Source organism: Peromyscus eremicus, chromosome 22 (genome assembly GCF_949786415.1).
Source record: "Peromyscus eremicus chromosome 22, PerEre_H2_v1, whole genome shotgun sequence".
NCBI classification, from domain to species: domain Eukaryota; kingdom Metazoa; phylum Chordata; class Mammalia; order Rodentia; family Cricetidae; genus Peromyscus; species Peromyscus eremicus.
The window spans coordinates 24,851,938-24,917,108 of NC_081437.1; the positions used below are offsets into that span (position 1 = coordinate 24,851,938).

General features: G+C 51.5%; 2 protein-coding genes across 2 annotated transcripts in view; one reads left to right on the plus strand and one right to left on the minus strand.

The window, feature by feature from the left end:
• Positions 1-5,313: 5,313 nt before the first annotated feature.
• Positions 5,314-60,561, plus strand: Adcy3 (adenylate cyclase 3). Its single transcript, XM_059248303.1, has 21 exons — positions 5,314-5,419; positions 19,739-19,888; positions 40,918-41,048; positions 41,543-41,654; positions 41,815-41,942; positions 43,813-43,971; positions 45,335-45,509; positions 47,270-47,398; positions 49,009-49,151; positions 49,304-49,465; positions 51,803-51,890; positions 52,580-52,696; positions 54,362-54,618; positions 54,875-54,940; positions 56,060-56,141; positions 56,784-56,942; positions 57,898-58,044; positions 58,503-58,622; positions 59,265-59,388; positions 59,786-59,910; positions 60,375-60,561. Exons 2-21 carry the CDS (start codon positions 19,787-19,789, stop codon positions 60,555-60,557), a joined length of 2,709 nt encoding a protein of 902 aa, XP_059104286.1. The 5' UTR covers positions 5,314-5,419; positions 19,739-19,786; the 3' UTR covers positions 60,558-60,561.
• A 1,614-nt stretch (positions 60,562-62,175) lies between these two features.
• Positions 62,176-65,171, minus strand: part of Cenpo (centromere protein O) — a 12,558-nt gene continuing 9,562 nt past the window's right edge. Inside the window, exons 5-8 of the mRNA XM_059248471.1 lie at positions 64,326-64,585; positions 63,095-63,266; positions 62,749-62,754; positions 62,176-62,454 (exon numbers count right to left, since the gene is read on the minus strand). Coding sequence (XP_059104454.1) covers positions 62,324-62,454; positions 62,749-62,754; positions 63,095-63,266; positions 64,326-64,585 — 569 coding nt within the window. The 3' untranslated portion in view covers positions 62,176-62,323. The remainder of the gene's footprint in view (positions 62,455-62,748; positions 62,755-63,094; positions 63,267-64,325; positions 64,586-65,171) is intronic.

Consider the following 65,171-nt stretch of genomic DNA (forward strand, 5'->3'; position numbering starts at 1 on the left):
TTTGTTGTTGTCTGAAGACTAGCTTGGTACAGTAAAGTCCCTCTCTAAATAATTGGTTAAATATCAAATTATTAGATTGGCTTACAATGAAACGATCAATATCCAATCACTTTCAATCTGTCAAAGCTGCAGACTTATTTCGTGTGATTCAGTCTGGTATAGAGAAAATATGGAAAGCCTAGAAAATACTATACAAGATGGAAAATTATTACCCATAATATTGTCCTTCAAGGGTAGCTACTGTGAGCATTGGACTCCCTGTTAGTAATAGGAATACTTAATTTCTTCTACATTGTGCACGTGCTTGTAGTAAGAAACTAACTCAACCTAGGCAAGGGTATAAAGAATAAAAACAAAATTTCTCTTTCCCTCCCAACTCTCTGGAGAAAGGACCCTGGCCTGCTACGACCTGAGCCTCCCCAGGGAAGTGACGTAATTTATAGTACTAAGTGCACAAGAGCAAAGTTTACTCTTCAACCAAGAGCAGCTCCCAGTAAGGACTTGCAGGCTAACGCCCCTCCCTTCCTGTCTCCGCCATGGCTCCCCCATGAGAGAGCCACGGGACTCTCATGAACAGGCCCTGACACATGCACAGCATACTGAATCCTGAACTGTTCCAGGCCCCTGCCCCACCATACAGGCTGGTACCCTGCAATAGTCTTCAGCTCCCTGACTGATAGAAGGGATTAGATTGGGGATATTGGGGCTTCTGACACTGCCTATCTGACCTCGGGGAAGTCCCTTCTCTGGTTCTGCTCTCTAGAGAGCTCAGCGGGGGTTGCAGAGACCCCCGTTCTCACACTTCTCAGACCAGTTCTCCAGGATGTGGCAGCAACAGACACACAATCCCCTTTGGCAGCTGGAGAACCCCAGTCCTTCCTCTCTGCAAGTCCTCTCCAACAAAATGCAGTGTAGTTCACTCCAATAGAAATACATTTGTGGCCGGGGGGCGGGGGTGCACGCCTTTAATCCCAGCACTCAGGAGGCAGAGGCAGGCCGATCTCTGTGAGTTCGAGGCCAGCCTGGGCTGCAGTGTAAGTTCCAGGACAGGCACCAAAACTACACAGAGAAACCTGTCTCGAAAAACAAAACAAACAAACAAAAAAAATTGTAGAGTCACAAGTTATAAATAAACATAAAATGATCACGATGATAATGCTGGCATTTGAGTGAGGGTGTCTGGCTTACAAGAAGCCTTTATTCCTTGGCATTGCACGGTCTTTACCACAACCCTCGGAGATCTGACACTGTCGTCATCCTCACATTAAGGCTGACACTGTCACTGTTCAACCTCAGAGCTTAGAGACGAATCTGAGGACGGAGAGACTTACGCAGCTGGGCCGAGAGCACAGCGCTGGTAATGGCAGGTCTAGCTTTAGAGGCTGATGGTCCAGCCGGCTACTCAGACGCCCCATGTTCCTCTCCCCTTCATTGTGAAGACGGGTATGTGTGTGTGTGTGTGCAAGCTCAGCCAGGTTTAATGGTTTATCCAGGACTCTGGTGCCCACAAAGGGGCAGTGTGTGAATTCAGCTCCCTTTCCCTGACGAAAAACAGCTAGGAAACAGTTAAAAAAAAAAAAAAAATCTGGTCAGGCGGTGGTGGCACACGCCTTTATTCCCAGCATTCAGGAAGCAGAGGCAGGTGGATCTCTGAGTTCGAAGCCAGCCTGATCTAGAGAGCTAGTTCCAGGACAGCCAGGACTGATACAGAGAAACCTTGTCTTGAAAAAACAAAAGCAAAAAACAAAAACAAAACAAAAAAAAAAAAATGAAATGTTGCTGAAGGAAAGGGGATGTAATGGTGAGATGACATAGAAGAATAATTCATGTTGGCAACACACCAATTTTCCAAGTTGCAGATTGAATTCAGTCCAAATCCATTAAACATTTTCGTAGAAATCAGTAAGATGATTATAACGTATATGGATACATGGATTAGAAAAGCCAAAACATTTTCTAAAGGACATACGATTCTTCCCTTCAAGATTAATGTAAAGTTATATTAATGAAGACAGTGCTTCCTGAATATAGACACTTACACCAAGGACTTTGGAGAAGGTCCAGAAATGACTCCACACTTACATGCTCCGCTCGTTTGCAATGAAAGTGCATGGTAAGTCAATGGGGGAAGAGAAGTTTCTTCAAAAACCATGTTAGAATAATCCGTATCCACATAAAAAATAAAACATCTTCCCATTCCCAAATAGAGACAGTAACCTGAAGTGATTCCTAGTGTCGGAGTTAAGATGTCGGCATCTAGACATCTGTGGCTCTGGCTTCCTCCCTCCCCATTCTTCAGGTGAGGAGGTTGAAAGGAGCTGGAGGGGACTTTAGGGAGAGGGGGGAATTTGGCTCAGGAACCGCCTCTCATTCATTCCTCGGCATCCCACTGCCGCCTCTTGTAGGCAAGAGAGAGACTTGGGGAGGAATGGCCTGATGGTAAATCCGTGTCTGTACCCATCAGGCAGCCGCTGTGTGCTGTGACATGGGCACGTGGCTCCAGTAGCCGATGGCCCTGTGATGAGGCTTCCTGGTGTAAGATGGGCTTGGGGACAGGACAGGAGCAGAGGCAGGCTCCCAGGTCTGGGGTTGGGAAGTGTAGCTGTTGGGGAAGTGTTGACACCCAGCCAGTGCATAGTGGGTACCTGTGGAATTGTAACTGTTCCTGCAAAGCTGTCGATAAGGGGAGGCGGATGGGGCCAGAGAACAGTTGAGACTCTTTGGGAGAAGAGCCCAAGGAATTAGTCAAGTCAGCCTTACTAGTCAAGGCTAAGGCCACAGAACCCCATTTAAATGAATCAAGACAAGCCATGGAGGTGTATACCTATAATCCCAGCTCTTGAGAGGTGAAGGGGGACAATCAGAAGTTTAAGACCAGCCTGGGCTACATGAGACTCTCTCTCAAAAACCAAAACAACCACAAAAACCCAAAGAACAACAACAGCAACAAAAACAAAACACACACACACACACATAAATAAGGTCGATGAGATAGCTCAGTGGTAATCCCTTGGACCCACATAGTGGAAGAGGAGACTCCTGTAGATTAATTTCTGCACACATGCTTGTGTGTGTGTGTGTGTGTGTGTATATGTGGGCGCGTGCACGCGCCCACACACACAAACACTAAATAGATGTATGTAAAATTACAAATACACAAATAAGTAAATGAATAAGTTAGTAGGTAGCAGAATAAGTTAGTAGTCCCTGCAGGACTGACTGTAGCACAGCTGTCCAAGGATTGCTTAGCTCCTGTGTGCTGATGAGCTAGACCATAGCACCTTTGGTTTGGAAACCATTGCCAGGAACCGCTTTAGGTGAGGGGATGACGCTGATGGACTCAATGAGATAGAAACACCGGGAAATGCTAGGTGGGCCCAGTAATTATCTTGGGAATTGGTATATAATACACTGGTGGCCAGTGGCCACTGGACTTTGTGTCCAGCACAGTCCTATGCTGTGTGCTATAAGCACAGCCTGGTGATGAGCTCTGACTGCCTTGCTCCGAAGTGGGTTCCGTGGTTATTCATGTTTTGCACAGGAGGGAGCAAGCTTAAAGGGTAGTGACTGATGGCCACAGCCAGTGGGTAGTGGGGCTGGGATTCTTCCCCCAGCCTGAGTTTGGAGCCAAGCTTCTCATTGTAGGGTTATATGGTCCCAGCTGGGGTCCAGAAGGGAAGGATGCTGGGCCGTGTGGTACCTCCAGGAGTTATGGCTGTGGGATGCTGTTGCTGTGGCTAAATCCTTCTCCTGCCTACGGGCAGGAGCCAACACTTCTGGAGCATGATGATTGCACTTTCTATGTGGTGACATCAATAAGTACACACATTAAACATGTCTCAAAAGAACGTATTTTAAAAATATTGGGAACCCTGGGAGATTCAGAATCCTGGTTTTAGAAATCTTCAGAAGGTCGCTGTGTGAATTCCCAAGCTGAGAAAAGCCTACAATGCGGTCGGTCGCTGGTGTGGGCGGGGCAGGAACAATGGAGGCTCATGGGTAGGTGGAAAAAAATCAGAGAGGAGAAGAGTGGTTAAAGACTAAGCCACACAGCGCTTGGTGAGGGACCGTCATCGTCGTGGTACTGATGGTGACAGAGCCCGGATGCTCTAGGCCATGTGTAGTAACCCCAGGGAACCAGGAGGCATCAATGGCCGCTGCTTTGCCAGCTGGCCACACTCTTATTTCTCCCTAGAGGACATCAGAACGATGATGATGATGATGATGATGATGATGATGATGATGATTCTTTGGGGATATACCTAAGTCAGCTCCTCTTTAGAAATAATATAATTCTTTCTTTTCTTTCTTTCTTTCTTTCTTTCTTTCTTTCTTTCTTTCTTTCTTTCTTTCTTTCTTTCTTTCTTTCTTTCTTTCTTTCATCTTAGACTATGTGTCTGCACGTATGTACCTGAGTGTGGGTATGTTGTATGTACATGTGAGTGCAGGTGCCCTTGGAAGCCAGGGGCACTGGGTATCCCCCTGGAGCTGGAGTTGTATGTGGTTGTGAGCCGCCCAACATGGATGCTGGGAACCAAACTTGGGTCTTCTACAAGAGCAGTACATATTCTGTTAACTTTTGTTTAAACACGTGTGGGCCTGTGTGCTGTAGCGTATGCGCAGAGGACTGGCGGGGGTCACTTCTTTCCTCCCATCGTGTATGTTCTAGGGGTCAGGTGTCAGGCTTGGTAGCAAGTGTGCTTACCCACTGGGCCACCTCACCAGCAGCCTCTTTATAAGAAAAATTAATAGCTTTTATTCCTACAATAATAATCTTTATTAAAAACCACCCAAATATCAAAACTTGTACATGTATGTTGGCCTGTCTTCACACAAGGATCTGTAGAACTTCCTTAGTTTTCCCTCCATTCTAGGGTCTCTACGTGTCAGTGAAGTGTGTCTCACACTGGGTGAGACGTGTGTCTTCTGAGCAGAAAAGGAGGACGTGGCTGATTCTAGGTATAGCTGAAGAAAGTTTTTTGGTGATAGGAGGGAGAAAACAGCCAGAGGCATCTGGAAGGGTCCCACCTGAACCAGGCCATGAGAAGAAGAGAGAAATAGGAGAAGAGGGTGGGGGGCTCAGGGTGGAGCCGAGGATCAAGAGGCCCAGAGAGGAACCAGGGGCCAAGAGAACTTGTAGGAAAAATGGCTGAGGTTATATAGGAGAAAAGAGAGGCTGGGGGAAGGGAAGCGGAGCTGGGGGTGGGGTGGGGGGCTGGAGAGGTTTAGGGGAGGAGGAGGGGCATGTCAGCCAGCATGACTCAGCAACAGGTACTTGTGAGTAAGGACTGAAGTAGCCTAGAAGTTAGCAAGGACCTTGATATGCAGATAGGCACCACAGGCATAGGCTAATGGAAGACATGTGGAGGAGCCGTATGTCCCTTTTGCCAGAGATAAGGAGGATGACTCCTTTTAGCAAGTAGGAACTATCTTAAGTCCCCGAGGGGATGGTGGCTTCTATTTAAATGGCAGACTTTGGGAAAAGGGATTTCTTGAGACCTAATATTTGCAGGATATTTTATAATCACGGGGCTGTTATACCCTTCCCTCTTTAACTCCTGCTGCCATTAATCATCCGTCCACCCATTGGCTGTGTCAGATGTTTGCCCAGCGCTGGGAAGACAGGACTGGGCAGAGGTCCCCTGCCTTAGTGAGCTAACTGTGAAGGACAGACACTTCAACTAGATATCTACTCAAGCCGGGCGGTGGTGGTGCACGCAGAGCTGGGTGGATCTCTGTGAGTTCGAGGCTAGCCTGGTCTACAAAGTGAGTTCCAGGAAAGGCACAAAGCTACACAGAGAAACCCTGTCTCAAAAAACAAAACAGTAACGCAAACATGATTTTTTTTTTTTTTTTTTTTTTTTTTTTTGGTTTTTTGAGACAGGGTTTCTCTGTGTAGATTTGTGCCTTTCCTGGGACTCACTTGGTAGCCCAGGCTGGCCTTGAACTCACAGAGATCCGCCTGGCTCTGCCTTCCGAGTGCTGGGATAAACACGAATTTTATGGAACAGAACGCAGCCTCCACGTGTATTACGAAGTGAGGTGAGAGGCGGCCTCCCCAGATAGCTTGGTGAAAAAGTTTGAGAGATCATGGAGTGTGGATGTTAACATGTTAAGGGTTCTGGCAGGGAGTAGGGCACGTGAAGCTTAGCTCAGGCAGGCAGTATACCTGGGGGAATTAAGATATTCAGGCAGAAATCATAGAGCCCAAAGTCTGTAGGACCTTGCATGTCAGAACAAAGACTTAGGACTTTGGGTTAGTGGGCGACTATTGGGATGCTCTGAGCTGTGGGTGGTGTCTTAGTCAGGGTTCCATTACTATGGAGAGACACCATGACCCCAGCAACTCTTATAAAGAAAAGCATCTCACTGGGGCTTGCTTACAGTTTCAGAGGTTTAGTTCGTTGTCAACATGGTGGGGTACATAGTGGTGGCATGCAGGCGGACATGATGACGGAGAAGTAGCTGAGAGTTCTACATCAAGATCCGCAGGCAGCAGGAAGAGAGAGCCTCACTAGGGTGTGGCTGGGGCTTTTGAAACCTTAAAGCCCACTCCCCAGTGACACACTTCTTCCACAGCCACACCCACTTCCCAAAGGCCACACCTCCTAATCCTTCTCAAGTAGTGTCACTTCCTGATGACTAACCACTCAAATATCTGAGCCTAGGGGGGAGACATTCTTATTCAAACTACCACAGGTGATACTTGGGAAAAGGTAATTTTGGAGGATTAATATGTGTGAAATCAGATGTCGACCAGCAGGACTGGAGAGGAGCCAGAGAGAGACTGGTGTTTTCCAAGCCTTGTCGCAGGGAAAGGTTTGTCGTACGTGTGGACAGGAGGGAAAACAGAGACCTGGAGACCCTGACCGGGCAAGAGCAGGTGGTATGAATGGCATACTCACTGCAAGGGCATTAGGCAGCCTCAGTGAGGCAGGGGAGCAAGCCGTACCAGCTCAGGTGCTCAGGCAGAGTTTACAGAGGCTTGGTGGTGTTGGGTGCTGTGTCTAGTGAGGTGGGGTGGTCACTTAGAGTGATGTTTTCATTCTTCAGTTGACAGAAACGGGATCTCAGATTGGCACTGGGCGAGGACACTGTGACTTCGAACACTTGGGTATTTACATTGGTTTTAAGTAGTGTTTTCTACCCCGCAAGGCACCTTGAGTCTCCGGGTGGCGTTTTAACAATATAGTGGCTGGACTTTCGATTTCACTGTTTGGAGGTGTTGCCCCACGTGGTGCTAAGACGTAGCCAAGCTGGGATCTGCTGCAAGTGGCCCTAACTCAAGACAGTGGAGGCGGAAGAAGGGAAGGCAGGACAGATGATGTGTGTCTTTGTTGTGTGACTGAGACAGATAATGCCTTTAGAAGATTGGTCCATGATTGATCGAGGAGAAGATGGATTTAAACCTGGGAACTGAATTACATACAGGAGACAATGAACTGATGGATATCCCAACAGACAGCTTTGGATGTGCAAAGAAGTTGGGCAGAGGGGAAACGGTGGTAGGAGGTACCACCATGTCATTGTTAGAAAAGGACAGCTAATGAGTGGACATGGGGCAGCCTAGAGCATCCGTTCCAAGGCTTTAGTGTAGTGTACCAGCAAGGTTGTACAAAGCCTTTGTTTCATTCTAATATGTATTACTCCACCGTGTGTAGGGGTTGCAGGGAGGGTAGTCACCAGAGAGAGGCGATAATGCAGGCCAGAAGAGGGCACCAGATCTCATTACAGGTGGTTGTGAGCCACCATGTGGTTGCTGGGAATTGAACCCAGGATCTCTGAAAGAGGAGCCAGTGCTCTTAACCTCTGAGCCATCTCTCCAGCCCCCTTTCTTGAGTTTTTGAGATGGGATCTCACCATGTAGCCTGGCCTTGAACTTGCAATCCTGCCACCCCAGCCTCCCTAGTAACTGGGGTTACAGGTGTGTGCTACCACACTTGGCCCTGGAACTCTCTGTGTGTGTGTGTGTGTGTGTGTGTGTGTGTGTGTGTGTGTGTGTGTTTCTGAGACAGAGTTTCTCTGTGTAACAACCCTGGCTGTCCTGGATCTCACTCTGTAGACCAGGCTGGCCTTGTACTCACAGAGATCCTCTTGCCTCTGCCTCCCTCGTGCTGGGATTAAAGGTGTGCGCCACCATGCCTCGCTTGGCTTGGAGCCAAGTTCTTACCCAGGTTCCCTCATGATGGTGATGTCTTTGCCCCAGAAACTGACCTAGAAAAACAGCAGTTGGTAGGGTGCTTGCCTCATGTGCCCAAGGCTCTGGGGTTGCTCTCCAGCATCACACAGAAGCGGGTGTCGTGGTGCACACTTGTAATCTGGATGCTCAGGAGGTGGAGACAGGAGGATGAGGAAGGGTATCCTAATCGGCTGCGTAGTGAGTTTGAAGCCAGGCTGGGAGTCTGTGTCAAAAGACCAAAGGAAAGAAAAAGGTAAAGAAAAATGTGGACTTAGGACTCAACCAAAGGGCTGAGTCAGAAGCAGGCACTGGAAAACATAATCCCAGATGTCCTCAGGAACACCGTGAGAGGTTGTGGGGGAAGGGCTGGCTACTGAGCCCCAATGGAGGAAGTAGGAATGAATCAGGTCCCAAGGAAGAAAGGATGCTCAGGAGGGTGGATGATGCTGCTCTTTGTGGCTGAGTGGGCAGAATGTGTCACCGCCAGGACATGAGTCCCTCTGAACTCTGAGGTAGGGCCCCTTAGAGCCCCAGAGCTTTCTCTGTTGGGATTCGGTTACAGGGAGAAGGCTTCCAGGCCAGTGGATTCTTGGACCATCTCCCTTCAGATTTTGACAGGCTGACTCCATCTGAGGATGGTATTTTTGGAGTTTAGACATTTCCTTTTGTCTCTAGACTACATTCCTCTCTCCTGGTGGGCCAGCAAACCCCTGTCCACCTGTACCCTCCCCAGTGCAGAGATTCTAAGCAGCATCACCATGCCTGGCATTTTACCTGAGTTCTGGTTTGAACTCAGGTCCTCAGGCCTTCTTGTCAAGCACTTTCCCAGCTCATTATCCCTCTAAGCCTGGAACACAGTTCCCAGCTTCCTTCTGAGTGAGAATGTGATGAGGGGTCTGTGTTATAAATACAGTTGGCATTGCTTAGTAGAGAACTAGAAGCCAGGCGGTGGTGGGCGCACACTTTTTATCCCAGTACTTGGGAGGCAGAGGCAGGAGGGTCTCTGAGTTTGAGAGGCTAGCCTGGTTTACAGAGTGAGTTCCAGGATAGCCAGGGCTACACAGAGAAACCCTGTCTCCCCGAAACCAAAACAACAAAACAGCAAAACAAAAACAACAACAAAACCAAAAAGAAGAAGAGGAAGGAGGAAACCAGAGTGTGAAGTGTGTGGAACCCTATTATTGAGACTTCTCTCATACATGGTTTATCTCTGCCTTTCTTTCGTTTAGTATTGGTTATTGGTTAAGAATCAGGTGGGATTCCTTACCACCCGGAATCCATATGTGAAGATTTATTGTACAAAGTACCATGTTTTTGCCGTGTGTAAGAAAACATTTTTTTAATGAGTCTAGCCACAGCCTCTCCCTTGCTGGCCCCTCGCTGACTTTTCTCCTCTCCTCAGACTCCATCTCTCCTGTTTCCTGCAGCATCTTTACCCTCAGGAGATCGGAGCCCCCCTGAGGTCTTTCATCTCCAGGCCCCTGCGTGGGGCCTGCCCCCCACTGGAAAAGCTCAATAGGTTTAAATTGACCACTTTTAAAAGAAAGACCTGAAGGCAGACATGATCAGAGCAGTCTAAAATAGACTCTGCAAGTGGGCTTGGAATTATTGGCTCAGAGAAAGAGACCAAGGTGGCTAAATAATGAGGTTCTGTCAAGGAAAGACAGGAAGCGCCCTGGCCGGCTGTTGGCTGTCTCTTTGCTGAAGCAACAAGAACAGAGGGCAGCTTTTCATTGGTTTTGTGCTTCTTAACCATCTGGGGTAATAGATCTTTTTGAGAATCTGATAAAAGCAATGGATTTGTGCTCTGCAAAATTGCACAATGGCAACTTTCCAGTTTTAGGGACTCACTAGTTACCCTAAAACTTAGTCCATATTTGACCTTTGTTTTGTTTTGTTTTTTGTTTTTTTCAAGACAGGATTTCTCTGTGTAACTTTGGAGCCTATCCTGGAACTCACTCTGTAGACCAGCCTAGCCTCGAACTCACAGAGATCCACCTGCCTCTGCCTCTCAAGTGCTGGGACTAAAGGCGTGCTCCACCACCACCCTGCCAGTCCATATTTGAATGACTAAACCCTGGGTTAGTGTAAGATGTTCAACATTAGTGCTTCATATCTGCAGGAAAGCAAGGAGGTAGACCAGATGGCCTTCTCTGGTTTGCTCACTAGGCCCTTCTTTGTGAGTGCAGTTATCAAGCTACTAATCTCAATACTCAAGCAAGTGTCACTAATATTCTTTTGTGAGTTCATGAGCATGAATGAATGAGTGAATGAATTCTGTTTTCAGGAACAGGGAGGCATGTTGGAGCTGGTCTTAGTCTTGACATAATACCAACAAGTTCCATTCCCTGCAGGGCAAAGGGGAAGTGTGCTAGTTCTTGACAAAGCTAAATTTAGAGTCCTCCCGTGTAGACCCTTACAGGCAGGAGGGCTGGGGCAAGTGGGGTTCTAATTAGTGCCACAAAGTCCTGAAGTCTTTATCCTCTTTGTTTTTCTTTGTTTTTAGAGGTAGGGTTTCTCTCTGTAGCCCTGGCTGTCCTGGAACTCACTCTGTAGACCAGGCTGGTCACGAACTCACAGAGATCCTCCTGCTTCTGCCTCCTGAGTGCTGGTATTGAAGGCCACCACACCCACTGGTGCAGCTGTTTATCTTGTAGGAGACATACCCCATTGTGGCTGGGGTGAAGGGAGACACACCCCATTGTGGCTGGGGTAAAGGAACTGTGTGGGACAAGCCAGGCCAAAGACAGAAGAGCCTGAAGGTCACGGCCTCCATGTTTTGAGTCTCTGGGGGAAGTAATTACGTCAGAGCCTCACAGTGGTGCCTCTGGGAGTTGGGTAGTAGCTGCTCTGGTGGTGCAGCAGGCCACGAGGGACCTTGAGCAAATGTCAAGTTGGATGGCTTTCCCATCAGGAGTCCTTTTAGTTTTGAAAAGACATTAAGTGTCTTTCTCTAGAGGCATGCTCAAGATCATAATAATACAGGAAGCTTCTGGAAGTCCCTTTTGCAGAAACTTGAGGTACCCAGATGTGGAGGGTAAACATACTTGAGCTCTGTGTTGTGTTCAGGATGGCAGTGCTTAAGGAAGACCCCAGGCCATTGTTGGCACCGCAGTTCTGGGACTTTGCCTAAGGCCACACATAGTCAGTCACTGTCTACAGGCTTTATGCCTCTTCCTACCACCTCCTTGGATGCCTGTCCTGAGCTCCTGGGGAACTCTAGTACTCACCCAGCCTGGGGGACCTCCTCATCTTAGTTAGCAGAGGAGACTGAAATATAGGGAAGAGACCTGGGCTCAGGGAGGAAGGACCAGGTTGCAGTTTCAACATGGCCAAGACGCCATGGTTTCCGAAAACCCATCTCTCTGATTTCAGATCAGATCTTCCACCAAATGAGCTCCTGCCCCATGGTGTTGGGGCTTGTAGAAAAGAGGAGAGGAGGCATGTGGGAGTTCTGAAATATCCCTTCCTTGTTATTAGCTCTATGTTGCCACCGGCTCTCTTCTGGAAGCAAAGAAGGAAAATGTCATAAGAACATACTTTGTGCTGAGCCCTGTGTGAGGAGGTGTTGTTAATCTCTCTGAAACCTTTTTAATCTATCTATCTATCTATCTATCTATCTATCTAATTGAGACAAGGTTTCTCTGTATAGGCCTGGCTGTCCTGGAATGCACTCTGTAGACCAGGCTGACCCCGAACTCAGTGATCTGCCTGCCTTTGCCTCCCCAGTGCTGGGATTAAAGGTGTGGGCCACCATGTCCAGCTTGACATGTTCTAGACTGGTCTTCAGGTGAGGATGAGGAGCCAGGTGTGAGAGAGGTCTAGTTTTCTGCTCCAGGCTCCCTAGCCCGCCAGCTCAAGAGCAAGCCATCTCTTCGTAGGCCTCATTATCTGTCCACTGCCCTTGGACGGCTTCCCAGTCATTCTGGGCACTGGTGGTTAGAGCAACAGCCAAAGTACCTCTGCCCTGGAGGAGCTGTCTTAGGAAACAGACCAACGAGAAAGGGAGAAAGAAGAGGCAGTAGTGGAGTAGCCTTTATTTTAACCCTACCATTGGGAGGCAGAGGCAGGCGGATCTCCGTGAGTTCGAGGCCAGCCTGGTCTACATAGTGAGTTCCAGGATAGCCATGGCTACACAGAGAAACCCTGTCTCAAAAATCAAACCAGCAAACAATAAATAATAAAAAGATAGAAAAAGAGGGAGTGGCACATGGGGACAGGAAAATGTCCTGCAGAGCCACTCTGTGTGGTGGGCAAGGCCTCTAGGAGGATGATGGGACATTGAAGTAGGAACCTGGCTGACGGAAGCCACTATGAATGCCTCTCCAAGGGTCGGAATCAAGGCTTCCCCAGAGCTGGGAACCCCACTTGCAGCACCCGGCATAGCCACAGGTCTGGGTACTCCTCCTTGGGTTAGAGGAGACTGGCTGCCTTGTGGGGTACCATCTCCTCTGCTCCCTCCTGTCCTGCAGCTGCTTAGAGACTTTTTTCCATAACATCCAAGTATGTCTTAATGAAGAGAGGCTCCAGAGCTGTCTAACCCCAGCAACAGAGCATCATCCGTCTCCAGGGCGACCCACACTAACACCAGAGTGTTCTGGAATCTTCAGGCTGCAGTGAGCGTCTAAGGCGGGACTGGCCTAGGCAAGAGAACCAGCAGCCCACCTCTCGGTGGGCAGCTTCTATTTCAAAGCCCTCTTAGAGCAGCCCGCTTCCCTGAGGGCTGTTAGAAAAGTTTAAGACATCTTGATGCACAGACTTCTAAGTGGAACGGCTCCTCAAGGGACTTCCCTCAGGCCTGTGTGCTGTAAACACTTCCTCAGGCAGTGTGGGCTGGGTGCAGCTCCGCTCTGGGCCCTTACCCACTTGGGAGACTTGTTCGTACATTCATTGTTTTTATTTTGGCTTAATTAAAAAAAATTTGTTGATTTTTGTGTGTCTGTATGTGGTGTATGTAGTGTGTGTGTGTGTGTGTGTGTGTGTGTGTGTGTATATAGTGAGTGCCTTCACTGACTGAGACGTCTTGCTGGCCTCTTAGCTTGCTTGCTTGCTTTTTTTTTTTTTTTTTTTTCCTGAGACAGGGTCTCATGTAGCCCAGGCTGGCTCTACCTCCAAAGTGCTAGAATTCTAGAGCGTGTTGTGCCACCACCCCTGGCTAGTCATTGTTTTTCAAATGATTAGACTTTTTTTCTTTTAAAGAAGAAATTTCCATAGAGTAGCTTCAGAATCAAGAAAACTTTTTTTTTTTTTTTTTGGTTCGGAGGGTGGGGTAGGGTGTGGCTTTGTGCTCTTATGCTAGCTAGGGATGGAAGCCAGAGCTTGCCGTGTGCCAAGCAAGTGTTTTACTCCTGTGTTACATCCTAGCTCAAGCAAACTTTGTAGTATAAAGAGCCCCAAGGACCTGGTAGCAATGTCACAGCGACCTCTTGCCACACAGAGCAGTCGACAGAGGACCCCTGCAGTGAGAAATTTCAGCGGCCATTGAGTGTGTCAACCTGATGCCCTTAGGGGCACTTCTTAAGATGGCATGTAATGAACTCCATGTGCTGTAAGAAGCCCAGCATCACAGTGGTGGTGGTGCATGCCTTTAATCCCAGCACTTGGGAGGCAGAGCCAGGCGGATCTCTGTGAGTTCAAGGCCAGCCTGGTCTATAAAGCGAGTTCAGGAAAGGCACAAAACTACACAGAGAAACCCTGTCTCGGGGGGGGGGGGGGGGGCGGGGAGAAGAAGCCCAGCATCAGCACTGCTGACTCTTCTTTTTTTTTCAAATTTTATGTGCATTGGTGCACTGCCTGCATGTGTATCTGTGTGAGCGTGTCAGATCCCCTGGAACTGGAGTTACAGACTGTTGTGAGCTGCCATGTGGGTGCTGGGAATTGAACCCGGGTCCTCAGGGAGAGCATCCAGTGCTCTTAACCGCTGAGCCATCTCTCCGGCTGCCTTAGTGGAGCATTGTCCCGTCTCTGTGACCTCACTTACATGGAGAAGGCTTGAGGCTTTATTGTGTGTCAACACTAGTGCTCATTGGTGTTCCATCATTTCTTTCTCAAGCTGGCTCCAAACAGTCCTCCTGCCTCAGCCTCCTGAGTGCTGGGATTGTAGGACTGTGTCACCTGTCTGGTTCCCATCTTTAATGTCCACGCCTCTGTGATAATGTCATCACCTCCTCCCTGGTGGAAGTTGCACACTTCAGGGATGCACTCACGCATGCACACGCCCCAGCCATGCAGACCTTGATCCGTACCTCCCTGCATGTTGTCTGTGCCTGGTGGCCTAGTGGTCTGGGTGGCTCACCAACCACTGCTCCTCTGTCTTAGCCTCCTCCAGGGTTGGCTAGGTCGTCTTCCTTTCGGTTCTCAGGTTGGGGAAGCCTCCCATGTTAAATGAGGCTCAGACAGCAAGCTGTGTCTCAGGGCAGCAAGTTTAGGATCATATCTGTGCTTTTAGCTGGCTGGGTGGTATATCTCAGCATGGTGTCACCACTCTGTCCCTACTCAGCAACTCCCGGCTTCCTGATCACCTGGGGCTGGATGGCGCTAGATGGACCCTGGGGAAATAAGGTAGGAAGTGCCCGACTTCCCATCTACCCCACCGGAGGAGAGAATAGAGTGGCCAGCTCTGTGGAAGATTCTGTGAGCAGTGAAAGTGTCAGAGTGGATCGGAGGCCTGAGCAGGGCTTTCTGGGTAGACAAGGAGCCGATTGGTGGTCCGCGTGTGGCTAGGGTGAGGTGGGAGGCTGCTGCAGTGTTGGCTGCAGGGCTGCAGGCTGCTGCAGTGATGGCTGCGGGCTGCAGGCTGCTGCAGTGTTGGCTGTGGGTTGCTACAGTGATGGATGCAGGATGCAGGCTGCTCTAGAGAGGGGAGAGCAAATTCTGAGAAGGAAACTCCCAGACTCCTGACTCTCAAGGCCTCATTTTGAGAAAGCCATTTGTCACAGTGACTCAATCCAATTTGGATCCCCACTGGGGTTCAAGTTTTTCCTGAAGGCTAAGCGCGCGCGCGCGCACACACACACACACACACACACACACACACACACACACACGCTCGTGTGCGCGCACACACATACCTCTAGTTCTCAAAGTATAATTAGAGGCAGAGCTGACAGAGGTGTTTCAGAGCACCTTACTCACCATCATGTCCTTGCGCAGGGCCACACCTGCCTGGCCTTCTCCTACCTGACAGTGGTCCTGGGAGGCAGGGACTCATGATGGTCACCTGTCCTCCTGGCCAGCATAGTGCTGACTCACTGTCAGAGTGAACGTTACTTTTTCCCCAAGCGTATTTTGGGGGACATACCCATTTTCCCTAAGCAAGACACTCCTGCATTGTAGATATGAAAGAGGCAACCTTCGTGTTTCACACCTCAGGAGACAGGGACCCCTGCTGTGTTTGGAACTGTGGGACATCTTCAGACGTACGTCTTTGGGCTTAAATGTATGCAGCCCGTAAGTGAGGGCACAGTACAGAAACCACCAAGATGGCTGCTCCACGATTTGGGGTGGGGGGGGGAGGTTTTAATTGTAGATAAGAGAGAGGACATCCAGAGGCGTCCAGAAGAGTCCAGAGCAGAGAGAAAAAGAAGCAGAGTGGGTGTGGCCAGGGGTATCTGCAAGAGAAACGAGACTAGCCAAGAATAACGAGAGAATAGTAGAAAAGTGGCGGCGGCGGGTGTGTGTGTGTGTGTGTGTGTGTGTGTGTGTGTGTGATGGAGAGCCTTGCTGCTGCAGAGGGAGCAGAAGGGTATCTGGCCGGGCAGAAACTTGTGAGCTACAACAGCCTGGGAGCCTGGGAGCCAGCGTAGTGGAGGAAGAGTGGGGCAGGAGAGAAGCGCCAGGAGGCTAGCATGGCCTTTGGAACCTATACCGGGTACTTGTGAATAGGGACTGAATGAGCCTGGAGGCCGGCATGGGTTCTAATATGCTAATAGGTGCCAGAGGGGGCCATATGTCCCTTCTGCCAGAGGCGGAAGGGAGATGACTCCCTTTGGCAGGCGGGAAGCAGTTTCACACGTTCCTGAGGAATGCTGGCTTTGATCTACCTGCCAGAAATCCTGTAGTTCAGTGTGTGAGCTCATTTCTGGAGATAGGGACTGCCTTTTGGGGTTTGGGGAATTGGCGTCTCCTTTGGACAAACACTTTCTCCTAAAAATTAGAACAATGTCCCCGTCACCTCAGCGGTGACTGGAAACGAGAGGAGGCCGAGAAAGTGTCTCGGAGTAGATGTACTGTTGACATGATGAGGAAAACTGAGGCCCTGCTGCCCTGGCCTGCTCACTCAGCACACCTCCTGGGTCCTCTGAGGGACCATGTAGTGGTGTCCCGGGAACCTTCTTCACTGTCCTCAGGGTTCCACCTGTGCACGCTTGAACCTTCCTCCCCCAAGGCCAGCTTCTGCTTCCCTGGATTATCGAGGTTTCCTTGGCTTGGCGGCGTTGGCCTGCTGGATTCGTGCCCTGGATGTGGGGGCGCTGAGTTGGCCTCTGTGTGAGACCCTGGCTGAGCCTCCCAGCCCTCATCACTTAGGGCAGAGGCTGCCAAGCTCCTGTCAGGCCCTGCAGCCATAGCAAGGGAGGGCACGGGGTGGGGTGGGGTGGGCTAGAACAGGTGTGTTTGGGCAAGTGAAGAGGGCTGGAGTTTTAAGGAACTCAAAGCCTGGCCTCTAGAATTGTTAGAAGTAGGTGAATTCACGGGGTGTGGGGAGTGGCATTTCCTGGCATCCCCAGGCCCTGCAAACCCACTCCCCTACAGAGAGCCTTTTTGGAGCTAATGAGCTTCAAATACCGATTGGGAAAAGAATGAGGCAGCTGTGACTGGAGTACTCGGGGGTCAGAGACTGACAGCCTGAGAACCACCCACCTCTCCTGCTCTCTGCTCCTTGCTGGACGTCATGGACCAAACCTTCCCCGGTCCTAACTTCTGCCTTCGGAAGCGAGGCTCATGAAGACTGGGCAGTGTCAATCAAGGCTGGGCTCAGGACAGATCAAACAGCCTCGGAGGCCACCCGGCTAGCGAGGGTGGGACATAAGCCCAGGGTGGTCCTGAGTTTGTGTCCCTACCATGTATACGTTTATTTTAGAATATATGCAGATCACTGAGATGCACTGTCCTGAAAAAGTCCCATCAGGCATAAGCCTGCGTCTACATTCCTTGAGTTATTGGTGGTAATAGTTTTGTTTTCTTGGGCCACCACCCCAGGGGGTAACCATGTCTTTCTCCCCTGTCCCTATGAGATGGCCAGGCAGGGAGGCAGGGCCTACCCATGTGTGGGGAACAGGATAATGTCGAGTTTTAGCTCCAGTCCAGGCTAGTTAGCCAGGGACAGATGTATAAATGCCTTCTCTGGTGTCAGACCTGTGGCTGTAGGGTATCCTTCCCTGGTTGAGCCCTCTCTTTGGGGGTACTGAGGTTCACAGTGTCGACCTAGTCGTATGAGTCCCAGTTGGATGTGACTGCCACGTGCAGTGTCCTTCTTGAAAGCCTGGCACACAGATGAAGCATAGGATGCCAACCTGACTCTGTCATCCGGTCTTGTCAATTTGTGGCTCTGTGAGCTTGGAGGTGTGGGCCCATGCCAAGGGCCCTGCAGGAGGATGGCCTTTGGGCGGGTCGAGTTTCTTGGGTATCATGTTAGACTGACTCTGAGGCCCAACGGGGTCCATATAATTGACTGCATTCACTGGACCCAACTCCAGAGATTTTCAGATGATCAGGCTGGTGTCCCACCAAGTTTGGCCACTGATGGAGGGTCTGTCAAGAAGGCAGACAGTACACGGGATGTTGCTAAAGACACTGACCCCAGGTAGTGACAGCTGTGGCTGCCTAGGCCCCAGATTAACACAGATCTTAGATGGTAGAACCAGCCGCCTAGGAGCTTAGGAATTGATCCACAGTGACTTCTGGCTAGCCCAGACACACAGCCCGCCTCCTAAATCATTGTTCAGCAGCCCTGTGGTGGGGCTTCCCATGGACTCAACACTGCCAACCACCTGTGCCCCCGCCCCCCAGGAAGACTCTGTAGGGTGTGGCGGTGGTGAGTCCTTAGGGTGTTGGTGATCGGTCCTGATAAATGAAAAACAGCTCAGAGTGGGGTGTGGCATGACGAGGAGAACCCAGAAAATGAATCAGAATCATCCCCTTATCTGTTACTGAAGCATCCATGTAAAATCCTAGCTGACTTCAGCATAGTTTTCCCTGACCCCAGACTCTACCATGCACACACCACTGGGCCAGTCTTCTCCTCCTGTAGGGCCAGAAGTTCAATTCCTAATAATTTCCTTTGCATCCTGCTTTTCAACTCCAATCTTGTGTGAGGGATAGCCGAACTACCTCTGCGGGTGGTGACTGTTCCCCACTTCCCTGAAGGACTTCAGGAAGTAGGGCAGGGAGAGAAGGACAGTTTCAAGAAGGTGAGTAGGGGTGAGGTGGGGAGGGGCCAGAGAGAGCTCATCGGGTAAGAGCCCTGACTCCTCTTGAAGAGGAACTAAGTTCAATCCCCAGCATCCACAAGGCGGCTCACAACTGTCTGGAACTCCAGTTCCAGGGGATTGGATGCCCTCTTCTGGCATCCTTGGGCACCAAGCATGCACATGGTGCGCAGACATATACATGGGCAAAACACTCATACACACAATATAAAAAAAAATTAATAAGACTTAAAGTGTGGCACCGGCTCCAGAGAAACAGGTTGAGCTGGGCCAGGAGCAGCGTTGCCTGAGAAGGCTCACTCAGGCCAGTGGACTGCAGACCAACAGGGAATTGATACCTGGCCCAGCACCTGGCCCCACCATTTCTGACCAAAGCCCAGAGCCAGCAGCTGCCAACACCAGGAGCCGTGTATGATGGGAACGTCCAGGTCCATATCCAAGGCTCCCTCCAGCAGGAAACCACTGGTTCTGCAAATCCAGCAGGCTTTTAGGCATGACAAGGGACCAGGTCACCTGGGAGAGCCTGCAGGGTGCCAGACGGAGCAGACTCTTGCCAGCTAGGGTCTAGCATTGGCGCTGGGCTTGCCGGGCAGTGGGCTGGCACTGATAGCACCTAGTAAGCTGGGCTCCATATGTGCTGGTTTAACTATTGAGTATCTGGGCTGGAGAGATGGTTCAGAGGTTAAGAGCACTGGCTGCTCTTCCAGAGATCCTGAGTTCAATTTCCAGCAACCACATGGTGGCTCACAACCATCTACACCATGAGATATGGTGCCCTCTTCTGGCCTGCAGGCTGAACACTCACTGTATACATGATAAATAAATAAAATCTTAAAAAAAAAACAAAAAAAAAAACTGAGTAGCCAAGGGTTGCTCCGCCTCTCGGGGAGGGGCTTGATTGTGGTATGATGTAGGAAAGGAACAGCCATCATCATTCACCAGGCCTTGTAAACATATCCAAGTGTCGTGGCCTGTACACGTTCCTGGCCTGTTATCTTGCTGATTGTGATTTATAGAGTAGGGTCCACTCAGGGGCCTTTCACATTGATCCCTGCCAGCCCCACCTCCCTGTCCCTGTTTTCCTGAAGATCTGTATTCACCAGTCCTGTTCTTTCTCCTCTTTGGCATGTAGATCCTGGCCAATGTCTTCCTCTACCTGTGCGCCATCATCGTGGGCATCATGTCCTACTACATGGCCGACCGCAAGCACCGGAAGGCCTTCCTGGAGGCCCGCCAGTCGCTGGAGGTGAAGATGAACCTGGAGGAACAGAGTCAGCAGCAGGTGTGACTCAGGGTTTGGGAGGACCCTGCGGGAACGGGGAGGGTCTTGGGCCTGGCGCTTGTGCTAAGAGATGGAGAGGAGCCTGCTGGGGCTGTGGGCTTGGCCAGGGCAAGAGTTCATGCCGCCCAGGCCACCTCCCTGCTCCTCCTTCTACCTCCTTCTAAGTCACTTAGGCAGACGCAGCAGCAGCCCCGTCCCTGGGGCCCCTCCTGTTTATCCATCTCCATCTGGAGGAGGGCCTGCTTGTCCCTGCTGTCTGTTTACTGGCCGAGCTCCAGCCTAATCCACCCGGAACGATCCTCCCCGTTCCCATGTGACTCAGCCTTCTAAATGGGTTTCGGTCTGGATTCATCACAAACAGTTCTTAGAGGTCTCTAGAAATGACACTCACCGATTTCCTGTAGGTTTATCTCCCTTCCTCAAAGCTAAGGCTGGCTGTCCACGCTGGACAGCATGTCATTTTGTGCGGGTGGGGTGGGGTTGGGTTTTGGGGGGTGTTACAGCTTTACAGAAGCTTCTAGACTCTGCCACTGAGGCTGATGGCCCTTTGGTTTTAGGGATTACTAGATGAGTGTCTGCTCTTAGCCTTACCACATTCTCTAGACCAGCGGGTTGGGACCCCTTTGGGGTCGCATATCCGATATTTACATTGCCATTCATAACAGTAGCAAAATTGGGCTGGAGAGGTGGCTCAGCAGTTAAGAGCACTGACTGCTCTTCCAGAGGACCCGGGTTCAATTCCCAGCACCCACATGGCAGCTAAGAGCTGTCAGTAACTCCAAGATCTTACACCCTCACACAGACATTCATGAAGGCAAAATACCAATGCAAATAAAATAAAAATAATTTTAAAAAAAAGTAGCAAAATTACAGTTATGAAGTAGCAACGAAAATAATTTTATGGTTGGGGTCAGCACAGCATGAGGAACTGTATTAAAGGGTCGCAGTATTAGAAAGGTTGGGAACCGCTGCTCTAGAGAGTGGTATTTGAAGGCACAGGTAGTCACTTAGCCAATGAGTCCTAATTTCCTCTCTCCTGTTTACTAGTGAGATCTAGAAGCTTCCAAGTTAGGCCCTGGAGTCATCTTTTTCAGAACACAGGGCTGATGGGGCAATTCCCCTTGCCTCTGGTGACAAAGGTCCATGATTTGTGGCCCGTGGTGTTCTTGGGGACCTGCTGCGGCCTGGCTGTATTTTATAGAGTTTCTCCTTCTGGCTTTATAAAGATGCTGTGTGTCTGGTCTCTTATGCCATGGTGGCCTTCCAGAGTTACCACTGAGCTCACCCAGGAGTTCTTTCATCTCTCAGAGACCCACTGTCCGCATACTCAGAGCACAGGTGCAGTGTTCGCCTTGCAGGATTTCCGGAGGGTCGGGTGAGAAGCACTTTGTTGAGAAGTGCTTTGTAACCTGTGAACTTGGGGCCGGCCACGGCACCTTTAGATTCTTATTCCCAAGTCCTCATTGTCACCCCTGGGCAGGGTCAGCGCAGAGAGCCTGGGAACTTGCAGCAAGGGCCTTCTTGGTGACCCAGAAATCTGGGACATTGTAGAGCAGCCTGCAGGTGCTGGTGGCCTGCTGTGCGTGAGCTGGCACCCCCCTACTTGTGCCAGCAAGGGGGACCTCGGCCCTCGCAGGTGAGGCAGACAGGAGGGGCAGGGGTCCTCGACATTCACTGAGCACACGGTATGCATCTGTGAGTGTCAGTTCAGTGGGATAAGTTTAGCCTGGCTGTATCCTGAATGGACATTAGCCTCTTTTTATCCATCTTTTATTTTACATTCTTGGGTGTCTTGTCTGCATGTATATCTGTGTACCATGTGCATGCAGCGCCCACAGAGGCCAGAAGAGGGTGTTGGGTTCCCTTGAACTGGAGTTACCGATGGTCGTGAGCCCCCGTGTGGGTGCTGGGAGTAACTTGGGTCCTCTGCAGGAGCAGCTGGTCCTCTTAACCGCAGAGCGACCTCTCCGGCTCCATTCCTGAGCTTCCTGAGGCCTCAGTTTCTCTCTGTGCAGAGCCCTCTTTGAGAGGTTGTTTTAGAGGTAACGGGTGGTCTGGTGAACTCTGCAGGAGGGCTCAGTGCACTTTCAACAGGAAGGCCGGGATGCTGCCGCCTGTGGGAGTTTCAGAGAGATCAGCAGCTCTGCTGACACTGGGGTGGGTCCGCCATCTTACTTCACAGCTATGTCATCTGCATGCCGTGCAGTAACTGGAGAAGTGTCCCCTCTCCCTGCCGCCTGGCAGAGTCAGTGTGCGGCCTGCACGGTGCCTAGATGTTCAGAGTTTACCAGGGGAGCTCTCTGCATTAGGAAGTGAGAAGAGTCAACCTTTGTCCCAAGAGAACGGGTGTTCGGGATTTAAATTGGGCTTTTTGTTTGTTTGGTTTTTGTTTTTGATAACTTTTGAAGAGCCCCCTCTGGAAACTTGTTCATTTTGTCCTAAATTTTCCAATTGTTGACACAATGCTCATTTCTTTTGACTGCTTATTGTCTGTGAGATTTATACTGATTTTTGTTTTCTTATTGATAATTTGTGCCGCCTTTTTCTTTTTCCCCGTTCATTCACCTTGCTGAGGTAATTGTCTCAGGTTTAGTCTGAGCAGTGAGCCACCTCATTTTTTTTATGTTCTTTGTACATGTGTCTATAATTCATTAATTTATGCTTTTTAAAAACTTTATCTGCTGGGCAGTGGTGGCGCACGCCTTTAATCGCAGCACTTGGAAGGCAGAGGCAGGTGGATCTCTGAGTTTGAGGCCAGCCTGGGCTACAGAGTGAGATCCAGGACAGCAAGGGCTACACAGGGAAACCCTGTCTTGAAAAACCAAACCAAAATAAAGCAGACCAAAAAAAAACCACCAACAAAAATCCTTTATAATTTTCTTCTTTTCCTTTGATTTACTTTATGTCCTTGTTGTCGTCTAGGTATATAGCCTAGAAGAATGAGCTTTGACATGTTTTGCTAAAATGTACTTTTAATATGTTTGTTTGTTTTTTTGAGACATGGTCTCTATGTAGACCTGGATAGTTTGGGATTCACTATGTGGACCAGGAAGGCCTCAAACTCACAGAGATCTGCCTGCCTCTGCCTCCTGAGTGCTGGAATTAAAGGTGTCACATCAGGCTGTCAAATATGCATTTAATGTGATAGGTTTTCCTGCCTTCATTTATTTTTGTTTGTTTGTTTGTTTGTTTGAGACAAAGTTTCTCTGTGTAACAGCTCTGCCTGCCCTGGATCTCACTCTGTAGACCAGGCTGGCTTTGAACTCACAGAGATCCATCTGCTTTTGCCTCCCAAATGCTGAGGTTAAAGGTGTTGTCCCCCCCCCACACACACACACACACACCGCCCCGTGTCTTTCCTTTCTTTAATACAGAGCCTCACTGTGTAGCTCAGGCTGGCCTAGAACTAGTGACAATCCTGCCTCTGCCCCCCCCCCCCCAACACTGGGATTATAGGGATGTGCTACCTGTCACTCCTGACTTCCCCCTGCCCCGACTCTAACTCATTTCCCCCCCTATGCTTCAGACGGAGTATTTGTGCTGACCTCATGACCATTTTCGGATCTTTTCTCTGCTTTGCCAGAGAGTCTGCCAGCCCTTGCACTCATTTAGAAGACATGATTTTGTAGCATGTTCCGAAAATGCCAGAAGCAATGGTATTTATAATTCCTCTAAGGAATGTTACTACATGAGACATTAAGGTGCAAATTCTTTTGGTTTTCTAATTCTTGAAAGAATAATAGGCCGGGTGGTGGTGGCGCACGCCTTTGATCCCAGCACTCGAGAGGCAGAGCCAGGCGGATCTCTGTGAGTTCGAGGCCAGCCTGGGCTACCATGTGAGTCCCAGGAAAGGCGCAAAGCTACACAGAGAAACCCTGTTTCGAAAAACCAAAAAAAAAAAAAAAAAAAAGAAAGAAAGAAAGAAAGAATAATAGAAGAAGAGATGCAGACTCTTCAGTGTGAGCATCTGAGGAAGTAGATGATGTGGCCTTAGATGGCAGTGACCCAGTTCTGCAGCCTAGTTTAGGTCCCCGAAGCCACATAATTTATACAGTCAAACTTAAACATTTACAGATAAAAGCAGCTTCGCTGCGGCCCCTGAGACAAACATCTCTTAATACATACAGCTTTCAGGACTCAATTTTGATGGTTTTGAAGTATTTTGTGTTTGGTTTTTGAGATAGAGTCTCTCATAGCCCAGGCTAGCCTTGAACTTGTGACGTAGCCAGGGATGACCTTGAACTTCTGGTCCTCCTGCCTTCGCCTCCCAAGTGCTGGGATTATAGGTGTGCACTGTCATACTCTTTTGGTAAGGTCTTTCTTGAAGACATTTTTCACTGTATCACTCTCTCTTAACACTAAGTCCCTGGTAGTCCACAGAAACCTCACCCCATCATTGACTTCATCTGGGATCCGGCTGGGAATTTGTTAAGTGCTCATGTCTTTTTGCTTGGGTCCTGGTATCTTTGCTTTCCCCCACCTCTAAATTTTTCATAAAGCTATTTTGTGTAAGAGCTGGACTTTTAGTGTGTGTGTGTGTGTGTGTGTGTGTGTGTGTGTGTGTGTGTGTTGTATGTATGTATGGGTACCTGTACATGTGCATATAACTCTTAGGAGGTGGGACTTGAGCTCCCTAGCTGGAGAAACTGCTGCTGCAGACATGGTCTTCTATCTGTGTCCTCTTATCTAGCAGCTTCTGTTTGGATGTTGTGGTTCCCCTCGAACCCCCGGTTCCGGAACAGAATACCGGAAGTCAAGCTTGTGCTCCAGCTCTCTGCTTTCCAGCATCTCAGCCTTGTGGCTCTGTCCAGAGTCTTCATTATCTCCAACCCTTGGGACGTTCTCACCACTGCCCTCTGTTCCTGGCAGATGGCAGAGGGTACTAGCTTCCCCTAAATGTGTTTCTCTTCCCTCTGAGGCTTTGGTGCCTCACATCTTAGCAACTTCGGTGTTTCTTTTTTTTTTTTTTTTTTGTTTTTTTGTTTTTTTTGAGACAGGGTTTCTCTGTGTAGCTTTACGCCTTTCCTGGAACTCACTTGGTAGCCCAGGCTGGCCTTGAACTCGCAGAGATCCACCTGGCTCTGCCTCCCGGGTGCTGGGATTAAAGGCGTGCGCCACCACCGCCTGGCACTTCGGTGTTTCTTATTGCTTCTAGAGAGCTAGAATTTATGTGTGTGCAGTGTGTGTATGTGTGTGCAGTGTGTGTATGTGTGTGCAGTGTGTGTGTGTTGGAGAAAAACCTCAAGTATTGTCTGTTGTCATCATGCCCCTCCCTAACCCCATGCTTTTTAAAAACAGGGTCTCTTACTGGCCCAGAGCTTGAAATTTGGCCAGGCTGGGCTAGGCTGGGCTAGGCTGGGCTAGGCTGGACTGGGCTGGACTAGGCTGGACTAGGCTGGGCTAGGCTGGGCTAGGCTGGGCTAGGCTGGACTAGGCTGGACTAGGCTGGGCTAGGCTGGGCTAGGCTGGGCTAGGCTGGACTAGGCTGGACTAGGCTGGGCTAGGCTGGGCTAGGCTGGGCTAGGCTGGGCTAGGCCAGTTGGTCAGGAAGCCTCAGGGATCTGCCTGTCTCGGCCTCCCCAGTGTTGGGCTTACAAGCATGTCCCACCACGTGTGGCTTTTTCATGTGGGCTTTGTGGGTAGAACTCAGACCATCATGCTGGCAAGGTGAGCTGTCTTCTCAGCCCCACCCCACTTCTGGTCATTTTTAAGTGTGCAGTTCAGTGGCACCGAGTCCATCTACATTGTTGCGAATTGTATCACCCCAAACAGAAAGGAACTCAGCCCATCAACACTGACTCCTCATCCCCACTCCCCTCCCAGCCTCTGGCGGTGACTGTGAAGCTGCCTATTGTAGGTATTGCAGAAGTAGAGTCACAGAGTAACTGTCCTCTTGCATTTGGCTTGTTTCATGAATTAGCATAAAGTCTTCAAGGAGCATCTTTGTGTAGCATGTGCAGAACTTCCTTCTTTCCCGGGCAGCATGATGCTGCTGTAGACCACAGTTAAATCTTCAAGACCTGCCCTGTGATGGGGGCACACACCTTTAATATTAGCAGAGGCAGAGGCAAGCGGATCTCTGTGAGTTCAAGGCCAGCCAGGGCTACAGAGTGAGTTCCAGGAAAGGCTCCAAAGCTACACAGAGAAACCCTGTCTCGAAAAATCAAAAAAAAAAAAAAAAAAAAAAAATCATCAGGACCTTTGGCTGGCGTACTGTTGAGCATCCTCTGGTTTTTCCTTCTGTCCGCGGTGAATAATGTCACCATGAGCACTGGGGTCCGAGTGTCTATTTGTCTTTGCTTCACGCCTTTTGGATACCCACCCGGAAGTGGAATTGCCAGGTACTACTGTGTTTAACTTTTGGAGGCACCAGCCTTGTGCCTTTCTAATGTTGATAAATATTGCCAAATTGACTCATATACAGGCTCAAACAATTTATACTCCCCTCAGTGATGAATGAGAGTGTACTTAGGCACTTACACCCTTGTTTATCTAGAAAATACCTCTCTGCCCGTGGAACCCTGATGCCCTAGGGACTGTCCTTGCTCCTGAGGTCAGCAGACCCAGGTCCTTGCACACTCCATCCCCACGTCACCTCCTCTTGCGACTGACAGAGTCTGTGTCACAGGGGACCAGCCCCACCCCTGTCCCTATGTTGGTGACGTCAGATCGGTATCTAGTATTGCACCAGCCAGGGTCTGGCACTCCCCTGTGACATTGGGGCTGTGTCTTTGTTTAGCCTTCTGAAAAACTGGGCTAAAATATATATATATAAAATCATTGTCATGGATTGTTTGGGAAGTTCGTGAAGGAAGAGGGGAAAGTTGAGCTTCACAACTGTGAAGTCCTTTGGTGTCTTAAGTACTAGGACATGGCTTCAGCCCCTGGGGACACACTGGCCAAAGGGAGGAGGAAGGTGGCAGCTGGTTGAGAGAACACCCTTCTCTCCTCTGTTCCAGTCAGGACAGAGGTCATTCCCTCCCTGGACCTCAGGGCTGACTAGACACGGGAGCCTCAGTCTGTGGGACAGCACAGGTCTCCACGTGCTCTCCTCTGTCAAAGCCGGTGCGGATGGGAATGAGATGACAGATGGGGACACTTGGGACAGAGGGCTGCAGAAGCCCTCGTAGGAGCAGACAGAGGGTGGTCTGGACGCCTGTCCCCCTTTCAGGTGCCGCTTGAAGTCACTGCCACGCTAAACGGTCTATGCAATCCTCGGGTAAATGCTCAAGCATTTTCGGTACCAGTGCTGAAGCCAGGCGAGGCTCTTCCCAGAATGCAGCACTCAGTCCCGGGGCCTCGCTTTATGGCGTCAGCGTGCATTAAGTGTTTTCTGAACTGCTTTCGTGGCAGAAGATGTGCCCTGCCGCTGAAGTTGCTCGGCCCCACAGCCGGTCTCCTCTTTCCCTCATTTTCATCCTCCGACACCACGGGGACCCTGCCCAGGCTTCTCTAGTTCCCATGACCCTTGGCTTCTGTCTTCATGGAGGTGACTGGCCTCTTGCTTGGGATAAAGATGGGACTGAGTGTTCTGGCTCCCAGAAAAAGGTGAGGTAGCCCAGTCCTTTCCCGCACAGACCTTCCCTCCCACGTTTTCTCAAGGGAGGCATGGCTTAGGTGACAGATGGGTGGAGACAGAAGGTATGCTCAAGAGGATCAGGAACGAAAGGGTTCGGCCCCACCATCCCCTGCCTCCTTGCAGAGCAGAATTGTGTCTGGCCGACACCAAAGCCTTATTGATGTGTCTGAGCATGATCCTGGCATGAAAAGGAGTCACGACCCACAGGTTGAGAACTGCTGATCTAGCATCTTTGTCCTCTAGGACACAGGTGATCCAGTAGAGCTACCTGAGTGAGCCTGGGGCCTTGTCCAGCCTCCCCACAGCTCCATGGGCATGTTAGTGTGGAGCCCGATTGCTTGTTGTGAGTCCCATGTGACCTCGCTTTGGGGATTAGTTTGGGACCTTGAGAGTTGCTAAGCACCCCAAATGGCACCTGGCAATGGCAGGCACCCAGAACATCACACCTGTTGCCAGGTATAAACTTCAGAATTGTGAGGTGTCTGAATCACGCCCACCCCCCCTAGAAGTACTTCCCAGGCAGCGAGATGATGTGAAGGAGGAGTGAGAGGGATGGAGAGGTGGCAGGGGAAGTGGCCAACAAGGCTTGCACTCCCTCAGGCCACACCCTCCACCAGGGAGGAAGCTGCAGCCAGGCCCCAATGGGGAATGCTCAGTGTACAGGGCTCTTAAGAGAGTCATCCACTGTCTAGGTGTGTGACCTGGTATAGGTGAAGTTTCTCTGTGTCCCGGCAGTCACTCCCAAATAACCACACAGAGACTTATTAATTATAAATGCTCGGCTGCTAGCTTAGGCTTGTCTCCAGCCAGCTCTTACAACTTAAATGAACCCATTTCTAGTCATCTGTGCACTGCCCTGAGGCTCATTTACCTCATCTATGAACTTCCACGTTGCTTCTTCCGAGTCTGGCTCACGACCCCTCAGACTCCACCTTTCTTCTTCCCAGCATTCTCTCTGCCCCAAAAATCCTGCCAGCTATCAGCCAATCAGCTTTGTATTACCAATGAGAGCAACACGTTTTCACAGTATACAGGAGGATTACTCCACAGCACCCTGGGAAGCATGGTTTAAGGGGCACTACATCTGTGGTGCCCATTCAGGTGAACAGGTGCTTGTAACCTGCTTCCTCTCCTGCCTCTGCCTGGATCATGGCCCTCCCTTTGAGGGGTGCTGTTACCAAGCAAGGCCTTTACCTGTGGGGAAAAGCCCCCCCGTTGGCCATGTGAGTGGGTTTCTCTCCTGGAGCTGTGAACGGCACTGTTTTTTGTTTGTTTGTTTGTTTTTGTTTTTTTTTTTTTTTTTTTGGTTTTTCGAGACAGGGTTTCTCTGTGTAGCTTTGCGCCTTTCCTGGAACTCACTTGGTAGCCCAGGCTGGCCTCGAACTCACAGAGATCCGCCTGGCTCTGCCTCCCGAGTGCTGGGATTAAAGGCGTGCGCCACCACCGCCCGGCCGAAGAGAACGGCACTGTTTTATAAGCTCAGTGTCTGAATGTCCTTGTGCTCCGACCTCTGCTCAGACCTGCTTTACTGCTTGTCCCAAGTCCTACAGCTGTGAGTCACCTTGACCTTGAGTCCAGGTCTCTTGGAGGACCATGGGGTAGGGGAGAATCAGGTTTCTAGTGTCCATCCCCGAAGCTGTCCTGGGGGGGCGGGGATGATGGACCTGCTTCCTTGGGAAGCTGCTCAGCGGGGAAAGAAGAGGTTGGTGTGAGCAGAGTAGGGCACCCCCCCTCTCCACAGGGGCGTGGCCTTTTTGTCTAGGTGTCCCCAGTATGGAAAGTGGGTGCGTCACCTGATAGGATAGTGTTTTTTTTCGCTTTGAAAGGCATTTAACGTGAGAAAAGCCAGAAGGAGCCTTCCCTCTGTTGTGAGGTAAAATATCTGTCTCCCTGTTGCTTCCAATTTCCGCCGTTTGGACTTTACAGAATGTTCTTCATGCCAGTGTTGCAGAACTTAGCAAGTCACGTCCCTATTGCAGGCATTTCGGGCGAGGGGGCCTCTGGTGATGGGGTAGGGACTCTGCTGTGTTGTGAGGTCTCCAAGCAGCAGTGGTGAGGTCAGCAGAGCTGAGCCCCCCTCCCCCAACCCAAGACCTCCCAGCCTCCCCCGCTCCCCCCTACAGAGACAACTGAGTACCTTCCGAGCTTCTGCTGATTCTGCAGGTCTCCAGCCTTCTCCACTGTTGCTGGCAGCATAGTCTTCCTCAGCCGCTGGGCATCTGTGGCTTGCGGCCAGGGATGGGAGCGTCCCCTCTCTGACTGAGGGAATGAAGCAGTGGCTAGTAGTACAGGTAGTTTATTAAATGCCTACTTAATATTGAAGAAATGTCTCCATCCTCTACAGCAATCTGGGCTTTTAACTGCCTTGCAGCGTCTCTGTACATTGTTTTTGTTTCTGAGACAGTTTTACCCTGCTGGCCAGCCTGGCCTTGAACTCATGGCCAAGGCCTTCCTCCCTCAGCCTTCCAAGTATTGGGATCACAGGTGTGAAGGAGCCACCGTGCTGGGCTGCAGAGTGAGACTTCCCATTCTAATGGAACCACTTGTCACTTGGCCTTGAGTCAGTACTCACGCCCTCTGAGCCCTGGCTTGTCTGTGAAGTAGGAGCAGAGAAGGGGATGGTGACGTCTATAAGAGAGGCTGGAGAAAGGCCTCGGCGGCTAAGAGCGCATGCTACTATTGCAGACCTGAGTTCATGTTCTCAGTACCCGTGTCAGGCGGCCCACAACTGCCTATAACTCCAGATCCAGGGGATCCAATGCCCTCTTCTGGTCTCTGCAGGCTCCTGTATGCACATACCCACACCTACACCAACACACACACACACTCTTAAAAGTAAAAATTAAATTTATCTTAAAAATGGAAGTCAGTAAGAGTACATTCAGATGACAAGTATTCAGGGCCTTCTTCCATGAGGTCTTGAGTGTAATAGATTCTGTGGGTGTGGCTGGCAGAAAAGACGTGGGTATATGTAATGGAGCAGGGAAAGGAACTTAACAAGAACCATGGGTAGAGGGAAGTTGGTATTCAATATCTGGGGCCAGGAAACACTTTCTCAAGGTAGATTGGAGTGGAGCCCTGAAGGGCATTGAGCAGAGAGCCGTGGAGGGGAGGCAGCATGGGAAAGCGCCAGAGGTATGTCCACAGGGCATCAGGAGCACAGTACTGTGAACAGAAAGGAAGGGGAAGAGAGGCAGAGTGGTCCTGTGAGCCACAGCCTGGAGCCTGCAGTGCTCTTGAGGGCCTTGACTCTGTGCTGAAGGGAGCTAGGGTCAGCCATCCCAGGGTCTTGGAATTCAAACAGATAAGTGTAGCTGGAGATGGGGAAACAGGGAGATGAGCGAGACGTGGCGGTCCAGCTCAGGATGGCGGTTATGGTAGAGTACCGAGTGCCAGCAGGAGTCTAGGTAGAAGGCAGAACTAGAGGGCTTTATGGCTAGATGGAACAGAGTGTGTGGAGTTGAGGCTAGAGAGGGGCTTGCTGGGATGGGGTAGGCTGTGGTTGAGTTTGAGGTGCCTCTGGACATTATCATAGAGGAGTGGAGAACTCATCCAGGCACTTTGAGTAGAGCTCATTCTGTGAATTAACTGCCCAACCAGCAGGGCGGAGGGCTGGAACCCACATTTGCACGGGCCCTGCTGGGCTAAGAGGGTAGGACAAGGGCTCCTAGTGTGCTGGTGGGTTCAGCGAAAGCTGTTGACCATGCAGCTCCTGGGATCTTAGGACAGTTTCCCCTCAGAAGTACCGTATGTGAGCTTTAGGCCTGTCTCCAGTCATCTCTCTGGCCCAGGGTCCCTAGGGCTTAGCAGAAGTTAGCCAAAAGGGTGCAGCCATGGCCTTACCATTCTAGTCAGGGGTCCCGTTGTGCCCTGGTCTGCCTGGTTTGGAACATGTTGTGATGGATTCAAATTAACGAAAGGGGCCTGAAGTATAAAGAACTCAGATCGGGATGGGGTCATGCCTGGGATAAACATGGTCCTGTGATTTGGTTAGATACACACCAAAAAATAAAATAAAAGAGGTGCATGGCTCAGGGTAAAGGTGGAGGGTCCAGGAAAGGTGGGAGGGATGAGGGAATCAGCAAGTGACTAGGAAAACGCTCAGAAGTGTCTGAAATTGGTCTTTAAACACGATTCTTAGGGCTGGAGAGATGGCTCTGCAGATAGGAGCACTTACTGTTCTTGGAAAGGGGCTGGGTTCCCTTCCCAGCACCTGTCATCTGTAACTATAGTTACAAGGGCTCTGATGCCCTCTTCTGGCCTGCACAGGTACTGCACACATGTGGTGCACATACATTCAGGCAAGACACTCATACATATTAAGCATTTATAAAGAACATGATTCTGCTGGAGCTTTTCAAGAAGCGAGAGGCTAGTGAATAAGTGTGGCAGAAAGGAGTCCATCTGGGTCATAGAGTAGTGGTGTATGTGGGTGTGTGTTTTCTCTGTGTATGTGTGGGTACACATGTGCTTATCTCCAAGTGTGTGCACAAATGTATATGTATATGTGTGTTTGTTTCTGTTTCCATGTGTATTTATGTGCCTCTGTGTGTGTGTGTGTGTGTGTGTGTATGTGTGTGTGTGTATGTGTGTGTGTGTATGTGTGTGTGTATGTGTGTGTGTGTGTGTGTATGTGTGTGTGTGTCGCGCGCGCGCGCGCGCGCACACACACATGGGTGGTGGGTGATGGGGAACTGTGCTGTGATGGACAGTCTTCATTGGAGGAATATTCTTTGTTGTCAGTGTGAAAGGTGTTGGTGTCAGTTCAGCCAGAAACTGACTTGGGTTCAAAGCTGGAGGGGTGGCTGCACACTCTCTGTAAAGGAAATCGGGAGCACGTTTGGAAGGCATGCGGTGAGGTTAACTCCTTCTTGAGGAGGTGGCCCAGGGAGGGAGTGAAGCCGTGGGTCGCCCTGTCCAAGTGGAATTACATCTGCGTCATTTGCTTGGGGCCATCATTCCCAGCATGGCATTGAGCTGGCCTTCTTAGGCCAGTGACACTGTGACAGAGCAGGTGATATGAGTCTGCCAGGTCAGACTCTGTCAGCACTCTCCCCAACCACGCGTAGATGCAGCCACCACATTCCTGTCACCACGGGGTCCAGGCTGGGCATAGTTTTCCATAGTGTTTTAAAGCTATCTGTCTACTACAGAAGCTACTAGCCATGGGTAGTTATTTAAACTGTTATTAATTTCAACTAAAAGTCAGTCCCTCAAGTTGGATTTTTAAAATCATCAGGGTCTCATGTAGAGACCTCAGACTTGCCATACCCGCTTATGTGGTGCTCAGGCTTGAACTCAGAGTTTTGTGCATGCTAGGCAAGTACTCTGCCAACTGGGCCATGTCCCCTACCCCAGTTACTCAGTTTTATTGCTCATTGTCCATGGGCTCAGTACCTGCACATGGCTAGTGGCTACCACATTGGCTGAATACACCGGTTCAGAGCCCTTCTGTGACTCAGCGAGTTCTGTTAGAGATGTTCTAGAGGGTGACAGATTGTCCCTTGGGCCATGTCTCCTACTTGATGTGGCTCATTAACTCATCAAACCTCTGAGGAACACCAGCTCTGTTGCCAGATTGGCTGGGTGAGGACGCCAAGGTGCCACACACGTGGCCATCTTTGGACCCAACGGGCTGTCTCCTGAGACTGTAGTCATCTTGGCCTGTACAGCTTCCTTGTCCCTAGAGACTGGTAGGGGCTCACGCTAGTGACCACAAGTCCTGCATGGTCAACCATGAAGGAAGTAACACATTCCTGCCCCGAGGTACCAGTCCTTCCTGGGTGTGATGCTCACCTTCCTGCATGCCCAAGGATGACCAGTGACGAGTCACTGAAAGGCTGAGTTTGGGACCACGTCATTTGGAGTGAACAGTGGCCGGCAATTTCCAGATTTTCCGCCATGGGCCTTGAACCTCTTCTTGGGAGGAGCTGAGCTTTTTGGGCTCTGACCTCACTTCCTGCCTTCCACAGCCTCCTCTGCCCAGAGGGCCAGGCCAGAATGGGTACGTGGAGGATCAGTGTCCTCCTAGCTTCTGAACAGCCTAGAAGCTCTAAGAATTTGGGTATTTGGGTAGGATGGAGACAGGACCAGGATATGTTTGCTAAGTAGTGGCAGGCTCGCTTATAGTGAACTGTATGTGGGTAGGCCGGTATAAAAGTCCAGAGCACATAGGTGGGTACATGGGCATACGTGTGGTCATACCCATCCTTCAGATAAGTAGATGTCACCCATCTCACAGAGACACTGTATACTCAACATACAGTACCACACGTGCGCGCACACACACACACACACACACACACACACACACACACACACACCCCACCTCCACCTTTACTCTCTTTTCTTACCCAGTCTCTCTTCTCTTACAAGGCTGTTGTAGATTCCCAGCCTCTCACCAGCAGAGTTCATTTATCCAAATCCCTCCTGGCTCCCTTGCTGTAATTAACTCCTGAATGCCTCATCAGAGCGTCAACTCTAACAACTCAGGGGGGCCCCTGGGACCATGCTGGCCGCCTCCTCCCATCTCAGTCCTGAGCCAGCACACTGATTCACTACCGAGGAGGATTTGACTGGTTCCTTCGGAGCTTGCTGGAGGTCGTCCTGACAGACAGACATCCCCTCGGAGTAGCCTGGCACCTGCTTACGGACGTAATCCTGGCCGGTGTCAGGAGGTGAGGACTCTGCCTTTTCACCCGGGGGCGGTCTGCTGCCGCCGCCGCCTCCACCCTTGACAGTCCTCTACTCTCTAGAGTGTGTTTGCACACTGCCCAGGACGAGCCTGGGGGAGGGTGCTTCTCCTGCAAATCTGAGAGGTTTTACTGTTCTGCCCCAAGGCCTACCAGACTTCCAAGTCTCTCTCTGCACACTTTGGTCTTTCCCCCAGATAGGGCCAGGCCCTTGACTCCCCCCCCCCACACACACACACACATGACCCTCAGGGCAGAGCTGAGGAGAAACTTTAAAACAAATGGCCTGTTGTCTTGTCAGTGCTGAACACAGTCTCAGCGCCCCAGGCCTCAGCGCCCCAGGCCTCACTGACAGGGGCTGGTTAGTCCCCGTCCCTTGGGGCTAGCCTCCCACCTCCAGCTTGACACCAGACTTCAGGACTGAGAGTTCACCCCCTGCTGGGCCAGCCCATTCTTTGCACTGTGACAAAAACATCCTTCCCCTCTCAGAGAGCATCTGTTTCTTTATCAACCTTCCTTTGAGAGGCCCCCAAAGCAACTCTCTTCTCTACACAGCACCTTTGCTCAGACTTGAAGTGGGGGGTGCTCTGTGATCCCCATCCTGGACAGCCCCCTCCCTTCCTGGCTGAATCGCAGCCCCTCAGCCCCAGGTCAAGCTCCTTCCACTCCTGTTCACTTCCTGCTGGACACTTAAGCGTGCTGACACTTGCCTCCCGCTGTAGGAGGCGTGTGGGCTAAGGGCAGTGAGGGCGAGCTGGGGAGCAGGCCCAGGCCCAAGGTGCATGTTTTGGAGGCCACTCCATGCTGGAAAGTCATTCCAAATCTGCCAGCATGGCAGACGTCAGACATTTTCCCTCCAAGATCAGTGTGCTGCCCCTCTCCTTTTTCGTTCCTCCACAATTGGTTTGGGGGTCCAAATGGACCTTCTAACGCTGATGCTGTCTGAATGGCACTCCGTCCCTTTCACCAGGCCACGCTGGACCTGTAAAATCTGTATCAACCACAGTCCTGGTGACATAGCTAAGTCTTTTGTGACTTTTGGGAACTTTTCCTTTGGAAGGTTTTATTCTTCGAACAATGGAAAGAGCCTAAGAGGGCTCCCAGGGTATAGGTGGAAGGCTAAGAGGAGGTGCCTGCAGCCTAAGCCCTCGTCAGGGAACTCTGACCTCTTGAGTCATCTGTGTGTGTGTGTGTGTGTGTGTGTGTGTGTGTGTGTGTGTGTGTGTGTGTATGTGTGTGTGTGTGTATGAGTGTCTATCTGTCTGTCTCTCTCTCTCACACACACACATACATTCTCTTGTATGGAGGCCAGAAGATATACCTCAGGTGTTATCCTTAGGAATGGAATGCTGTCCATCTCTTTCGATGCAGGGTCTCTTATTAGCTGACACTTCCCAAGTAGGCCACCAGGGACCTCTGCCATGCTGGGCCTACAAGTGTGTGCCACCGCACCCAGCGTTTTTATGTAGCTTCGGGAATTGAACTCAGCACTTTATGGAACCATCTCTCCAGCCCAAACAATATTATTTTTGTTTTTAAAATGCATTCTCTCTTCAGCAAAGATGCCCTAGTCATCACTGTCTTCTCCTTAGCCTCCAGCAGACACAGCTTCTCTGGTTTACACCATCAGATAAAAAGTAGCTTCAGGAGCCGGGCGGTGGTGGCGCACGCCTTTAATCCCAGCACTCGGGAGGCAGAGCCAGGCGGATCTCTGTGAGTTCGAGGCCAGCCTGGGCTACCAAGTGAGTTCCAGGAAAGGCGCAAAGCTACACAGAGAAACCCTGTCTCGAAAAACCGAAAAAAAAAAAAAAAGTAGCTTCAGGGAGCTGGAGAGATGGCTCAGCGGTTAAGAGCACACTGGCTGCTCTTCTAGGGGACCAGGGTTCAATTCCCAGCACCAAAATGGCAGCTCACCACTGCCTGTAACTCCAGTTCCAGGGGACCTGACACCTTCACACATACAGCCAAAACACAAATGCACATGAAATAAATAAATTATTAAAGAAGTAACATTTCCTCAGTCCTGTCCTCCAGAGAAATTCTCTCTCTGCTGGCCAACTAAAGTTGAAATACCACATGCCACTTCGGGACACGGAAGTGTGAGAAAGCCATCCCGGGAAGTATGGCTGCTCAGTGCCCACAGGTGCCTCTAGAGGAGAGACAGAAGGGACCCAGAGTCTAAAGTTGTTCATAAACATTTATGTAATGACGAGGATTATTATTCAGTTCTATATTCCATTATTCAGTTGATATGTGTTTGCTGCATAGATCCAATTCATGAATCAGTGTCTGTCAGTGATGACATCCAATGGTTGTGACTCATAGCATTAGAATTCAAAATACCCAGTTTAATGAAATGAGGGGATCATTTTTATGGAGTCTTGAAGATCATATTAAAAAACCATTTTGAAAATGAGGAGATTCATGGAAACAAAAGAATAACTAACAGTGAATTGTTGCAGAGCCCCCCCCCCCCCCCCCCCGGTGAGTTCCTGACAAACACAGTTCACAATTACAGAGACTCTGTGTCATGGTTTTTCTCAGCTTGATACAAACCTGGTCATACCCGAGAAGAGGGATCTCAATTGAGGAATTGCTTTCAACATTGGTTTGTGGGCATGTCCGTGGTTTTGTTTTGTTTTCTCTTTATTCCTTTCTCCTCCTCTCCCTCCTCCTCCCTCCTCCTCCCTCCTCCTCTTCTCTTTCTTTCTTTCTTTCTTTCTTTCTTTCTTTTTCTTTTTTTTTTTTAAAGACAGGTCTCTTTTCTATATAGCCTTGCTGTTCTGGAACTAAGCTGGTCTCAAACTCACAGAGATCTGCCTGCCTCTGTCCCTGAGTTCTGGGTTCAAAGGCGTGCAGTACCACGCCCAGCTGTGGGGTACGAAGGGCATTCCTGAATGCTGACTGACAAGGGGGGGCCCAGCCAACTCTAGGTGGTGCCATCCTGGGCAGATGGGCCCTGCCTGGCTGTATAAGAAACATGGCTGAGGGCTGGAGAGATGGCTCAGAGGTTAAGAGCACTGACTGCTCTTCCAGAGGTCCTGAGTTCAATTCCCAGCAACCACATGGTGGCTCACAACCATCTGTAATGAGATCTGGTGCCCTCTTCTGGCCTTCAGTCATATATGCTGTATATGTAATAAATAAATCTTAAAAAAAAAAAAAAAAAAAAAAAAAAAAAGAAACATGGCTGAGCAAGCCAGGGGCAGCAGGCCTTTTGAGGCTGAGATCTCCACATACACACAAGTAAATTAATGGCCTTCATTTACAGCCACAGCCCTTTCCTTATCTTTAAGATTGGTATTCATAGGCTGGGCGGTGGTGGCACACGCCTTTGATCTCAGCGCTTGGGAGGCAGAGGCAGGTGGATCACGTGAGTTTGAGGCCAGCCTGGTCTACAGAGTTCCGGGACAGCCAGAGCTATGTAGAGAAACCCTGTCTCCAAAAACAGAAACAAAAGATGGGTATTTATTTATGACCTTCTGCCTTCAGACCTTCTGTATCATTCTTCAACATTGTTATAGAAATACATACTACAAAAGGAAAAGGAAGAAAAGAAAGGACAAACGAACATCCCCAACCATCCCATCCCAGAAGAACCCAGCTGCCTCCACTGAGAAGGGATTTCTGAGGCTCTTGTGTTTTGGTCTCCAGAGCCACCGTCATCTTGTGTCCCTGCTGCCATAGTCACGCTGACCGCTGAGGGTCCAGACCCAGCTAGGAGGAGGAGGCGGCAGTGTTTAAAGTGTGTGTGTGTGTGGGGGGGGGGGTCACGATGTGATCAGGGACATACAGCTCTTCCCAGGGCTAGGTTGGACTCCGGTGTCCATGGGACTCTAAGGGGGCTTTTGCTGTGTCCCCAGAGCTGTGAGGTGGCCAGAGAAGGACAGAGGGTTTAACTGAGTGGACTGAGGCAGCTGGAGTTGCAGCAGCAGGCTAGCGTGATTAACTCGGTGCTGGGTTCTGTGTACCTGCTTACACAGTGGACAGGCTGCCAGGACCCGGGACTGTCCTCACGTGGCCCCCTATGAGCATATGTGTCAGGGCGAGGTGGTGGAGGGGGTCAGGCGAGTCCTGGAGGACGTGACTTGAATAGGAGTCTTCTCTTCATGTCCCACCTGCTCAAGAGAGCTCCTGCAGCCTGGCTGAGGGACCTGAAGGTGTTCCACTGACGGTAGGCTGTCCGAGGGAACTCAGTGTATAACTCCGTGGCCACCCTGGAAGCCTACCGGAAGACCAGGCCACACCTTGTTGAGGTCTCCCCCCTCGGGCACACTCTGCAGACTTAGGATACACTGCGCACTTCCTGGGGGCCAGGCATTGTTCTAAGTGCTTTGTGCTAATGAGCCACTTAGTCCCAGTTCACCACCTAGGAAACAAGGCTCCAGGGAGTTTTGGTGACATGTCTGATAGCGCAATGGGAATATGGAGGCATGTTCTTTGCCCTGCCTGCTCCCACCCCTGCGGATTTTGGTTTATGAGAGCAATGTATATATACATATATATCCCACTCGGGGTAGACAGGGACCTTGAGATGACCAGTCCAAAGTCCCAGCCCCCCCCCCCCCCCCCCCCCCCCCCGTCCCACTGCTGCCTACCACCCACCAACTTCAGAATTCTGCAATTCTGCTTCTGCCACTCAGGACTCCAACAACTTTTCAGGGCTGCCCTAGTGGCTACCAGGACCCTGGCTCTGCTTTTGGAGCCTGTCCTGGAACTCACTCTGTAGACCAGGCTGGCCTTGAACTCACAGAGATTCACCTGCCTCTGCCTCCCCAGTGCTGGGATTAAAGGCGCGCGCCACCAACGCCCGGCGCTTCTCTTGTTTTCTAGGTGTGGACAGGTGCCCAGGTCTCACCAGACGCCACCCTCCCTCATCATTTTTACATCAGACTTCCTTTGACTCCGCCCCACCGGCAGGAGGCTGGGGCTGCCAGGTGCCAGGGTCACCTGGGTCTTTCTTGCTGGCTGGGCCGCAGGGCCCTGGGGGACTCTGCCGCTCCACGGGCTCTGGTGGAGCGTAGGGCAGGGCGCCGCACTGGGGTTATTTTGGCTTCTCATTCCTGCACAGTAATGATGCCGTCACGAGGTTCTTAACACTGGAAAAGGCGGCCGTGGAAATGGAAAACATTGTGAAAGGGCCGTGAGCACTTGAGGCTGGAGCCAGGCACCGGCCATCCTGGAACCAGGTGGCTCACGTGCCGTGGGCTGAGCCACCCTGCTGCCTTTGAGCAGCTGAGCTCAGGGTGTGCTCCTGGCCCGGTCCCCAGGGTCTGCTCTGGCACTGGGGTTCTGCCACAGGCCTGCAGCTTCGTCACAGCTCCGCCCTTTCCTGTGGCCCCCACTTCTCCCAGGCTGGCCTGGCCCACTTCACCTCCTCCTCATCGGCCCCTCTCCATCCTCCATGGTTCTCTTGCCTTTGACCCTCACAGCCTCCATCTTAGCATGTGGCTCTTCCCCACTGTCCAACATCAGACACTGCCATCCTCTCTTCCCTCAGGGATGAAGGGACAGCATGGCTGGTTGGTTTGTATTCCTCTGCCTACCCCCTCCCCGGCCCCATTCTGTCTACTGTGTCCTCCTCTTCTTTTCGGACCCATATCTTGCCACGCTCATACCCTGGCCGTGATTCCTAGAGCTTCTGGTGTGGCCCCTAGGCCTCTCCTAAGCACCGCCTGCTCCTCAGCCCCACACCACGTGTATGGCCCTGCTCCTGACTTTGCCCTGACATCTGGTTTTCCTCTATGGTTCTGTATTCTGAGCGCTGGCGCCATCCCCTCAGATGTCCAAGCCACAGATTTTTTTTTTTTCTTCTGGAAAGAGAGTGCAAATATTTCTAGCTTTGCCAGGCATATGGTCTTTGTCACAACTACTCAGCTCTTGTTGGAGTGTGAAAACAGTCAGGAACAATGTGTAAACAAGTGAGCCTGGCTGGGTGCCAATAAAACTTTATGAAAGCAGACAGCAAACACATTTGGCCCACAGGCCAGTGTGCTGACTCGTCTCCACCTAGTACTTGAGCAGCAGTACTGAACCACTACTTAAGTACCCCTCCGGTCCTTGAGCCCTGGAGGACTCGCCCTGTGGGCCTGCTTTGGATTTGTGGCTCTCTCTCAGGAAGGCCTTGGTTGACCCGACTTAGTTCTGTCTCGCTTCTGGGAAGGCCCCTCGGTACCCATGCCTCACTTGGTGGGTTTTGACCCCTTCCTCATGGGGTACTCTGCTCCCTGCTTCCGGGGGCTCCACTGTGTCCATTCTCAAGCTGGTGGGTTGTACGTGTCACACTGCATTGCGGTGGACATTCTGACCTGTGTCCTCAGGAGACCCCAGGCTCAGGTAGAATTCTTGCCGGCTTTGGGATCATCGGTGTCCGACGGGCCGTAGGTCTTCGGTCAGGTTGGTGACTGTTTTGTGACGGTGCAGCAGGTGACATGAAAAGGACTCACCTGTGCGCGATTGGGGCAGTGGCAGACACAGGAATGGTCCCCGTTCTTATGGAAAGAGGAACATGATGAGCTGGAGTTCCTCTGCGCCGTTTCCTGTGATCATCCTCTCAGTGATCTGCAGGGCGGTCATGATGCTGAGCCTCGTCAGGGCCAGAAACTGCCCAGCCTGGCCTTTGGCTGCTGCCGAATGGGTGTTGGGGCCTCTGTGCAGGGCTGTGTAGTTCCTGGCTGACATCCCTCACCAGCATCGGGGTTCTTCCCAGAGGAGGCGTGCAGACCGTTTCCCTTCCAACCCTGTGCCTCTCCTCACAGGAGAACCTCATGCTTTCCATCCTGCCGAAGCACGTGGCCGACGAGATGTTGAAGGACATGAAGAAGGGCGAGAGCCAGAAGGACCAGCAGCAGTTCAACACCATGTACATGTACCGTCATGAGAACGTCAGGTATGGTGGCGTGGAGGCCCCGACGGCATGATGGGCCAGGGAGCCGCACTGCATCACGGGCTCGACTGAGGTCTATGGGGTCCCATTTTCCCAAGCCCCACGGTGTGCGTCTTGGCTCCCCTAAACTCAGCCCCATGGGAGGGGCCCTACCAGTAGACAGCAGAGGGAAAAATATGCGTTGGCCTACCAGCTCTAACCTGTCATTGAGTAAACGTCACCCAGAAAGGGGGCTCCTGTGAGGTCACCTACCCATCCAGGACCAGCTCTGAGGCTAGAACCAGGACCTCTGATTCTAGAAAGATCTGCAGCCAGGGCCGGGAGGGAGGTGTGGTGGTGGTCACCAGGCCGGCCCCAGGAGGGGGCCTTGCAGAGGCTAAGCTTCAATGTCCAGGCCATGCCAGGGTCTTGAGTTGGGTGGTCTTGAGCGGGCAGGAGTGGGTGGTGGAGTCACTGCCGCGAGCCTTACCACCTATGCCCCCCGCCCCCTTTTACAGCATCCTGTTTGCAGATATTGTAGGCTTTACCCAGCTCTCCTCCGCCTGCAGCGCCCAGGAGCTCGTGAAGCTTCTCAATGAGCTCTTTGCCCGCTTCGACAAGCTGGCGGCCGTAAGTACCAACCGTGCCCCCTCCTCATCTGCCATGGTCTTCAACCCTCAGCCCTGCCTGCAGCTCCTAGCCCTTCCTTACCTGGCCGTCCTCCACCGCTGGGCCTTTCCTCCATGGCCCAGGGGCCCGGAGCACAGGCCATGATGCTCTGTCCTTTCAGAAATACCACCAGCTGAGGATCAAGATCCTGGGGGACTGTTACTACTGCATCTGCGGCCTGCCTGACTACCGGGAGGACCACGCTGTGTGCTCCATCCTCATGGGGCTCGCCATGGTGGAGGCCATCTCGTAAGTGGGCGCCTCTGGGCGGGCGGGGTGGCCAGACGTCCGGCACCATGGAGGATCTATTTGAGATCTGGAATAAGGCTGAGTCCTGGTCCTGCTGCTTTCCAGCTGTGGCTTCCCTTCTTCAGAGCTGAGGGGAACAGCCAGACTCCACAGCCTCTGGGACATGTTTCTTCAGCCTTTGCGTCTGGCTTTTTTTTTTTTTCCTGCTGGGAGCTGGAGTTGGGAAATTCATCAAGGAATCTCCCCCAGTGCTGGAGGAGAACCTTCTCTGGTGCACGTCTCCCATCTTTTCGCTTCCATTTTGTTTTTATGATCCCCCCACCCCCAGACAGATCAGTATAGAGTTTGTCCTCCATGTTGTAATTAAGGGACCTCTGAGGTCACGTCTATGGTGCTGTGGGAACCTAGCCTCTGCTCTAGCCCAGCCTCTGCTTCCACCTGTGGGCTTGGGGGCTGTGACCGCTCTTCCCTCTCGATCCTGTACCTTGTCGCTGCTCCACATGGTCCTGGAGAGGCCTGGAAGGGCAGCCCTCAGGTAGACTTGGGTGTGTGGTGGCTTGGGGGATCCCTCAAGCACATGGTAAGAAAGGGTGCTTCAGGCAGCTTCTCCCCTCAGGGTCAGAGCCTGGGACAGCCACGCATTCTGTCTCTGGGCAGCTGTGAATTCTTACCGTCACCCCTCTCGTGTCCCCCGCCTCCCTCAACGGTCAGTAGATTAAGATTAGAAAGTTCGGCCGGGCGGTGGTGGCGCACGCCTTTAATCCCAGCACTCGGGAGGCAGAGGCAGGCGGATCTCTGTGAGTTCAAGGCCAGCCTGGGATACCAAGTGAGTTCCAGGAAAGGTGAAAAGCTACACAGAGAAACCCTGTCTCCAAAAACCAAAAAAAAAAAAAAAAAAAATTAGAAAGTTCAGCCTCCCTTCACAACCCAGTCCAGCAGGAATATACAAAGTGAGGACATGGTTGCTCCAAGGATGGTTGAGGAGAAGGTTTGTATTGTAGACGTGAGGGAGAGAACAGCCAGAGGCATCTGGAAGAGTCCAGGGCAGGGGGAGAAAGTAGTGTATGGTACCTGGCCAGCAGACTGGACTTAGCCATGGGTAGGGGGAGATATGAGAGAGAGAGAGAGACAGACAGAGACAGAGACAGACAGAGACAGAGACAGACAGAGAGAGAGGCAGACAGAGAGACAGACAGACAGAGAGAGAGGCAGACAGAGAGACAGACAGAGAGAGAGAGAGACAGAGAGACAGAGAGACAGAGAACGAGAACCCAAAAGAGAGGGGCCAAGAGAGCTCATGGTCAGAACGCCTGGGTCTATAGGAATGAGAAACTGGAGAAGCCCCGAGCTGGAGGAGTTTTGGATGCCAGCACGGACTCTGTAACAGATATTCTCAGTGCTGAGAGAGCACAAAACCAGCATGTGCTTTGGTATGTTAATAGGCACCACAGTTAGCCATTTGTCCGGAGTTTCTTCTGGACCTGACAACAGATATCTGAATTTTGTGTTTGTTGTTCCTGGAGTTCTGGGGCAAGGAGCTAGCTACAGTTTCCACTCATCTCTGCATCGGCAGCGTGCAGAATGCACCAGACACGCTTTCAATGAAACACTAACAGCATGAATGAATAAGGGATAGAAGAGAGAAATAATGGGAGGTCCCCTGGGGGAAGTCGCTGTATCCTCCAGCCTGTCATCACTGCATCCGGGCTCTGGCCTGTGCTAACCCCAGTGCAGGCCACTTAGCTCAGGCAAAAAGCCAGAGGGGACATGCTAGGTCCTCTCAGCCCAGACGATCGCCTGCCAGGGCAAAGGCTGCCGGGCACCTCATGATGCTATGCCCTACCCAGCGCCACCTCTCTGTGCCTGGCAGGTATGTGCGGGAGAAGACCAAGACTGGAGTGGACATGCGTGTGGGGGTGCACACGGGCACCGTGCTAGGTGGTGTCCTCGGCCAGAAGCGTTGGCAGTATGATGTGTGGTCTACCGATGTCACTGTGGCTAACAAGATGGAGGCTGGTGGCATCCCAGGGTGAGTGCTCCTTTCAAGGGGGTGGATGTAAGGACCAAGGGAGGGGAACCATCCTATCTACTCCCAGGGCTGTGGCCCTAATGAGGGACAAGGGGGCCCAAACTCCTATCCCTCCCAGGAGTAGTGTTCCTACCTTCTGTTCCGGTGATAAAACTCTCTGCCCAAAAGCCCCCTGTGGAAGAAAGGATTTACTTGGCTTATACTTCCAGTTTATCATTAAGGGAAATCAGAGTAGGAAGTGAAGCAGAAACTGGGAAGTTTACGGGTTCAATCCCTGCCTCACTCTCAGCTGCCTAGGGATGGTGCTGCCCACAGTGGGCTGGACCCTTCCACACCAATCATCAGTCAAGATCATTTCTTTCAGACATGGTCACAGGTCAGTCTGATCTGGGCAATTCCTCAGTTGAAATTCCCTATCACCTAGGGAATCCCTAGGTGACCCTAGGTTGTGTGAAGTTGACCAAAAGTATCTAACCACACAGCCAGCCTCTGGCCCTCTGGCTGGGACACTACCCTCAGGTGCCTGTCTCTGGGCAGGCTTCAGGAGGACCTGGCCCACCTGCCTGCCCTTGGAGCCTCAGTGGAGGCAATTTCTGTTCTCTCCTCAGTGACTATGTGACTTTTAGTCCCCTTGGCAGCAGGGGAGCAAGGTAGAGAGAATCCAAGACAGGGTTTCTCTGTGTAGTTTTGGTGTCTGTCCTGGATCTCGCTCTGTAGACCGGGCTGGCCTTGAACTCACAGAGATCCACTTGGCTCTGCCTCCCGAGTGCTGGGATTAAAGCAGTGTGCCACTGCTGCCTGGCAAGAATCCAATTTTTGAAGTTAGAGTTCAGAGCTGGTATTGAAATTTGGTATATAATTTGATACTTAAAAGATTTATTTGTATCATTTTTATTTATATGTAGGTGTATGTGTCTGTGGGTGTGCATGTATGATATGCAGATACCTGCAGAGACCAGAGGTATTGGATCCTCTGGAGCTGGAGTTTAAGATCATTGTGAACTGCCTGATGTAGGTGCTGGGAACCAAAGTTGGGTCCTCTGGAAGAGCAGAAAGTGCTCTTAACAGCAGAGCCATCTCTCTGGCCCCTTATCTGATACTCTAAACAACCAGGAAAGAAAATTACATTCCTGGTCTAAGAATTCTGCCGCCTCTGGGACGGAAGCTCAGAGCAGTGGGCACCATGCTGCCCACACAGCTGGTTAGCAGCAGGTCTGCTCCCTGGTCCCTGGCACATTTACCCTGGAGTCACTGGTCCCAGCATCAGTCAGTGCTCTATGGTCTGCTGTCTGTCTCGGGGGGGGGGGGGGCGGGAGGGAGACAGGCAATTGGTGCATGCGTGGGGTCTCTCACTGTACTGCAGGCGTGTGCACATCTCCCAGAGCACCATGGACTGCCTGAAAGGGGAGTTTGATGTAGAGCCTGGTGATGGGGGCAGTCGCTGTGACTACCTAGATGAGAAGGGCATTGAAACCTACCTCATCATTGCCTCCAAGCCAGAGGTGAAGAAAACAGCTCCAAATGGCCTCAATGGCTCGGTGAGTCCCCGTCACATCCTAAGAGCAGAGAGTAAGAAAGAAAGAAAGATTTGGAAGAGAACCATTAGTCAGGTATGGTGTTATGCACCTGCAATCCCAACATGCAGGAGGCTGAGGCAGGAGTTCAGAGCCAGCTTGGGCTACACAGCAAGTTCAGGACCTGCTTGGGCTAAGTAAGCGAGTTCAAGGCCAGCCTGGGCTGAATAGCAAGATCCCATCTCAAAAATAAAAATATATTGAAACAGTGGCTATAGAAAGGTTGGTTGGTGGTTGACCATAACAGGAGGGTAGAGTGGCATGAAGTATGAATCTGGGTCCCATGTCACTAGACCTGGTGGTAGCTTCTTTCAGAAACTGGTTCTGAGGGGGGAAAGTCATGTGTGGCGAGTTGGAGTTAAGAATACATCCCGTGTAGTATGTCCCATGACAGTGTCCAGAAGGGAGGGCCACTGAAGTGTGGAAATGGTTAAAGCTGCAGTAGGGACAGGGGCACCAGGGGAGAGTGAGTGTGGCTGGCCCACAAAGGAAGCGGGGACCAAGGCCAGGTAAGCCGTTCCAGTGAAAATGAGGGAGGAGCAGGACAGAAACAGCCGTCCTTGGGGGCTCTGTCCTGGGTCTGGTCCCAGCATGGTGTCTGCTACATTCTCCCTTCTGCTTACCCTGCTCCAGCAGTGATGGCCCATTGGCTGTCTCACATCCTGGGGCACAGCCTGCTGCTAGCCATTCTGTTTTCCTGTAATTCCCCCCACTCTTTTTTTTTTGTTGTTGTTGTTGTTTTGTTTTGTTTTTCAAGACAGGGTTTCTCTGTGTAGTTTTGGTGCCTGACCTGGATCTCACTCAGTAGCCCAGGCTGGCCTCGAACTCACAGAGATCCGCCTGGCTCTGCCTCCTGAGTCTTGGGATTAAAGGGGTGCGCCACCACCGCCCGGCTAGTTCCCCCCCACTCTTTTGATGTTCCTTTAGGTCGATTCTGAAATGGCGTCTTCATAGTGACACCCCCTCCCCATGACCCTCTTTATGGCTGGACTTCCCTGCAACCCCACCCCCACCCCCACCCCACACCCTCTTTTATACTGTCTTCCATTTTCTTTCTTTCTTTCTTTTTTTTTTTTTTCAGGACAGGGTTTCTCCGTGTAGTTTTGGTGCCTGTCCTGGAACTCGCTCTGCAGACCAGGCTGGCCTCAAATTCAACAGAGATCCGCCTGGCTCTGCCTCCCAAGTGCTGGGATTAAAGGCATGTGCCACCAGCGCCCGGCTCCCTTCCATTTTCTTATGACTGCTTATTTCTCTTACCTAGTGTGCTATTACCCACTTTTCCTCCTGAGGATGTGGGTTCCAAGAAGTCAGGACTCAACAAATACTTATTAATTGGGCGAGCACGCTGCCCCCACTTTACAGTGTTTGACTCACTCTATTGAGGACAAACACTAATCCAAAGTTTGTGGAGGTTATTCGGACTTGACGTGGCCCCCACCAAGATCTCAGGGCGCTGCCACAGAGTTAGTGTCTTAGAAATAGGAGTTGCAACAATCGGGTCTTTACTTTGTTTAGAAAACTATTCATAGTCGTGGGTATTTGAAAGTGACAGCATTTTAAAAAATGAATGTTGTACAGGACGAAATCAGTGGTGAAATTTCTAGGTCAGCAAGACTTCTATAAACGTAGGAGGAAGTTTCTGGAACAATAATGGAACAGCCACAGGCAGGGGTAGGTAGTAGGCAGTGTTTCATGGCCCTGATGAGCGCTCCTTTCTGTGACAGGCCCTGCCAAATGGAGCTCCGGTGTCCTCCAAACCCAGCTCCCCTGCCCTTATAGAGACCAAGGAGCCCAATGGGAGTGCCCATGCCAGCGGCTCCACCTCCGAGGAGGCTGAAGAGCAGGAGGCCCAGGTGGGTGTGGGGGCAGGGCAGGGGTGGGGAGCGGTAGGCTGCTGTAGTGGGGGCCTGTGCTGGGAGGAGGGTCTTGGCCCCTAGCCCAGGTTCTGGTCCTTGTCAGCAGTGTAAATAGAGTTACAGAGAGAAGGGGAAAAAATGGACCGGAAGGCACTCCCCTCAAGTATCACCTAGCTGGAGTAGCTGTCTTGTAGATTTAGGGTCTGTGAGGATTCTGCAGAATGCGAGCCTGTTTGGGAGTGAGAGTTTGTATCCAGACACACCCCCCCCCCACCCCCGCCCCGTCAGTCACACCCCAGGAGTTCTATGTCCTGAAACCCTGGATGGGCTGGCATGTTGCTCCAAAGGATGAGAAGACAACTCCAAATCTCTCGTTACCAAGAAACCTGTCAAACATGCCCACTGACGAAGGTGATCTCTGCCTTCAAGGTCTGGTGGCTGGAAGCTGGTGGCCCCACTGCCAGTGTCCCCGTGAAAGGAGACAGGAGTTGTCCCCAAAGTTTCAGATGCTGTAGAAGGTAGATAGTTTCAGACAAGCTGGCGTTTCCTTGAGCATCCATCCTGCTGCTTCTCCTTAGGATAATTTTCTTGGAGCTAGAGGGATGGCTCAGTGGTTAAGAGCACTGGCTGCTCTTCCAGAGGCCCCGGGTTCGCTTCCCAGCACCCACATGGCGGCTCACACCTGTCTGTAACTCCAGTTCCAGGAGATCTGACACCCTCACACAGACATATATGCAGGCAAAACACCAATGCACATAAAATAAAAATAAATTATATATTTTTAAAAAAGAAGCTCATTTATATATGTATGAATATATATGAATATGTATATATGAATATTATATATATAATATATATGAACAATTTTTCTTGATAGGAAGAGGACTCAAACTTTACATAGCTTGGCTCTGACAGGCTTAAGGAGCCCGTGACTCTCCAGGCCCTAACCATTAGTGGGTGTCACTCATATCTAGCTTGTGCTCAATGGAAAGAGACTCTCAGTGCCAGAGCAGGCCACCCACAGCATTTTACAGGGGAGAGAAACGGCCTGGATCAGGCAGCCAGGAGGAGTGCTGAGTTTCAAACCAGGAGTCTCGGCTCTGGCTCCGTTTTCAGACTCTCACAGCTCTGAGAGGTCTGGGCAGTGACCACTCAGGCTGGTGGCTGTGTGACTCAACCCTGGCTTCTGTTTTGGAACTGTCCCGCTCTTTCTGAGGGGGAGCAAAGTGGTAGTGGCTGCCTCATTAGATCACTAGTGACTGACCCCCCGAGTCCTAGGGCTGGGGTTATACATGACCCCAAACTCGGCCATATATAAGGGTTCTTGTTGAGACACAGCCCCATCCAACAGCAAGATGTCCTAGCCCAGGCCCTGCCTTAAATTCGGAGTTGGCCCCAGAGCCGGGCTGCTGTTCCCCAAGTCACGGCCATCAGTGGACCGCGACTGTAGACCTTCTATTAGGGACCCAAGGAGACACCGGCAGGGTGGAACCTGGGAAAGGGTTTGGTCCTCAGGAGTGTGGCCCCCTCCTCTTCACTAGTCTTTCTCACACCCTCCCCGCCACGTGTCCCTTCTGTCCCACTGACTCTGCCTCCCTGGCTTACAGGCCGACAACCCCTCGTTCCCCAACCCCCGTCGCAGGCTGCGTCTCCAGGACCTGGCCGACCGCGTGGTGGACGCCTCTGAGGATGAGCACGAACTGAACCAGCTGCTCAACGAGGCCCTGCTGGAGCGGGAGTCCGCCCAGGTGTAAGTGGCCACTGCTGAGGTGCCCACTGCCCCCCCCCATCACCGGCCCTTCCTCAGTGCAGGGGACGGGTCATCCGAAACGGGGGGGCCCCCCCACCCCAGCAATCATGGCAGGTGGGACGTGCGGGTCACAGGGCTTGTTTCCGCGGCAGGGTGAAGAAGAGAAACACGTTCCTCCTAACCATGCGGTTCATGGACCCGGAGATGGAAACACGCTACTCGGTGGAGAAGGAGAAGCAGAGCGGGGCCGCCTTCAGCTGCTCCTGCGTGGTCCTTTTCTGCACGGCCATGGTGGAGATACTCATTGACCCCTGGTGAGGATCCAGGCTGAGGATGACAGGCCGGGAGAGGGACCTGGGCAAGGGATGGGAGCAGTGTGAGAGGCAGGTACCTGTTTCTGCTCCTTGTCTCTTTCCATGACCCCCACCTATAGCAGCAGCCAACCCCAGGATGGGATCTCAGCAGGACCAGGAAAGCCGGTGACAGGCCCCTCCAGGAGGATGGAGAACATGGCTAGATGGCTACTAGAGAGTTTCTAGGGACAAGAGTGTGGATGTCACCTCCGCGTTAGTCACAGCCACACTGACTTTCCTTTTGTGGCTCATCTTCGTAAAACTCGATTTTAGGCTCTAGACACAAACTGACATCAGCCGGGGGAGGCAGGGGTATTCCAAAGTCAGCTCAGCTGTGGAAGCCCTGCCCGAAGGTTCATTATCACCCTCCTGGCCTCAGGGGACGAGTGAGTGGCTCCCTCCAGCAGCAGCCTGTGGGTGGGGCCCTGCCTGGATTAGTTTGAGGAGTTGTCAAAGCCCTTGGGACTTGGCTGCCACATCCAGGGTTCTGTAGGCAGGACAGTGGCAGATCCCGGAAGGAAGGCCCGCTGAGCATCCGTTTGCTCGGCTGCCGAGTGAGGAGACCCACCCTGAACGGCTCCCAAGACTGTTGTGAGATTAGAGCCATTCGATTTAGAAATGCTGTGTGTGCCTGGGGAAGGAGAGAGAACGAGATCCTGGGAAGCTTATGTCTCACGGGGAGGGGGTGGGAACCGGCATGAACATTTAAATGTGAAAGTTACGTGTGCAGTAGTGATGAGTGTGAGTAAAGTGAGGAAGGGGGATAGGGTCTGGTGGGGAGCTTGGTTCGTAGGCTTTTTGTTTTGTTTCGTTTTGTTTTTCAAGACAGGGTTTCTCTGTGTAGTTTTGGTGCCTGTCCTGGATCTCGCTCTGTAGACCAGGCTGGCCTCGAACTCACAGAGATCTACTTGACTGTGCCTCCCGAGTGCAGGGATTAAAGGCGTGCACCAAAGGCGTGCACCACCGCCACCCGGTGGTTTGTAGGCTTTTGTAGGGTGGTCGCAGCAGACCTCACTGACAAGGTGGTATTTCAGCGGCGTCCTGAAGGGCTGAGGAGTGAGCCTTGTGCTATCTGGAGATACTTAGGCTGGCACAGAGGCAGAAGTGGGCCAGGCCTCTCAAGGCACCGTGAGGGCACTTTGCTGGTAGCAGGGGTGCTGCGGGACAGTGACAGGAGTTAGGGGTTAGGGTAGAGAGCTGGGCACAGTTCATACTCTTGGACGCAGAGGCTGGTGGAAAGATCCATGTGGGCACAGAGGAAGGGGACCTCCTGGCTGTGTCAGAACAGGCTAGTGTGCAAGAGTGGAGCCTGAGACCAGGCTCAGAGGTGATGGTGACTGAGATACCAACGGTGACTTGGGCCAGGCGGAGTTAGAGAAGGGATCAGAGGCTGAATTTTATTGATGGATGGCTGGATTCTGGAGTCGCTGGCAGATTGGTTGTGGAGTGTGAATGGGCAGAGTGAAGGACATCTCCAGGGCTTTTTTAAAATTTGAGCAATGGACAGGATGCAGTTTTCATTACTCAAGGTTGAGAATATAGGAGGAGGAACACTGGAGCAGCAGAGATCTGGAGTCTGAGTTGCCTGTGTGGTACTGCCCGCCAGGCAGCTGGGTTACGTAGTCTGGGGCTCAGGGAGAAGCTGGTGGTTCAAACCTGAGTGCTACCTACACAGAGCACACAGGACAAGTGAGTGGCAGGGAAAAGCCAGCTCAGGGCCTGTGTGGGGACAGAGATCACAGGCACTGAAGAGATCCCCAAACCAAGTGAGGAAACCTAAGAGGTGACCCCGAGTTGGATCCTGGATTAGCAACCTGAGTGTCTGGGGGCTTTTGTTCTCCATGGAGGAGTGAAAAGAGAATGGATCTGAGAAGGCTCTGGAGCAGGCAGATTTCCCCGAGGAGAGGGAGGATGGATGTGGAAAGATCTCTTTCTCTGTGCAGTCAAGAGGTCACGTCGGCAGCCTCAGCATGACTTCTGTGGTCTATTCTTGACTGGTTTCATCCCAGCTACCGGGCTGATGCTCATTTCTAAGACTCCCTTCCCAGGCTATTCCTGGGCTATTTCCAGGGCATCCGTGACCCTCCTCACCTCCGGAAAAGTCCCAGTGGACCGTTAGCAGCTGAAGGGTGGCACGTTCCCAGGCCCTGCCCTCCGCTGGCATTCCTCTCTGCTAGGGGTTCTCTCGTGGCTGCTAAGCCAGCCAAAGCAGCTCCCTGGTGCCACACAGAAGCTGCCAGTCACAGGCTTGTACTCAGCTGGCCCCTGTCCTCCCCGGTCACCTTCTCTCTGTCCCAGGCTGATGACAAACTACGTGACCTTCGTGGTTGGGGAGGTTCTGCTTTTGATCCTGACCATCTGCTCACTGGCCGCCATCTTTCCCAGGGTAAGAGACACTCTGCAGTTGAGTTCAGAACCTTCTAGTCTCTATAATAGAGTGGCGCTCTGTGTAAATGATGGAGTTGGGCTTCTGGTCCAATCCCGACAGATTTGTGGGGGGTCATTCAGGCATTTATCCATTCACCAATCCACCCCCCCAATACCTCCGCCTTCCATTCTGTAGCCTGGGATCTTGTGGGCCATGATTAGCAGTAAAGGGAAGCCCAAGTGGAAGGGGGGTTGGCTTCAACTATGAAGGACCTTAACATCCAGCTAAAGAGACTGAGACTTCTGCAGGGACTCATGTGCCAGGCAGTTTTTGGTCAGAATGACAAGGGAAAGCAATGTTTTGGGGAAATCAGTCTAACGGGCCGCTTGTCAGGTAACCGGAAAAGCAAGAGGGGGTTGGCTAGGCAGGTGGCTAGTCCTACATGCTGTCGCCTGTCCTGGCCTTGCCTCTGGTGCGGCCCACACATTCTGGCTGTGTCTGCCTAGCCAGGAGCCTAGGGTTGGAGGCCTAGGGCTGTACACATACCTCAAGGATTTACACCCTTAAATTCTCTCCTCTCAGTTTTGAAGACTCACAAGCAAAGCACGGCCTTTTAGGTTTCTGGGACTAGAGCCAGAGACGCAGCCAGTCATGTCTTCAGGACATACAGGTGGAGGCTCAAGCCCTTGAAATCCCATTTCTTCTAGGCCTTTCCTAAGAAGCTCGTGGCCTTCTCGTCTTGGATCGACCGGACCCGCTGGGCCAGGAACACCTGGGCCATGCTAGCCATCTTCATCCTGGTCATGGCCAATGTTGTGGACATGGTGAGCTTTTGCGTCCTTGTCGAAGGGGGCCTAAACCCAGGGGAGAGGGGCTGGCAGCTTGCCAGTGGATCAGTGGATGAGTCTGACACTGAACAGCCCAGTCCAGTGTTCCCAGCCCTTGGCTGGGTGCATCACCAGCTGCAGGTTTCACGCGAAGGAAGTAACGTTCAGAGAGGTCTGTTCCTTTGTTCTGTGACATAGGCAGTAACAAAGTCAAAAATGGAAGCAGTTCTAGAGGCTGGGAGAGAGCTCAGTTGGTAAATTGTTAGGGAACGGAGTTCGATCCCCAGAATGCATGTGAAAAAAATCCAGGCACGGTGTGTGCTTAAGAGTCCAGTGATGGGAAGGTGAGGACAGGAGCATCTCTGGGGCTCACTGGCTAGCCAGCTTAGTTCTTGAGTTGTACTGGGCCAGTGGGAGACCCTGTGTGGACGGTACCTGAGGAGAGGCAATGGCTTCTAGAAAAACATGCATCTTGTGTACGTACACTGGCGCGCGCGCACACACACACACACACACACACACACACACACACACACACACACACACACACACACCAGGCCTGAGATGTCTTCCATCACCACAGGGACTGAGGGGTACAGTGTGAGCACTCCTGGGGTATGTTCCTTGAAATATAGCCAGTATTGGGTAGCCACTGGGCTGAGGAGGTGAGCGGATTTCATCAGGTAGCCCTCTTACATTCCTTGAGGTGGCTGACAGGAACACAGCCTCACAGAGCCCATGTGGCTCTGGGGAGACAAGATCACCTGTCCTCCTCAGTTCACGGAGAGCTAGGGTCCTGTGAGAGGGGAGCCAGATGCCTTGTGAGGGACGGGGCCAGCAGCTGTCACTGTGTGCACAGTCGTTAGGGATTGCCCTCATCTGGGTAATACCATATGTACTCTCATAAGTTCTTAAGAATGTTGTATAGTACTTGCTATAATTTAACAATGTAAGCAGGAGTAACACACAGGAGTAAAATTGGCCGAGAGACTTCCTCTGGAAGTAACAGAAGTGAAAAGCCGGAGGTCTGCAACCAGACACCTGGTCGAGGACAGCAAGTCTCTGGGCTGCATGGTGTCCACCATGCAGGACGAAGCCCCTGATCCCTCTTATCAGGAGACACGTGACATAGACCCCCAGGTCTGAGGTCCCGTGGAAGGGTGCACAGGGATCCTGCACATCCAAGCACTACATGCCAGGTCCTTACCCAAAGTCAAGTGAGCTGCAGGCTACACAGAGAGGCGAAGCTAGCTTATGGGAACATTTTCTTTTGACTATGGTGGAGCAGTAGGGTAAGGAGTGAACAGGCTACCCTGTGGTGGAATAGCCGTCACCATGGAGATTCCGACTGGCCACATAGCCCCTCTCCCAGCAGCCGTGATGGGAAAAGCAGACTGGACCAAGAGCCTGGAGAGCTGGCTCCTGGGGCCTCCTCCTTTAACCCCTTGCTAGTGGTCCGAGGATTTCTGTACAATAGGTGCAGTGCTCACAATACCCAGCGAGTTTTCCTGAACCAGGTGGGACCATGGTGAGGCTCTTCCTAGCAGTCACTAACATGTACATGCTTACTCTGGTAGACTTCCCATCTCCCCGAGGGTACTGTACTGCCATTGTGGAGCCCTGTGACCCACCACTGCCCTTCCCTCCCACCCCGGCCTCCAGCTTAGCTGTCTCCAGTACTACATGGGACCTTACAATGTGACAACTGGGATGGAGCTGGATGGCGGCTGTATGGAGAACCCCAAGTACTACAACTACGTCGCCGTGCTGTCCCTCATCGCCACCATCATGCTGGTGCAGGTCAGCCACATGGTGAAGCTGACCCTCATGCTGCTCGTCACAGGCGCCGTGACTGCCATCAACCTGTACGCCTGGTGTCCGGTCTTCGATGAATACGACCACAAGCGCTTTCGGGAACAGTAAGATGAAGCCTCCTGGAGGGTCTGCATGGTCTCCTGCCTCTCCCCGCCCCCACCCCGCCCGTTTCAAGGTCATGTGCCTGTGTTGAGGTGACTTTCTACCTCAGCTTCATTGGGGATTCAGGGCCTCTCACAGACGCGCTGGGAGTGGGGAGTGGTCCTTTCCAACTCAATGAGCAGATTTGGGACACTAGATGTTTAGGGTATCAGCCTCCCACATCCAGATGTGGCCTGAATGTTGTTATCTGCTCAACAGCTCTCCTGTGGTGGCCTTAGAGAAGATGCAGGTATTGTCCACCCCGGGGCTCAATGGCACCGACAGGTAAGGCTCCCTGCATTTCCTCCTCGTCCGCATGAGGCCCCTCTTATAGACAGCACACAGAACAGGATGACACCCCAGCACCTCACTCTTCCAAAGGCACGTGGTCTAGGGTAGTCAGAGGAGTTGGCCATCGGGGTCTCTCTTGCATGGGAGACAGGTCTGGAGAACAGCTGTGTGGATGTAAGGCAGGGCACAGAGGGTGGAGCTGAGGAAGAGTTAAATGGTTGGCAGCTGGCAGGGAGATGAGGAATTAAGACCTCAGGCGCAGACCAGCTTTCCTGAGTCTGCCTTACCTTCTGAGAACATGGAATTTCCCGAACATGCATCTTAAAGTTTTAGGCTTTTATGGTTCAGTGAGTTGAATAGATCCTAATGTGAGTTTTTTTTTTTTTTTTTAAGATTTATTATGTATAGTGTTCTGCCTGCAGGCCAGGAGAGGGCGCCAGATCTCATTACAGATGGTTGTGAGCCTTGGGTTCTGCATAAATTGGAAGTGGTGGTGCAGACTTGTAATCTTAAGTAGAGGCAGGACGTCAGGAGTTCAATACTAGCCTAGGACACATGAGATCCTGTCTCAGACAAAACCACCCCAAAACCTATGGCCCAGAAACTCCACTTCTACATACATCTAGAAAAATTCACTCACACACACCCCCCAAGGTACACGTGAGAATGCCCCAAGTGACAGCCGTGGTAACAGATAAAGCTGTTTTTCATGTAACAAGGTTGTACACAGTGATGGGAGTTAACTGTAACTCCACACAGAACTACGACCAGTTAGAAAAGCACCGCAGAGAGCCTGTACCCTGGTCCCATTGCTCTGTTGTCTTTCTCCAAAACCCCACACAGTAGTATAGTCGCCACTCCTTGGATGTGTCAGGTGCCATAGCAACCCCACAGCATCCCAGGGGCAGCCTAGTGGGAGCGGCCTGTAGCCAGGGAAGCGGGGGGCTGTTGCCAATTCCAAGTCCAATAGCCTGATCACGTCCTGGGGAGGGTCCTGGACTATGAGGAGCTCAGGTGGTGGGGGAAGATTCTGACGCCTACAGTGACAGCAGAAGCACAAGCCTGGTGGAGGGTGGCAGAGGCCCTCTTCACGTGTCCCTGTCTGTCCAGCAGGCCACCCCTGGTGCCTTCCAAGTACTCGATGACTGTGATGATGTTTGTCATGATGCTGAGCTTCTACTATTTCTCACGTCACGTGAGTGTCACACACCCTCTCCCCCTGCGCTCAAAGCCTCCCAACAAGGTGTCCCAGGACTCAGCAGCAGTTTCTTCATCTACCATGGCACATGGGCAGCCCAAGCTCTGCTGTGTCCTGGCTTCTTCCTCACCCTCCTGCAGGATGGGGAGATGTTCCCTAGGTGGGTCTCATGGCCTGTGCACTCACCCGGGCATGGGAGTCACTGATGCACTAACCTCAGGGTCTGAAGAGAAAGGGAAAGGCGCTAATGAGCTTTTGTTTAGTGAAGATGAAGTAACCCTACACGGATGGTTAGCTTGGGTGCCCCCCAGTGGTTTACTGGGGAAATACAGCCTCCCTAATACGGGAGCTGCTAGAGCTGGGGATTTTTGTGCTGCAAGAGCCTTCTCCCCCAGTTCTGCAACTAAGTTAGTCTCAGGAGAACCCTGCACATACGGAAGGCCTCGTGGGTCTCTGCTGTACCAAGAGGCCCTGGTCCTCACGGCAGCCGTGGGATGCCATTTTGATGAGGTGACTCCTCTGCTGTCATTTATCTATCTATCTTCCCATTTTACCATGTACAACACTCAAACCCCTGTTCTAAGTCTTTCCATTGGATGGCTGGCTTTCGGGTCCACCTCACCTCACCCGTGCCTGCAGGTGGAGAAACTGGCGCGGACACTCTTCTTGTGGAAGATCGAGGTCCATGACCAGAAAGAACGTGTCTACGAGATGCGGCGGTGGAACGAGGCCTTGGTCACCAACATGTTACCTGAGCATGTCGCACGCCATTTCCTGGGATCCAAGAAGAGAGACGAGGTGAGGGGAAGCCGCGTGGAGCACCTGTGGATCCAGGGCCCTCATTAACGGAGGCTGGAAGTCCAACTGTGGACCTCACAAGAGACTTCCCCATTTCAGAACCAGAGCACCCCTTCTGTCGGTAAAACCTCAAACCAAGGTGGCCGACCATTCCGCTGACCTTCCCGGATGTTTCTGTTATTGCGATGAAACACCATAAGCAACTTGGGGAGGAAAGGGTTTATTTCATCTTACACTTCCAGGCAAGCAGCCCTTCACCAAGGGAAGCCGGGGCAGGAACTGATGCAAAGGCCATGGAGGAGTGATCCTCTTGCTCAGCCTGCTTTCTTATAGCCCCCAAGACCACCTACCTGGGGGCGGCCCAGTCCACAGGGAGCTGGGACGTCCTAAATGACCCACAGGCCAATCGGGTGAGGGGCTTTTTTTTTTTTTTTTTTTCCCAATTGATGTTCCTGTTTCCCAAATGACTCAAGCTGTGTCAAGCTGAGATCAAACTAGCTAGCACACTGGGCTGTTACAAGGGCTAGGAATTTGTTTTTCGAGACAGGGTTTCTCTGTAGCTTTGGTGCCTTTCCTGGAACTCACTCTGTAGACCAGGCTGGCCTCAAACTCAGAGATCCACCTGCCTCTGCCTTGCAAGTACTGGGACTAAAGGCGTGCGCCACCACCGCCCAGCAGGAAATCTTTTTATTCATAGTGGGAATGAGCTTTTTCAATCCAAAAAGTTGAGCGCATGCGCGGGCCCTGTCTTTGTGTGTGGTACGTAGGCACATTCAGATGGAGGCTTCTACAGTGGCTGTTTTCCTCTACTCCTCTGCCTCCTACATATGGACGGAGGGAGGGGCTCTTGCTGAACCAAGGCTCACTGTCCCAATTTGCCCGCTTGCCTCTAACTCTGGTTCCTCACAGTTGGGCAGCAAGCGCTTCATCTTAGCCTGGCCTGGCCTCTTTTTAGGAGCTGTACAGCCAGTCTTACGATGAGATTGGAGTCATGTTTGCCTCCCTGCCCAACTTTGCGGACTTCTACACTGAGGAGAGCATCAATAACGGTGGCATCGAGTGTCTCCGCTTCCTCAATGAGATCATCTCCGATTTTGACTCGGTGAGTGTCCTCCATCATAGAGCTAACACCTTTTATATCACACCCCGTGACATTCTGCACAAGTCAGAGCAGCAGGGTACGCTAGGCTGGCCTCATTTCCCATGAGTTCTATAGTGATCAGACTTGTGCAGCCATCCAGAACTGATGGGTCTGAGGCGGGATCCTGGGACTGCCCTGGCACGTTCATGGGATTAAGGACTTCCCATTCCTCTCACTCTCAAACACGGACTGGGTACCTTTCCTTAGGGGCTCCATCACCTGAGGAGACTAGCCAGGGACACGTAAGATAAACATCTCAGTGTTAAGGGAAATGGGGCTGAGCATCACGTGACAAGGTAGCACGGAATGACTAAAGCCGCTACAGGACAGCGTCTTTTAGATGCATTGTTGGTCCTTGTAAACAGGCAAGTTTGAGAGTGAACTCGCTCATCTTCCCTTGGTTCCAACTCTGTCCTCAGCTCCTGGACAATCCCAAATTCCGGGTCATCACCAAGATCAAAACCATCGGCAGCACCTACATGGCAGCTTCGGGAGTCACCCCCGACGTCAACACCAATGGCTTCACGAGCTCCAGCAAGGTGAGTCCAGCGAGGCGACGCAGCCGCGTAGGAGAGGGGCAGCCAGCCTCAGCCCATGGGACATGAGGATCAGATGAAGTTAGTGAACACTTGTGCAAGGCTCATGCCCACAGTGCCCCCATACCATGTAAGAACTATCAGTCCGGGAGCCCTGGAACCTCCCGGATGCCGATGAACGGCCTTCACCAAGCTGAGTAGACCTGTGGAGACTGCCATCATCTCCAGGCCAGAAAGGGAACTATGGGGATCCTGGGGCCACGCACTGTTCCTAGATCACCTGGTTTTCCTTTCCACCTCCACTTCCTGAACGAGCTAAGTAAAGCCAGCGGAAGGTGGCCCAGCAAGGGCTTCCGATCTTGAGGCACCGAGAGAGGACCAGACTCAAAGAGAGCTCTGCCTTGTAACCAGTCAGTCACACGGCACAGAGGAAACCACCGAGACGGGGCATCTTTCCCACCTTCTCGGCCCAGGCTCTGCCTTACACAAATGCATGAATTCTGCAGTGGTGACATGCTGATCCTAAGAGTTGTGGATTCCTTTCGGGGAAGAGAAGGGTGTCAGCAGCTGCTCCCTTGCATCCGTCCTGTAGCAGCTATGGTCAGGGCCGGGATGTTCTCACAGTCACATCGCTTTTCCACACAGGAGGAGAAGTCGGACAAGGAGCGTTGGCAGCACCTGGCCGACCTGGCCGACTTTGCGTTAGCCATGAAGGATACGCTCACCAACATCAACAACCAGTCATTCAACAACTTCATGCTGCGTATAGGTAAAGGCACCGTCAGTGCTGGGGGGCTCACTAACAGAACTAGAGGGGACCCAGACGACGTTTAGTTCTGCACTCTTTAAGGAATTTTCCTAATGTCTGCAAGGGCAGTTCACCTCCCTTGTCAGGCATTGCGAGAAGGCTGTTAGGAGCGGCTCTGCTGCTTTTGGGAGCTGACAGAAGTCTGAAGTATTGGGAAGGTTACAGAGAAGCTGGCCGCTACAGTGCTGAGTATATCACAACAGAGCTGTGCAGGACTTAGCAACTTTCAACAAGGAATAGAGGTGTTATATGATCAGGAGCCCAGTGAGGGTCAGGTGATCACCTATGAAAGAGAAATTGGTAGTTTCTGGGAGGCTAACGCAAGCTTGGCTTGTGGCCATGCTCCTCTCTACCCCAGGCATGAACAAAGGAGGGGTTCTGGCTGGAGTCATCGGAGCCCGGAAACCGCACTATGACATCTGGGGCAACACAGTCAATGTGGCCAGCAGGATGGAATCCACAGGGGTCATGGGCAACATCCAGGTATGTTCCGCACCAGAACTGGGCATGCGCTGAATGCAGGAAGTACTCCAATAAAAGGGGAAGCCTGGGTGCTTTGCCATACCTTACTGCCCTTGCCTGGGGACCGTAGGTCACAGTTGACAGTGCTGCAGGGCCAAGCGTAAGTGTACGGAGGCCTCTAGAGCCTGAACAGAAGGGAGAATGGGCTTTGGTCCATTTCCAACACTTAAGATGAGTAGTTGTGAGGGAATAAAAGCCTGCCCTTGGGTACAAAGTTGACATCTTGTGCTAACAGCAACTGAAGCAACTTTGACCTGAAAGAGTAGTCTGACATCTGAATGTCTTGGGGCTGGTCCACGGCTCCCACCCATGTGGGCTGAGGTAGAGCTCTATACACTCCGTCTCTGCACACTACTGAAGCAGCGGGACCACCTGGATCCGTCAGCCCTAACCACTGTACCCCCCGGTCTTCTCTCCCCGTGCAGGTGGTGGAAGAGACGCAGGTCATCCTTCGCGAGTATGGCTTCCGCTTTGTGAGGCGAGGCCCCATCTTTGTGAAAGGGAAAGGGGAGCTCCTGACCTTCTTCCTGAAGGGCCGGGACAGGCCTGCCGCTTTCCCCAACGGCTCCTCCGTTACACTGCCTCACCAAGTGGTGGACAACCCCTGAGCGGCCCCCGTGGTCCACAGCAGAAGGGAAGGAAGGCTTCTGGGAGAAGGCCACTGACCAAGTCCCGGTGTTCCCAACCGTTGACATGCACATTCCCATAGACTTTAGGTTTCCGGTTTCCTCAGCCTTCCTTCCTGTGTGGATGTGAGCTCTGAGGGTGGCCGTTCCTCCTCCTCCTCCTCCTCGTTGTGCCTGTAGCTTCCCCAGAGTAGGGGTCTTAGGCATAGTACGTACGGAGCAGCCTTGGTTCCAGCTCAGCCCTCCAGCCCGAGAGGCCGTGGCCACTGTGAGTAGAGAGGCTGAGTGAAGCCGCCTGTGCCGTGGGCACTGCTGAGGAAGGCCCAGTGTGGAGAACGCTCCCCGCCCGGCTGGAACTTCAGCAGGGCTTTTCACTGGATGAGGAGAGCTCCATGGGCGGGGGGCGGGCTGCCTCCTCCGGTCCAGTTAGGTCAGTGGCCCTTACCCCGACGTTCCTGATAATCTTGAATGGTTCTTCTGGAACCCATGTCACCTTAGTCACGAGAGCAGAAAGTGCAATATTTCCTGTCACCTGGGAGGGGGAGGGGGGCGATTTCTGAAAGAAAAATATATGAACAGATCTTCTACATTTATATTTTTAACCTGTTTAAGAACAACCTTCCGACATTGCCTTGTCTTCTGAGCTCTTGCTACAGCCGCCTTCGCTACTGCTTCAACGGAGAGTCTGCAGGTGTTGATCAAGAACAGGACTGTTTTATTAAAAGCTTTACTCAACTTGATGGCGCCGGTGTGGCAATTCTGTTACCGCGACACCTCCTCCCCCACCCACCATGTGCCTAGAGGGCGGAAACTGGACTGAACCTTTTATTCTAAGCCTCCGTAGGGTGACCCATGGGGCTTATCCCTCCTATAGTCTTCCTGGAGTTTGTTGGAGCTCCCATACACGGAGATTTCCAGGAAGCAGCTAGTTCCGAGTGAGGCCCAAATGCTGGGCCTGTGGAGGATCAAGGTCTGTCTTGGGACTAGCAGAGGAGAAACAGGAATTGTAACAGGAGAACGTGACCAGCAGATAGGTCTAAACAGATGTTAAGAAGTTCTACCAAGGAGCAATGCATGCTGCACACCCGACAGCCATGGTTAGAAGGAAAAGGGATGTTAAGAGCATTTAGGAACAGAAAGAGGATGGGACAGACAGCCAGGCCTGGAGCGTGCAGGAGCAGACGACAGGGGAGGGTCCACTGACTGATGTGCAGATTTCTAACACTGCTTTCTCCAAGTGACTTCATGCCTTCAGCTCTCCACCCAGATAATTTAGGAAACTATTAAATACAAAGAACCCCTAATTACCAAAAGTACTTTCTCCCATCAAACAGTGACCTAGAACATGCTACTCCAAAGCAGGGGTTAAACACTTTCCCTTCTGAACTACATGCCCTATCATAGATTTATAGCTCCCACAGAAGCTAGAGATGCCGACAAAAGGTCTTCAGTTACCCCTAATTGAGCTGATTCTCAGCAAGAATATAAACATATGAGCCAATCAAGCGGTACTAAGAGAGGAAGAGATGCTCTGGAGTACTGTACCGAGTGATCAGGCAATCAAGGAGAACTGTCCAAGTCGCCCAGTGTCCACAGACAGGAACTCAACAAGCGACGAAGTGGGTGTCTAGTCTCATGGCAAGGGTGGTGTCCAGGCAAGCATCCGCTCTGCACAGCTTTGTTGACAGGTCCTGGACTGCAGGCAGCACGAACCGATTCACTTCGGATGTATCCCCAATAGCAGTTTTTCAGGAGACTAGGCTCAAATCCAGCCTTTCAACTGGTTTGGAAAATGAAGCGAACACCTGGTGCAGGGGCTTGGCTCGGAAGAGCATTTCATGGGACGTTCTGAGCTCTTCCCAACGAGCGGACGATGCTGCTGCCGCCAAAGGAAAAGGTTCTGTCAAGCTCATTAATCCAACCCGAGGAATCAGAACCAGGTCACCACTCTTCCAGACCCATGTGACTTTTTAGTTTCCTCTAGCTCTGGAGAGCCTGGCTGCTCCTTACCAGAACAAGGTCATTTTGAGAATAGGAACTTAGGAAAAAATAGAGACTAGAACAACCTAAAACCCGTGGGTGTGAAGCTTGTAGCATCATCAGTTACTGCCCATGTCAGATTATTATGGTTCCTACACAAGTGAAAACAAGTCTCCTGGCTAACCCTGAAAACCCACCCCTTACAGAATATACTCTAGAGGGCTAAGTGTCCGCTAACTTCATCACAGACAACCCCAGGACTCTGCCTGAGTTGTCTATCTGGGGGGAGGGGGGGCACACGCCCATGAAAACAAGAATTCTGGCTAATCTGGGAAAGGCAAGGAATGTGGAAAACTAAGATAATGATGCTTGGCATTTACAAAGAAGAGCTGTAGAACAAATTCTCTTTGTATCTTAGAACATCTCTAGCGTGTGAAAAGAAGGGACTGTAAGTGGTCCACTTGATGTTACTCTACACAGTTCCCTCCATTTGCTTAAACTAGAGGACGCGGTTTCTTCAGGGGCATCATTCCTCGTACCTGCACACGTCACGGTGACGTCTGTGGGGACAGTTGCTGTGAGGTCCTCATACAGCAATCTGGCACTGAAGGAGGAGGTCTGGCGCTCGTGATCCACTTTATAGGTAAATGACAGCAAGTTGCACAGGGCGTTTCTCTGCAAAGGTCCAGTGAGGAAGGCGCTGAAGTCAGTCTGGCGGGGCAAGGCACAAAGAGAGGGTGTGACCATGACTGCTCCACAGGCACCTTGTGGTGTGGGGCAACCTCTCCAGCCCGACATACACAAAATCTTGTCTCAAAGGGACAAAAGTCCATCGAGAGTCTGGTGGGAAGTACTTCAGTGAACGATGAGGGAACAGAGGGAGTTTCACTGAGACTATCTTCTATGGAAAGACATTTTCTTTAATTGATACCCGGTCAGAGGTGGAACTGCCCAGCTACAGAGGTCACTTCCTTCCTTTGTATTTACTTCCTGCCTCTGGTTCCCACCCTTAGAAGTCAGGCTAGCGTTCAGGAGAAGACAATCAGCAGTCCTCTATGGTACTGGACATCTGCACTTAGGGTCAGCACAACATTGAGCATAGAACATCAGAGCTCAAAATCCTTGCTGAATTAACAGCATGGCAACTCCGTCTTGTGATAAAAATGTGAGGGTCACCATTAGGAATGGGATCCTGTAACCAGACCTGTCCTTCAACATCACTGAGAGTTGCAAAAGGGTGTGAAATAAAGAGGGAACTTGCTTTAGGTTCAGGCACAAGGCCTCCAGCCTTGCAAAAAATAAATTTATATATAAATAATAAAAACAAAATCAGCTATGCTGGCACACACTTGTAATCCCAGCATTTAGGAGGCAGAGACCAGTATATTGGCCCAAGTTCAAGACCAGCTAAGATTGAAGAACTCTGTATCAAAAATAAATCTTTAAGAAAGCACGCTCTTAGCCAAGTGGTGGTGGTGCAAGCCTTTAATCCCAGTACTCGGGAGGCAGAGGCAGGAGGATCTCTGTGTCTACAAGGTTTCAGGACAGCCTGAGCTGTTATACAGAAAAACCTGTTTTTTGTTTTTTGAGCTGAGGATCGAACCCAGGGCCTTGTGCTTGACCACTGAGCTAAATCCCCAACCCAAGAAACCTGTTTTAAAAGAAAAAAAAAAAAAAAAGAAAAAGAAAAAGAAAAAGAAAGCATATTCTGTCTTCCTTTTAAGTCTGTCATGGGCAATAAAATGGGACACAAAATCCCTACACAAATACCTCCAGTTGGTCTGTCTGGTACTTCCTCCCCGAGTAGGCGTTCAGGTACTCGCAGAGACAGAACAGGAAGCGCTGGATATCAGTCTGTAGGTATGCTGTGGCTATCTTTTCTAGAGGGATGAAGGCTGGGATGGAATGGTGGTGTATCCGGAGTGGCTTCCCTATGACGAGGTCGACAAAGTAGGACTCCAGTAGGTTCCCTTCAAAGGCAGTGCTAATGCACACACAGACTCCACGGCTGGTCAGCTTCCCGCTGAGCCCTGGGCAGACAGAGAGAGACAACACCTCTCAGATGCCCATCACAGGTCGTGGGCTGCTGTCTGGGCACTCTAGCAGCCTGCAGACGGCCTGGTACATTAACACACAATGTGCACAGTGCCAGCCAAATAAAAGGCATCAGACACTCCACCCCACCCCCTGCTGTGAGTGTTCACATGAGCCCAAGTGGTTAAAGTTATGGAAGGATGGGGAAGTGAGAAGACACCCTAATATCAAATACTGAGGGAAAAATGAGAGAATTTTATTCTGTGTATTCTTTATAGTCCCTGGCTTCTAGTTTATGATAGTCCTCAGTCTATTCTTCTCAGTCCTCTGTGGCACCGATGAAAAACAAACTCCTATTTATGATGTAACAGATTTGAAGCTGAAACCACTCCCATAACACAGGCAAGCGGGAAACCTTCCTAACGCTGCAGCCCCCCTTTAAGACAGTTCCTCATGTGTGGTCACCCCAGCCATGACATTATTTTCACTGCTACTTCATAACTGCAATTTTGCTACTGTTTTGAATCATAAATATCTGACACGCAACCCCTGTGAAAGGGTTGTTCAACCCCTCTCCCTAAA

Excerpts from the sequence above, each read along its gene's own strand:
- Adcy3 (XM_059248303.1), top strand. The coding sequence starts at position 19,787 with ATGTCCTACTACATGGCCGACCGCAAGCACCGGAAGGCCTTCCTGGAG. Across the intron at positions 41,943-43,812 it reads GCCATGGTGGAGGCCATCTC|GTATGTGCGGGAGAAGACCA; the intron begins GTAAGTGGGCGC and ends TGTGCCTGGCAG. Across the intron at positions 43,972-45,334 it reads GAGGCTGGTGGCATCCCAGG|GCGTGTGCACATCTCCCAGA; the intron begins GTGAGTGCTCCT and ends ACTGTACTGCAG.